This window comes from Cnephaeus nilssonii, assembly GCF_951640355.1.
Source record: "Cnephaeus nilssonii genome assembly, chromosome: 14".
NCBI classification, from domain to species: Eukaryota; Metazoa; Chordata; class Mammalia; order Chiroptera; family Vespertilionidae; genus Cnephaeus; species Cnephaeus nilssonii.
Genome location: NC_137085.1, coordinates 56,390,968 through 56,463,056, shown reverse-complemented (window position 1 = coordinate 56,463,056; position 72,089 = coordinate 56,390,968). Strand labels below are relative to the sequence as shown.

At 45.0% G+C, this 72,089-nt stretch overlaps 1 protein-coding gene and 1 long non-coding RNA gene across 8 annotated transcripts in view; one reads left to right on the top strand and one right to left on the bottom strand.

Annotated features, from left to right (window-relative positions):
- Positions 1–22,727: 22,727 nt before the first annotated feature.
- On the bottom strand, positions 22,728–64,483 carry LOC307110809. 2 transcript variants are annotated; one of them, XR_013814500.1, is made up of 3 exons: positions 64,359–64,483; positions 26,234–26,379; positions 22,728–23,952 (listed from the first exon to the last, which is right to left on the bottom strand). It is a non-coding gene; the product is annotated as an uncharacterized lncRNA (long non-coding RNA). The 2 variants fall into 2 exon arrangements; XR_013814501.1 differs by lacking the exon at positions 64,359–64,483 and adding an exon at positions 27,791–27,841.
- Positions 64,484–67,201: 2,718 nt separating this feature from the next.
- Positions 67,202–72,089, top strand: part of NFIB (nuclear factor I B) — a 228,904-nt gene continuing 224,016 nt past the window's right edge. The window contains exon 1 of one of the 6 annotated variants that reach the window (XM_079790207.1): positions 67,202–68,346. In XM_079790207.1, the coding sequence (XP_079646333.1) occupies positions 68,317–68,346 (30 nt within the window). In that variant the 5' untranslated portion in view covers positions 67,202–68,316. The remainder of the gene's footprint in view (positions 68,347–72,089) is intronic. The other 5 variants (XM_079790208.1, XM_079790209.1, XM_079790210.1 and 2 more) reach the window with 5 other exon arrangements.

Genomic DNA, 72,089 nt, shown 5'->3' with positions numbered 1-72,089 from the left:
TGTGATAAACTGCAGATATTTCTAAGCGAATTTTCTTCCAAGCTGTCTTTGTTAAGCTGTTGGTAAGATTTTTCAAGGACCACATGAGCCTGTTACTTTTGTTTTCAATTTTCAGCGCCTAATAATCCTCTTCTGAAGAGTTCCACATTGTTTTTATTGAGCCTCAGGCTAAGCTGGTATCTCTTGGTTACTTCTTTCCAAAGTGGTGCCATACACTGCTGGGAAGCTTCCAGATACCCAGCCCAAGATACTCAGTATGCAAGACTGGTATCACCCGGGCTGCCCTGTCTGCAGCACTTTCTATTGTCTCCTTTTTCTTGCTTGCTTTTTCTTCTCTGCACTTCCATTCTCTCTCTCTGAAGCTTGTCTCCGGCATTGCAGCTGTGGGTCACTTAGTCCGATCATTTTGGTTGCTGTGCTAGATTCCACAGGAGGAATCGATCACAACTCTTTGTCCTATTGGGAGACACTTAGGTTGGTTCCACTTGGGGGTTCTTACAGCGTTGCTCTAAGCTTTCTTGCCCATGTGAAACTTGATATACTTAGGCAAGAGTTTCTTCAAGATTTACGCCTAGGAGTGCAACTGCTGTGCCATGGTATTGGCTGGTATTACTAAATAACGCCAAACAGTTTTATAAAATTGTTGGCACAAAGAACTCCTTAGTGAGGGGCTCCAGTGTGCCAGGCTCTGGGATGGCTCTGGGGCCAGTGAAATACAGTCATGTCCCTCCCCTCACTGTGCTTACTTTACATTCTAGGGGGAAGAGGTGGTCAGTTAAGTCACCTTCCAAAGAATAGGAAGTACAAATGGAAGGACTTTGCACTCTCTCCCCTCTCTGCCCCCCCTTCTCTCTATCCCCCTCCCCCACCTTTCTCTCTCAACACTCTCTGTCTCCCTGGTGCAGGCAACAGTGGAACAAAACCTGCCTGTTCCCTGCTGTGCTCTCTAAAGTGGGGTGGTTATTCATCCATTCCTCAGGAAGCCTCTTCTTGGCCTTGGAAAGGATTGCTTCTGGGATGTAGCTCCAAGATCATCACTCCTTTAGAAGATAATTCAGTCATCCAACAGGTAGTGACTGGGTGCCTATTAGGGGCAAGGTGCCTTTGTCCCTGGCCTCAGAGACCATAGATTTTAATGGTAGAGACAAGCTAGTCAGACTTTCACTACAAGGGCCTATTGGAACTCTCCTGAAGAAAATAAAGAAAATGCTCCAGTCCACTTAGCTTGTTCTCCAGCAAAAGCAGATGTGTAAGGCTGGTGCTTTGTGCAAAACGTGCTGTCCCCGCGATTTCATTGCCCTCTGTCAGTGGATTGAACTGCGAGGGCTCTCGATGCTTTGCGCTTGTTTATTCATTCAACAGATATTGATCGAGTGGCCACTGCGTGCAAAGTGCTCTGCCGCTCCTTTGACCTGCTGGGGCTGACTGTCCGGTGGACTCATTTCCACTGGGCTCTCTCGTGTCTCTCTAGGTACTCTCCTTGCCTGATGTCGCCGTAACCACACAGAATCCCAAATATGTTACTGACCTGCCTGCATCTTTGGATGAAAACATTTCCCCACCCTCATTTTCCAATAATGCTCACTTGCTGTTTGTCAAAACATACACCAGCTGCCTGGATGTATTCACATTGTGTATGTCTGTGACCTCCCTTGGTCTCCCAGACATCGGCCCAAAAGAATGAGGAATCCAAGGCACAGAGAGGGTAGGTAACTTGCCTAAAATCAAACAGCTACTAAGTGGTAAAGTCAAGGTTTTGTCTTTCATGTTTTCCTGTACAATTGGACCTCATCTCTCATCCCACAGACTTTTCTAACTCCCAACAAAACTTACCTCTGCTCCCATTCCTACGTGCTGCTCTAGACTACCCAGATCTTTCTTCTTAAGCATGGCTCTGGAGACTTGGGGACCACCTTCCAGTGAAGTATCCCTTACGAGGGCCTCCCAGAAGTAAGGTATGAGCCCTAATCATGCCCTAAGATCCCAAGACATCCAGAAACATGGCCCCCTTTCAAGCTTCCTTGGATGACTATCCTGTGCTGTTCACTATGGTAGCCACTAGTTATGTGTGCTGTTTCAAGTAAAATTAAAATGCAACCAAATTTAAAATTCAAGCGGCTACTGTATGAGACAGAGTAGTTGTAGAACATTTCCATTATTGTAGAATGTTCTACCGGACAGTGTTAGTTACAGCGATCTGCACAAAACCACCAGAACGGGTGTGGCAGCCAGCTGCTCATAAGTGGGCTTTCGTCATGAATACATGTTGGAATTGGGGGATATGGGCTGAGGTCCATGGGTTTTTAAAGAGAGAGAAAAACAGGGAGAATCTGCAGGCCATGAATGAAAGGGGGGTGAGGACAATGAGCAAAGTTGTGACCCTGAAGAACAGAACAGTTCCATAAATGCACACAAACTGGACTTTGTGGGCATGTCCGCAGTGGTCACAATGGCAGTGAGACTTGCTCTGTGAGGGGGGCGATGAACCACCACTGTGGTTTATACCCAAAGTGCGGAGAAGAGATATATTCTGCAGTTGCTTGGATCATAATGCGTAGGCAACTAGGTGGTCACAGGGAGGAAAATCCAGGGTGAGGGAACAGGGGCCCCTCGGGGCAGGTCTGGGTGGTGTAGGCTAGTGACAGCACCCAGCTTTGCCCGACCTGGATTTGCTTCCCGGCTCTGCCCCTGCCTGGCTGTGTGGCTGTGTGCGCATTACTCAGATGGGCCCTCCTCTGCAGCCTGCGTGATTTTGTGGGTTAGAGGGAATGGGTGAAAACCACCAAACCCTGCATAGAGTGTGTCCCCGGAGGTATCACCACTTACGTTGCTGCCATGATTCCATGTTCTTTCGGGGTGCCATGTTCTTTCAGGGTTCAGGGCAGGGTGGTCCAGGTGAGATGGCATTTCTTAGGCAGCACTCTCACCAGCTCCCACCTACGCCACAGCGGATTACTCTGCTTCTTTGTTTTCCACGTAAATAAATTCCGGAAGGGTCAGGTTATTTACAAATTCCGAATCAGCTCCAAGTGAATGAAGACATTCCCCTTTAGGCCTGATCTGCCCCCAAAACATTTGCCTATTTACAACACCAGCTTATTGGGTCAAAATCTGGTGCAAGTATTAGGCAACAAACCGGTCTCTGGTTTGTTTTTTGAACCTTGCCTTTAGGCCCTCAAGCTCTCAGTTCACCTTATGTAACCTCCTGTGCCACCGGACCGCGTGTGGTTAGTCCGGCTTTCCCTTGCTTCTTTGGGGCCTCCCATGGTTAAAGACCCAGAAGCGTTCTAGATCTAGGTGAAAGGGAGCTGCCTGTGGTGCTGTGCGCCATTGAAAATTTTCCATTAGGCGATTGCTCAGAGGAGGATCTATTCATTGGATTGAGTCCATTCTCCCAAATATATTTAGAAAATTGTGCATTACTTGGACAAGAAGTAATGGCAGAAGCCAGAAGTCTCTCTGTAGCCTGTCCTAAGAGGGTCAAGTCATGCTTTTTTCTTAATTAAAACCCCCCACAAACAACAAAACACTAATTACCTAAAACAGAAAAGAAGGGAATTTTGTCATGTGAAAATAAGGCAAGCTCTCAGGCAACCCTCTCACCCAGAGTCCAGATGATGAAGGACCACAGTGACCTGAGGACTTTCTGATCCCAGGTTAAGTGGGTCAGGTTATTTACAGAACATTATGCTTATTATCATGAAAATAACCAGTAAGCAGGGAATTTTCACCTGCAGTCAGAATTTACAGCACACCACAAATAGCCTTTTATGTCTCAGCTGGTGAAACCATAAAGAGGCTGTTATTCTACAAGACAGCTTTTCACAGAAACCTAATTCAATTTTAAGAAAATGAATGTGAAGGGAAAATACCTGTTCCTGCTCCTTCAATAGCTCTGTTCTCCCACCCCTGCGCTGAGTCAGTGCCTTTAATCCTTCCCGGAGAGGCCTCTGGAGTTTCCATGTTGTCTGAACAATTGTCATTCATTGTTTGATATGTAGCTTCTGCCAGAGGGAGGTCCATTCAGGGACTCTTTGGGGAGAAATCATCAATGTATGGAGAGTAGACACCAGGGTGAGCTGTACTGAGACATGGTTGGTTATACAGGCCTCTCCTAGAAGTAATTCCATTATCAACAAGTTAGTACAGCTTCTTGGGAAGTACTAACAGCTACAATGGTGTCCACCCATCATTTCAAACGTGGTTCCCCTTTGCTAGACACGCAATGCACGCATCCTTCTCTAATGGCATTGACATTTTTAAAATGTTTAATATCCAAGCCCAAATGGAATCAAGTCAGAAGTTCAAAGTGCTGCTCTATTTTTACTAGTAAACTACACTTTGATTTCCCTCTTCTGTACAGCTGGGAGTGGGTGGGGATGGTGGGTCCCTCCAATTAACAATCACTGTCCTATACCTGCACAATTTTTCTTCTTTTTTAAAAAATATATTTTTTATTTATTTCAGAGAGGAAGGGAGAGGGAGGGAGGGAGCGAGGGAGGGAGGGAGGGAGGGAGGGAGGGAGGGAGGGAGAGAGAGAGAGAGAGAGAGAGAGAGGGAGAGAAACATCAATGATGACAGAGAATCATTGATTGGCTGCCTCCTGCACGCCCCCGCCCCCCACTGGAGATGGAGCCCACAACCCAGGCATGTGCTCTGACCAGGAATGGAACCATGATCTCCTAGTTCATAGGTCGACAGTCAATCACTGAGCCACACTGGCTGGGAAAATTTTTCTTCTTAAATGACTATACCATGATCCATTTTCAGAAAGTGATCATTGTTTACCTAGATGAATTTCAAACACTGACATTTTATACAGTGTAAGAATAAAGTGATTTGGCAGGAGAAGGGGGAACTGTTGAAAAGAATCTATATATATATATATAAAAGCCTAAGCGACTGTCCGATCGTTCAACCAGTAGCTATGACGCACACTGACCACCAGGGGCAGACACTCAATGCACAGGCATGGGAACGTGGAACAGACTGATGAACCTCAGCGGGAAGAGGGGAGGGGGAAGGACGGGAAGAGATTAACCAAAGATCTTATAAGCATACTAGAGGCCCAGTGCACAGATTTGTGCACTGATGGGGTTCCTTCAGCCTGGCCTGTGGGGATAGGGTCGAAACCAGCCGTCTGACATCCCCTGAGGGGTCCTGGATTTCGAGAGGGTGCAGGCCAAGCCGAGGGACCCTAGTAAGTAATATAAATAGCTACATTTATTAAGCCCTAAATATGAACCAGACATTGTGATAAGCCCCTCACATGCATTACTTATTAAATGCTTATAATACCACTATGAGGCAGTTGTTATTCCCATTAGAAAGCTGAGGAAACTGAGGCAAACAGTAGTTAAATAGTCATCCAGATCATACTGCTCAGAAATAGCTAAACCAAGGTCCTAACTATACAGTGCCCTACTGTGGGGTGGTTTCGGATGCCTTTTTAATCGTTGCATTTCTAACTAGTTAATTTGTCAATTAGCTATTGCAATGGTGATTACATAATGTCATTCAAACTAGGACTTTTATTTTGATAATGAAAGTGGTAAAAAACTATGCCAAGACAGCAGGCATAATGGGGGCTGCCTAGAGAAGTTTAGATGTGTAGTCAACTTTTGTTATTAGAAACTTGAAGTACATTATTTTCTGAAGAAACAATGTCAGACATGGATAGGGTCCTGGGATAATCCTTTCTCTTAAGGTTTTCCTTCAGGACACTGTTGCCTTCACACACACACACACACACACACACACACACACACACACACACACACACGTTGAAGCAAAATGCTACGCACTCCAAAAATATGGAACTCTTTTCCCCCCACTTTTATTTTAGCAGAGAATCTTTTATTTTAATATAGCAGGTATATGTGCTGATAAAAATTCTTCAATGACATTTTTAAAAATAGCACAAAATAGTGTGCACAGCATATGATCATTTGGCTAAAACAAAATAATTTTATATATTTGCATTGTGTGTGTATATATGTATTCATTCCTATGCATGCTTCCGCATGCAAAGTACATCTCTGAATAATACACACAAGGAATGTTTACTAATTGTTACTAGTACATCAGGAAGGAAAAGAATATTGGAATCTGGAGTGAAAGGGAGACTTAGTCACATAGTATATCTTTTTGTTCAGACAGAACTCTTTTTCATGAGTATGTTTTATTTCTCAAATGAGAAGGAAAAGCTAGATAAATAAATGCCTCCAATGTGGTGCACTTGTACCGTTGCCAGTAGGAAAGCAATCTGATTAAAGTTATTGGGCCCTAGCCGGTTTGGCTCAGTGGATAGAGCATTGGCCTGTGGACTGAAGGGTCCCAGTTTCGATTCCAGTCAAAGGCACATGCCCGGGTTGCAGGCTAGATCCCCAGTAGGGGGCATGCAGGAGGCAGCTGATCAATGATTCTCTCTCATCATTGATGTTTCTCTTTCTCTCTCCCTTCCTCTCTGAAATCAATATGTATACATATATATTTTTTTAAAATATATTTTTAATTGATTTCAGAGAAACATAAATGATGAGAAAGAATCATGTGTGAAAGTATTCATCTTGGCCATGTGCTTTGAGATAGTGCAATGCAAAATGGGTTCTCCAACTAGTGTTATAAGAACTGCATACTTCAAACAGAAATGGTCAATAAGTCTTGAGCAGTATAATGGCATTAAGGATGTTTTATAGGAGTATGACAGAGACATATAGTTCCCAATCCAATACCTGCTCTTACCTAATTTACAGAACCCCAATTTCATTTGGGCAGTGATTTTTTTTTTCTTCCTAAAAGACCACATCTCCCAAGCTCCCTTGCAGCTAAGTGTGCCCAGGTAACAGAGGTTTGGCTACTGAATTGTAAGTGCAAATGTTCTGAGGAGGAAGCTCCTTAAAGAGAGTTAACCAAGCCAGGATGAATGTTAATTTTTCCTTTCCCTTTCCTCTTTTATACTTGGAGAAACATTATGAAGACTACAGGGACATATGGCGTCAGGGCGAAAAGAGCAGAGAGCTAGAAAGAGCCTGCGACCCTGAAGCCACCATATGAACCTCAGATAGAGAGAGGTAGGATTTGTTTTATATTAGAAATAACCCTTGGATGTTTAAGCCATTGAAGTCGTAGGTTATTGACAGCTAAATGCAACTCTTGATCAAACAAGTCACTCTGTCCAGTGTGAGGAAGAATATCATGGAGGAAAATGAATGTGACATTCATTCATCCTCATTCCTAATCTGTGCACTTCACTGGGCCTGCTTTTTGTTTTGTTTCATTTTTAATTAATTCCATTTTAAGAAGACATTTCATCTTTTAGAACAACCCAGGGGCTGAGCCTTCAGTTCCTTGTATTCTATCCTTTATGAACAACCCATCTTTCAACTCATGGGAACCTCAATTAATAATCGTTTTGCTTGTAAGATGACTCTAGGGGACATTTACTCAGACACTGTGACTGTCACCATAGTTGTTGGAACTGAAGTTATATACACAGATGAACTTTTCTCATTTATTTATTTTCTCATTTATTTATTTTCCTTGTGGGGTGTCTCATTGTAAATCCATTGTAAACCCCCAGGCCTTAAATGTAGGCTGTGTTATAGATAGCCTTTGAAACTTCCCTCTTCTTTTCTTCAGGAAGGAGGGGAGGTAAGAACTGAATAAAAGAAAAAAAATTAAAAGAAAGAAAAAAGGAAACAAAATAAAAACCATATTTTTAACAAAAGGATTTTTGAAAGCCTTGGAAAATGTTGTGTTCACTCACATAAGGCCCCACTGTTTTAAACATATTTTACTATAATTTTTCCTTCAAAATTCTGACATGCGAAGTTGAACAGGGCTCTTTCAGTGCACAACCCTGGGATGTGGAGAAATAAAAAGAACAGTATTCCATCTAATGCATACTCAGTGAAAATCATAATATCTCATAATTGCTTGAAATCTACAGGCTGATCCCATGTCATCTTCAGAAATATGCAAGTTTCCTTTTGTTTTCTGAGTAAGAGATTTTTCCTTGCTTTAGGGCTTAACCCTTGAGTTTCTACCCATAATTATTGAAATATGATTAAAAATGAATGAATGTAGAGCTACCCTTCATAAATGCACCCCAAATGTTAGGTAAGACTCTCCAAATCAGCCAACTTTTGTTCTAACAGAAACAAAAAAAATATGTATTTAACTTTGTCAGTGAAACAAGTATTCTTTTTTATCCATTTCCTTTTCTACCTGTTTCTAAACACACACACACACACACACACACACACACACACACACACACTCCTTTAAATTTCCACAAGAAACTTTGAAAGAACAAAGAGTTGCTATTTCGGAGCATGTAATAGCATGTTTAAAAGTTCATCAACTTCCCCCTTTAAAAAAAAACTGGCAATGAGTCTAAAATAATAATTCAAAAAGATTTAGAGACAAAAATCCTTAAGACTTCTTCCTCTGTAACATTATGTAAATCATAAATATACCACTGGTCTGGAAGTGATTACAACAAGCTGTGAGACAAAAGATATTCCTCAGCAGACACTGCAGACAATGGATTCTATTCTCCCATCAGCATATAAGAGGATTTAGGAAGGTAAGTTTTCATAATAGCTAAGAGAGTTACGCCATTATGGAGTGAGTGTGTGTGCTCTAAGAATAAATTCTAAGTCCTGGGCCATAACTGATTGCATGAACTCATTACAGAAATGTGTCCTCTTTTTGAAGGCGAATAAGCTTTTTGGTGTTTCAAGCATTCCTCCCGTCTTCTCCAGTTTTCCCTTTGCTCCCCAGTTGTCATTGCCCCTAACCTTGCAAACAGGATCCCTGGAACGAAGTGGAGGAAGCACTATGTAAACAGTTAACTCTAGAAGCATGAGTCATTCGGGAATGAGCTCCCCCAGTCCTATCTAAGGAACGCCCACTCATATCTAAACTTCTCAATCTCTTTTAGAAAGCATTTCTTTGTTTTGTCTTTGCCCCTACCTTCTTCTGAAGGGCAAAGGTTTAAATTTTTCATCTTCTCCAAGCCTTTCAACACTTGAGTTGGATATTCAGTTATCGGAACATCAAGAATTGCATTCTGCTTGGGAATATAGCCTGAGAAGCGAAGGCCAGCCAACTCGAAGGGACACTGCCACGCCATTTTATAATTAAGCGGAGCACCCGCGGGACTGCATGTTATAACAGATGTTTCCTGCCCCCAGGTACTAAGCCAGCACATAGTAAAGCTGCCCAGAGCCTCTCTCTGAGCCAAGATGGGTCAGTGTCTGGAACAACTCTTGTCTAGTGTCTCTTACTGTAATTAGAGAATGAGACTAGCTTTTGGTCATTAATTCAATTTGAAAAATAGCCATGGCTAAATTAAAAAAAAAAAAAGAAAAAAAAATAAGAACATCAGAGTGCTTTTAAAATTGAAAAGCCCAAGGAGAACCTGGAGATAATTTATTGGTGATTTATTATTTCTAACAGTGTTTTAGAGCTTCTATAAATTCTGTACAATGCCCTCTCTTCAAGATGATTTGCAAAATTTTCACTCCATTTATAAAGTGGATAAAATCAGAGGCTCCTTATGCTTAGGTTGGAAAAGAGTTTATAGATTGGTTAGTACCAGGAAATCAAACTCAGATGCTGTAGCAGCCATTTGGTAAATGAACAAAGCAACTAAGAGCAAGAAAAATCATTCTGTATTTTCTAACTTTCATTTTCTTGTTTTCAATAAGAAGCATGGGTATAGGAATATATTTCTCCCCTTGGAGAACACAGTGTTCGAGCAGGGCTGACATTCAGATGGTGTGCACCTGAGGCTAGCATAGCCCTTAGCATTGGGCATATAGATGCTACTCTCAGCCCGCTGAGTGATGGCCACTCCTGCCCTTCCCCCAGGTACCCTTGGACCTCACCATGATCCAACAGCTGAGGAGAGCAGGACCTCTCCAAGATGTTGTTCTAGCACAAACATGTCCATTCCGTAAGTCAGTCCCCTGTCTTTGTAGGTAAATATTTTTAATATTACCCTTGATTACAAGTACTTTGACAAACAGCAACTGGTGTTATGCCTCTGTGTAGGGCAGACAAAGGGCAATAGAAAATCATGAGGTCACTGGAACCTGGGAAGCCCATGCCCTGTTAAAGGAGGCAGCTACTACAAATTGAGTAGAAATAGGGGACCCAAGTGGCCAGATCTGATTTCTCCAGGGAAAATAAAAACCTGCGTTCTTATATAAAATCTCCCAATTAAATTGTCACCTCATTCAAACATGGTAAAGAGTAAACAACATGCCTCTGTAGTCCCAATCTGGCCTTGGTGCTCCAAAATAGCAACCTTTTCTACTTCTGAGACCTAAGAGAGGGTTGGTGTTTAAGTGACGGACCCAAAGACCACTCAAGTGCCTAGTGGAAGGGTCGGGCCTGCAACCTTGAGCAGCCCGTGACTCCCCATCCAGTGAAGTCTGCTTTCTTTCCACCAGGTCCTGGATAACACTGAAAATGCTTCAAGAGGAATGCGTAGTTTACGTGCCCTAAGAAGCAGGGTCTTAGCTATGTTTAATATTACAGTTCTTTACGTTAGTGTCTCTCCTGCAACAGAAAAGTAGGAAATCATTTCCAAAGTTGACACACGAGAGTGGAAAAGATGACAGGAGTTCCAGAGATAACTGAGGCCTTGTACAGCTATAAGAAAAGGTTGGGCCCTAACTGGTTTGGCTCAATGGATAGAGCATCGGCCTGTAGACTGAAGGATCCTGGGTTCGATTCCAGTCAAGGGCACATGCCAAGGTTTTGGGCTCGATCCCCAATGTGGGGCATGCAGGAGGCAGCCAATCAATGATTCTCTCATCATTGATGTTTCTCTCTCTCTCTCTCTCTCTCTCTCTCTCTCTCTCTCTCTCTCTCTCTCTCTCTCTCTCTCTCTCTCTTCCTTCCTCTCTAAAATCAATAATATATATATATATATTTTTTTTTTAAAGAAAAGGTTGGTTCTCTGGTTGGAATTACTTTTTAAAGAAATTGATAGCCCTGAAGGGTTTGGCTCAGTGGATAGAGCATCGGCCTGCAGACTGAAAGGTCCCAGGTTCGATTCTGGTTGAGGGCATGTACCTTGGTTGCAGGCACATCCCCAGTGGGGGGTGTGCAGGAGGCAGCTGATCGATGTTTCTCTCTCATTGATATTTCTAACTCTCTATCCCTCTCCCTTCCTCTCTGTGGAAAATCAATAAAATATATTAAACAAAAAAGAAATTGATAGAACTCTGAGAAGAATTTTATAACACCCCAAGGTGAGGGTGACCCATTGAAGGGTAAGAAAGCATCCAAGTCAAATGCATCTTCACTATTAGGAGTGATCTGACTTTAATGGATTTCTAGTTTCATTTGATCCTGACACCAATCTGTCATTTTCATAGCTATTCTTTACCTTTGTTATTAAGCAAGAGTCATGTCAGGTGTCTATAAAGTAGGTTTATTCAGGGGTTAACCCAGTGGCCGGCAAACTCATTAGTCAACAGAGCCAAATATCAACAGTACAACGATAGAAATTTCTTTTGAGAGCCAAATTTTTTAAACTTAAACTTCTTCTAAAGTCACTTCTTCAAAATAGACTCGCCCAGGCTGTGGTATTTTGTGGAAGAGCCACACTCAAGGGGCCAAAGAGCCACATGTGGCTCGTGAGCCGCAGTTTGCGGACCACAGGGTTAACCCATGCTTATTGACTACCCGCTATGGGCTAGATTAGAATTCCCAAACATGTTATTATTCTACCTTCTATATTATTTATCTCCCTTTTACCACTTACACTATTACTTAATTTTTTTAAGAACCAGTGTGCTCTTTTTTTCCCAAACAGAAAAAAAAAAAATTAACTATCCTTGTGTTGGGACTGGGGTTACAATGATGAATTAAATAGTCCTTGACCTTAAGGATCCAAGGACCATTAATATATAAACAACTAATTTTTTAAAAAGTGATGGAAGAGCTATGATGAAGGCAAAGGGGAGCCATTAATTTTCCTTGAGGCACATGGGGGAGGTGAAAAGTCCCCAGCTCAAATGTCACACTAGGTTGAGCTTCAAGGAATGAACAGGAGTTTTCAAGGCCAAAAAGGAGGCATCGTCCATTCTAGACAGAGGAAAAAACTTGAAGAAAGGCACAAAGTCCTAAGTGTGTTGGGTGTTTGGGATGGCATGAGTGATTCAATGTAGTTAAAGCCCAGGTACATGCCTTTGACAGGAGTGGCAGGAACGTCTGATATAGAAACAATAAAACTTGGTGACCTGATAGATAAAAGTAAATGGGAGGAGTAAAGACTGACTCCAAAATTGCTCACTTGAGTGCCTGGGTGGGTGAAAACACCATGTACTGAGACATAAGGGAAGCCCTAGCCAGTTTGACTCAGTGGATAGAGCGTTGGCCTGTGGACTGAAGGGTCCTGTGTTTGATTCTGGCCAAGGGCACATACCTGGGTTGCAGGCTCAATCCCCAGTAGAGGGCGTGCAGGAGGCAGCCGATCAATGATTCTCTCTCATCATTGATGTTTCTATCTCTCTCTTCCTCTATGAAATCAATATATATAAAGACATAAGGGAAAGCAGAGCTTTGGGAGGTGGCTGTGGGGAAGGAAGTGGTGGGGGCTGGTTGATGAGTTCTAGCTTAGAGAGGATAAAGATGATGTACCTTCAGAAGGCCATTGTAGGTAGACCTTGCCAAGAAAGCATGAAAAAATGGAAAGAGGGGTCCAGAGAGAAGAATTATCAGCCATGAGCTTGATCCATGTAGAAATACTCAGAAAATGACTTTTAAATGGTATAGGTAGAAACTATTGATCCTGAGAACAACCCTAACTTGATGCTAATTAAATAACTTGAAAACTGATAGTAAAAGAAGGCACCAAGCCGCTCTTCTCTCAGCTTCCAGGTCATTTTCATTTATACAGTAAAACTGGGAACTCTTTAAAAGAGTGCTGGTCTTATTATCATGCAGATGCAGTTCTGAATCCCACTCATTCTACCTTACTAGATGTTTGTCTTTGGAGAAATCATTATTGGTATTATTATTTTTTTAATCCTTAGCCAAGGATATTTTTTCACTGATTTTTAGAGAGTGGAAGGGAGGGAGGGAAGAGAGGAGAAAAGAGAGGAGAGGAGAGGAGAGGAAGGGAGGGGAGGGGAGGGGAGGGGAGGGGAGGGGAGGGGAGGGGAGGGGAGGGGAGGAGAGGAGAGGAGAGAAGAGGAAAGGGGAGGAGAGGGGAGGGGAGGAGAGGAGAGGGTGGGTGAGTGCTCTCCAGCGGGGAAATGAGGAGACCCTGGACTAGGCCAGTGTGGTAGCCATGGAGAGGGAGATGTCGGGTGATAGCAAAAAAGACATAGTAGTAGTGACAACAAAGAGAGGAGAGGAGAGGAGAGGAGAGGAGAGGAGAGGAGAGGGGAGGGGAGGGGAGGGGAGGGGAGGGGAGGGGAGGGGAGGGGAGAGGAGAGGAGAGGAGAGGAGAGGAGAGGAGAGGAGAGGAGAGGAGAGGAGAGGAGAGGAGAGGAGAGGAGAGGAGAGGAGAGGAGAGGAAAGAAACATTGATGTGAGACAGACACATCAATTGGTTGCCTCCTGCAGGCATCCCAACTGGGCTTGAGATGGAACCTGCAACCCAGGTACATGCCCTTGACAGGAAATTGAGCCGGAAACCTTTTGGTGTGCAGGCAGACGCTCTAACCACTGAGAAACACCAGCCAGGACTGGACAAGTCATTATTTAATTCCTCTTAGCCAGATACTTATGTGCTTTGAGGCAGACACTATTCTGGGGCCTGGGAATAGAATAGATAAAGAAAAAGTACTGCCCTCATATACCTTAAGTTTCCTTTTCTGTAAAACTAGAAGATTGCAACAAGATACAACATATCAAGCACCCAGCACAGGACATAACACAGAGTATTAGAGACCTGTCGCTTACTATATGTGCTGAGTTGTGCTTTTCATTGGCTCATTTAATTCTTAACTGATGAGGCAGATATTAATGCTGTCCTTACACAGTCAGGGAAACTGAGCTGAGCTGTCTTGCCCAAATTCATAGGGAACAAACCAAGAGTTATCTGACTCCTGAATACCAGACTTCATCTCCTTTTCTTTGCCAAAACCAAATGAGTCATGTAGAGAAGAGCACCTTCTCTCTTAGTGCCCTAAAATGTGAGTGAGTGAGCTAGAGGTTATCATCCAAGGAAGTGCCAGTTAAGTTGACAGGTGTGGCATTTTAACATGAGGATAATCAAAACTCAGGCTCTTCAAGACAGCATCCATTTCTTTAAATAATATTCTGAATGACAGAACCAAGGATGATGTCCTACAAATGCTCTTCACCAGTTCATAGGTGGGCAAGGCCGCACAGTCAGACAGGGTGACCCTGGCTCTAGCTACAGAATTTCTTTCCTACCTCAAATCATTTTTGCAAGTAGGTGGAGGAAAAAAAATGTTAGTGAGCCAATAACTTAGAATTAAAAGCAATTTGGGGGTCATTTTCACTCTTCAGTAATGGAATACAACTGCTTAAAAAATCGTTCTGGAGTGGGAATCTTAACCACTGTACTACCTTCTTCTTTGTTGTCACTACTACTATGTCTTTTTTGCTATCACCCGACATCTCCCTCTCCATGGCTACCACACTGGCCTAGTCCAGGGTCTCCTCATTTCCCCGCTGGAGAGCACTCACCCACTCACCCTCATCTCCTGACCATCTACAATTCCTCCAAGCTGCTAACCTATTCAGCAGTTCCCCATCACCTAAAAATATACCCACCCTCATGTGCGAACACAGGTGGCTTACAACATTTTGACCTTCATTCCCAATGCACAGAACTTCTTAGGTTCCGAACGTGTCGTGCTGTTTCACACCTCTGAACCTCCACACTGGCTGGGCTTGTCCTTCTTCAGGTTCACCTGATGAACTCCTACTCACCTCTAAACACACAGCCCAAGGGTCATCTCCTCTGAGAAGCCTTTCATTACCTTTCCATGCTCGAGTCTTTATATCCCACAAGAGTCTGTTTATTAATAATCTGTCACACTCAATGACTTGTACTTGTGAACATGTTTATTTCCCCCGGTAAGCTCTAAGCTCCTGCAAAGAATGCACATGATCCTCTGCATCTCTCTACCCAGGAGAGCCGTGGCATATGTAGTAGGGCTCAAAAACTACTGTCGTATTAAATAAAATGGAATCCAATTGTCATTACCATGGTCATCAATCCACAGTTTGGGGGCTCTCACAGGAGGCGAAATTGTTGGTTGGTGTTCCATTTGATACTTAGGGTGGTGAAAGGAGCAACAGCCAAACTCCTCGCTGATTCTGCTGGGGAGAAAAGAGAGCCCCTCTGAAATAAGAAACACAGAAGAAAGGCCAGGGGGGCCTGGCATTGTTCCTTTGGTCACTCTTGGGTGCCAGAGACTGGGGTTTTAAAGCAGGCCTACTCCCTTACCTATGGGGTTCTGACCAATTTTTCTGGGAAAAAGAAAAGAAAAGAGTGAAATGAAAATCTGTGGTCAGAAGGTTACAGTAAGGAGAGGCACACAGTTCTGCTGGGGAGTAGGAAGTGGTCTTGTCTTCCGCAGCAGGGCTGTCTAATAAATCTGGAGAGTTTTATTGACTTCATAGGCGCAAAAATAACCACCCGGAGAAGACATCGGGTTTCACTTATTTTTTTTGGAAAGTAATTTTTCACAGACTCGAGGTTAAAAGAAAGTGGTTGCACGGGCCTCAGCTGTGGTGGTGTGTCTTCTGGTATGCGTCATGAACTGGGTCTCAATTCTGGGACCATGCCCAGTTTCAGCGGCCTGAAACCTCTGTTGAAAGCAACGAGGACAGAGTGTTGCCAACATTTTATGTATGCAACTGTAGATCGATTGTCTTAGTGCAAGCGGAGACTTTGATCAAGAGCGTCTGGAGGGAGGGGTTTCATTAAGTGCTGTTTTCAACCCTTAATTCTACAGCTTTTATGTCTGCTTGTTCCTAAGTCTACTACAGCCCCCAAATGGCCTGACACAGGGAAGCCCCTCCCCAAACCCACGTCTGGCTCTCAGGCAGCAGAAGTGACTGGCATGGAAGGAGTTCTCGGGTAGAAAATATACACAGTGTGGAAGGTTTTGCTTCTCCTCCCGGGTCTTTGGTCTCAAGTTAAACCATTCAAGAAGGAAAATGCTTGAAGCTCTCCCCCTCCCGCCTCGTGTCTGTGATTCATTAGGAAAACTTGCAAACTGCCCCTACAGGAAAACAAGCTTTTCTAAGAAAAGGATTGATAAGAGTGTATGTTTGTTGGATGAATTCTTCCTCTTAAAAATGTCCGGCCAAGAACAGAAAATTCAGCTAGTCGTAGAAAGTTTAAGTGTTCTGTTTCTAAATTCATTTTAACTGTCCTTATAATCACAGGAAAGATGGCAAGTAGGTACTATTCCTAACATTTTGTAACTTTCATGTTAATTCTCGGGATGAACCTACAGGGACCTTCTCCCACAGGGCAGGGAACGCTTTTCTTTGCGTAGTCATATTTCTGCCATCAATCAACTGGAGCACAGATAGAGCGGCTCTGGTCTTGGCCAGGTTGCTGGCGGGTGGCACTTCCTGGTGTGTGGGAGGCCACATTATCCTCAGAGATCCCAGCTGTTTTGGACTGGGGTTTGAGAATGAGAATGACCATTTGATTGGGAATCAAGAAATACATATAAAACGACTCCATCTGAATTAATCCACCATGTTTTACAGGAGACAAAAATAATTGGGTGGTTTTAACATGTATTTAATAGGAGGAGAATCCTGTTTTAAAGGAAAATCTTAGATAATAAAATAGCAAACAGTGATTGAGTCCTTGGGATTTGCCAGGCACTGGGCTAAGCACTTTCCGTGGGTGGTATTATTTAATTATGCCTTCATTACTCTTAAATAGGCAGTGTTATCATGTCTACTTTGCAGGTGAGGAAAATCAGAGATCACCTTGCCCCAGATAACACAATATGTGACCTAACACATAAAATAGTCCAAAGTGGGCCTCTTAGGGTGGGATTAGGGTTGGAATACCAAGAACCTTGAACCCCTGGCTACTTGACTCCTCTACCAATCTCTTCTGTTTCTCTGAAGCAACTCTAAGGCTTTGTGGAGTAGAGTTTCCAAATCTTTTGACTGGATAACTCCTGAAATTTTCCCCAGTTTAATGCCCAGTGCTCCTAATTCAGGAAATTTGAGCCATAGTAACCCCCAAAATGAGCTCCTGAAGACTAGTTTTTGGCAAACCTTGCTCTTCTTTAATGGGCTGATTCAAAGTCACTCTTCACATCTTTTTAAAGAATAGATTTTTTTTTCAAATTACTTTGCTCCAATAAACATAGGGATGAAATCAAACTATTGTACAGATGTAAACATTCTCACGCTGTACTACTAAATGTGTTGTTTACATTGAAACAGCAGTGTGAAAGTCCGTACCCATTTATATTTCTTTAGTAGTTGTTGTTAAGTATACTATAACTAACACATTTGCTTACACATTCACGGACAAATTGTCTGTAATAAATTCAGCTAGACACAAGCAGTAGGTGTTAGAATTTTCCGCCTCTCACATTAGCTAGTTGTCTGTCTGGGTATTGGCTCGCTCAGAGCAGGGGGTTCATCAAGGAAAGGGGGAGACTTTTGATCTCTTTGTTAGCTGTTCACAAAGGGAAAAAACCCCACAGGCTGAACCTCTTAACTCCTAACTCACATCAGACATCCCCAAATTGCATGGTTTTAGTGTTGCTAAGGGAGGGGGGAGGGGAGACAGGCTCCTTCTTGCAGTGTGGTTGTGGGTGTAAATCGGTATAAAATTATTGGAGAGCAATTTGGCAATAGCTATTAAAAATGAAATGCTCATACCCTCTGACCCAATAATAATTCACCTTCTGGGAATTCATCATAGAGAAATACTCCTACAACTGCTCAAAGATGTAAGTGTAAAACGATGCAAGAATATTTGTTACAGGGAAAGTTGGAAAGAACCCAAACATGCATTAACAGCAATTGGTTAAGGAAAGTATGTCGGGCATACAGTACAATACCATGGAACCATTAAAAAAAAAAGGCTAAAAAGATTACTTTTTACAGACGGGCATGGAAAGATGTCTAAGACATACTGCGAAGTGGTATAAATTTAGCTCTCTTCAAAGTGGAGAGTATAATCTTATTTTTGTAAAATAATAAATGAAATTTTAATATACGCTTTGAAAAAAGTTAACTAGTTTTCTCAGCTGTGTGAGATTATGGAAGATTTTCACTTTCTATGCTACATACTATTATAATGTTTCAAGATATGTTTTACACACACACACACACACACACACACACACACACACATACACACATATGATACTTTCATAATAAGAAAAAAATAAATGTTTCTGTGGCTTGGTCCCTCAAGAGCCCTGTCCTGAAAGGTATAGAAGTCTAGTCCAAATCAATTAACTTTATTGGAAAACAAAGCTTAGCTGACACTGGAACAGTGATACCACTTGACCAGGCATGAAGATACTTCTGGCCTTTAGAGTTTATGAGCCCTTGTAATAATTAGCCCTCGGTAGGGTGATCTTTCCGGGACGAGCTAAGGAGAATACACTTCAAGTGCGGCTGGTTTTTGAAGCACTGCTCTAGGTGAGAGGACATCTGAGGACCAGAGGCTCAAACTAAGAGATCGCATCCTTCCTGGTGACTGGCCAGGGGTGGGTGATGTCCATAAAAGACGAAGAAGAGTTTGTGTTTAATTTTTACACTGTTATCAAGCTAAGATTTAGTGTCATTTCTCTTGGGTTGAAGAGCAGATCCCAATTTGGAGGGGCGGGGCGGGGCGGGGATGGTCCATAGCTTATACAATTGAGGGGATTCTTTTGACAAAAAGAATGCAAAAGTACAAATACAAAATGAGGGGCCCTGGAGAAGGAGGACGCTGACGCTAAGCTTCCTTAGCTTCTCAGCGATTGCTCTGTTCGAAAACCAAGATGACACGGGAGAGGAACGGGCACACTTCCTTTCCTTTAAGAATGATCCTGGCAAAGAGGAGTTTCCATGTCACATGTGGTGAAAGCTAGAGGAAGCGCCGCGAGCCCGGGGAGGCTGTGTGAGCTGTGCTTTGGGGGATACTTGAGTTTCTGTGGATGGATAAGCTCTGGGGAAGCTCTGTTTGTTGATAGTGGCAGGCGCCCAGTTCTTGATGCTCATAAAGCTATGGCAGGCAGAGATGTATTAGGTCATCAATCTAGATTCGGGTCCAAGGCAGAATGGTTCGCTATTGTAGTCATTCCAAACCTTTGTCCAGGCAGCCTGGAAAGGTTTGAGGGCCTCACTCTTAAAAAGCTGTTCCTCTCCTCTGGTTCCTGGGCAAATGTTGAGATGTTTGATGAAAAAAAATAATAATTTAGAGTTGGAGCCACAAAACTACTTAATTATATCCATTCACCTAGATTTCTATCAGTTTTCCACATGAAGAAAATAATTTAGGGTAAGAAAAAAACACCCCGAAACTCGTATCTCTGGCACAAATTTTCCATCAAGGAACAAATCACTGATTTTTTCTGGTTCCTTATATTTAATTTTGATGGTAAGTTTCTTTTTAGCTTGAGGGAAAAAGCAGACTTACTTGGATTCTCTTTAGCCAGCGTTATCAAGAATGAGTAACATTTGAAAGCTGCCTTTGTTCATGGAAAGAAAGTGGTCTCCTAAAGCTTATTTTAGTCTGTTTTCCTCTGTTTTTGGTAAACTTGATATGTCCCCAATTTTTATTTTAGGCTTCTATAGGGGATATAAAAACAGTTTTTATTTTCTCATGTTTTCCTTTAAGGCCATATTGATAATGATCCTAATCTCCCAAAAGATTTTGGTGGCTACTTTTTTGTAGCAAAGAGAGGAGGCTTGTTCTAGACTAGGAGAGTAGACCTGAATAGTTATTGGTTGATTAATGTATGCTATCCCTCCTTAGTGAAATCTCTTATTTCCTAGGCCGTGTGTGTGTGTGTGTGTGTGTGTGTGTGTGTGTGTGTCTGTGTCTGTGTGTGTGTTTTGCTTTCTTGTTCTTTATGTGTTTGATGATTTATGGGGGGAATGACCTTGAAAATACTCAAAACAATTCCTTTTGGTAATTAATGCTACTAGCAAATATAAAAGTGCTAGCAAATAATATAGTAGTCTTTGGATATTTGCATTTGAAAGATCATTGCTATTTTAAGTCACGACATGCAGGCATTAGTTTACTGATGCTGCTGACATCAGTGCTAGTAAAGGGACCTTCAGCAACAAGCAACCCTCAGGAACCATTTGTTTTAAGAATCCCCAAGGCAGGCCCCTAGTTATTCAACTATCAAGAAATTGACTCTAAATGCGATCTGAGTTAAACTTAGCTGAGTTTAATTAGATTTTAAAAGTTGACTGGGAATTCATCCAAAATGTGCTCATCAAAAAACAAAGGTATTGGAAAGTAGCGGAAAGAAATAGGATTATGGGGGACAAAATTAATTTTAAACCTCTTGAAGTGGAAAAATGTTTAAAGATAGAAATGCTGAAGGTAAAAAAGATTTTCCTTTTATTTTAAAATGAGTTCAATACAGTATGTCTCTCCCTGGGATTTTCTGTGACATGCTCCTTTCAAAAGTATGCCAGTCTCCACTCATAAATTACTGAAGGTAATGGGAAATAAAAATTCTTGAAAGGTACAAAATTACCAAAGGTACAACATCATTGAAAAGCACTTTGAGGATATCTTCCCAACTCAAAATATCCAATTTGACAAAATATTTTTATGATTTTTTATGAGATTTAAATGTAATCTCATAAAAAAAGTTAAAATATTTTGATTGCACATTAAACACATTCACTCTAGAAAAAAAATAGTGACATTAAATGAATTTAATACTGTCCAGAAGAATATGAACTAAATAATAAAAAGTTAGTACTAATGGTGATCTCAATGATGTAAGCTATACTAAACACCTTACTGGCAAATTCATTGTAAGTTCTTAAATGGATGGGTATCCCTCCTGAATGGTTGCTTTAGACATGGTCGGGTTCAGTAAGTGTGTATGGAACAAACGAACATGATTGCATTTGGGTAGGTCCCAGATTGTTCACTGTTTGATTTTTATTTCCCTGTTTGTCAGTTATGCCTGATCAAAATGGTAACTGTTCAAATAATAGCACTTGTATATATCAACAACCCTGCCTGTGCAAATAAGCGCTTTCAAATGTTCTCTGAAAATTAACATGTCTGTATTGGTTGGGAACTTGGTTTAAAATGAAAAGACATTTGTTCCTGTAATAAAAATTCCAAGTGGTAGATAGATCCAGCTTCTCAAACAACGTTGTCTAGAATGCCTCTCTCTCTCTCTCTCTCTCTTTCTTTTTCTCTCTGAGATTCCAACTTGACCAGTTTCTGCACTGTTTGCATTTGTGGGCAAGTATAGTCGCCAACATGGAACCACTCAGCAACCCTCCAGTCTGAGAGTGTTTCTTTTACAGTAGAAACTAACCTTCATTGCCCTGGCTTGGGTCACGTGGCCATCCCTGAATCATGTAGTCATGCTGCAGTGGTATGCAGGTATATTAGTTTCCCATGGCTACCATAACGAATTACCACAGACTAGGTGGCTTAAAAAAGATACACCTATTCTTTCACAATTTCTGAAGGCCAGTTATCCGAAATCAAGGTGTCACCAGGCCTATGCTCCCTTCACAGACCCTGGGGGAGATTTAGTTCCAGCTTCTGATAACTCCAGACATTCCTTGGCTTGTGGTCACATCAATCCAATCTCTGCCTATGTATGTGATCACGTTGCCTCCTCCTCTTATCTGTGCCCCTCCTCTGTGTCTGTGTCAAATCTCTCTTTCTCTCTCTCTCTCTGCCTCATATCATAAGGTCACAGGGATAATCCAGGATGATCTCATCTCAAGATCTTTAACTTAATTCCAACTGCTAAGGCACTTTTTCCAAATAAGGTATAGTCACAAATTCCAGGGATCAGGACACAAACATGGCTTCTGGGGACCGCCGTTTAAGCCACTCGAGCTGGTACATGTTTAACAGTCTCCTGACAGAAAAGGGGAAGCTCTGATGTATAGTATTTGCCTAATTCCGTAGTTTAATACTGCCACCATGGCTAATGTCAGGCTGCCCCTGGGAAGTCACTGAACCTGGAGTTGGAGGAGATACACAGTAGCACATCCTGACACAGTACTTCCATCCTTATACTGTACGTCCAGTAGGTGTAAGGAAACTCCAGAGCACAGATAACAGTAAAGCCTATTCAAATGAATAGGAAAGCAATGAATGTTGAGGGCCTATTAACTTTGTTTTAAATATAATTTATTTAATTATAAGTTCATGTAATCTAACTTTTAATAATGATTATGTTTAACAACTGGCTCACAAAATTCCTAAAAATTTACGAGTTGCTTCGGATGAGCTGGTATGAGCCAGCTCCAACACGCTACTTAATAGAATTTGCTGATTGACCAGGCCTGAGTCACAGAGCCTGAGGCAAAGAAAGGGTCAACAATATTCAAACCACATGAACTGAAAAGAAGGTGGGTGGTTTCTTAAGAGAAAATTGGGGTGCTATTACTTAAGGAAGCGGAAAGGAATATGGGAAGACAGAAACAACAAAGCCACTTATGTATCGTTGTTTAAACGTATTTTAATGACTTGAGCCTAAGGCAAAATTTTTCAGCAAAGTTCCAAACAGTTACAGGTACAAGTATTGTGGCTGTGCACCGACCTGCAAGTCGCTCTCTCCATCTACGGGGAAAATCTCTATTTTCCACATTCCCATTTTACTTAGCTCATCAACTCTGTTTGTAAGCCTGAGCACATGGATCCCAAGGTGGTGAGTTGCAGAAAAAGAGACGTAAAGCAATGCTCTTTTTAAAAGTATCATTTAAAAATTTTTTAACAGCTGTATTGAAATATTATTTGCACACTATTCAATTCATCCATTGTACAAAATCCAATGGCTTTGGTACATTCACGGAGTAGTTCAACCTTCACCACAATTAACTTTAGAACATGTTCATCACTGTACAATCGCCTTCCAATGCCCGCCTTCTGCCTCCCAGCCCTCTGCAGCCACTAGTCTATTTTCTGTCTCTATAGATTTGCCTAGTCTAGGAATTTCATATGAATGGAATCCTATGTTATGTATTACTTTGTGACTAGCTTCTTTCACTTAGCATAGTGTTTTAAGGTTCATCAATGTTGTCACATGCATGAGTATTTCATTCCTTTTTATTGCCAAGTAGTATTTCATTGTATGGATATACCACATTTTCTTCATCCATTCATTAGTTGGTGAACATTTGAATTGTTTCCCCTTTTGAGGTATTATGAATCTAAATGCTGCTGTAAACACTCATGGACATACTTTTCATTTCTCTTAAACCAGTGGTCTTTAAGTTTAAATGTTTAGCAAGGTTTCTTATTTTCCTCTTGCTTAAGGCAACTGTCACTTAGGAATTAAATCAGAAATGCCAAGTTTAGATTTGAATCGTCTTAAATATTGACTCACTAACCCAATCCCTTAAGAATCCTGGGATTGGCTAAGCCCAGAGGAGAAGTCCTGCTCACCAGCCCCGGGGTGGGGGAGGGTGGTGGTGTTTGTCAGCAGACCGGAGGAGCTGACTTAAGGCCCACAGATCACTGTGCAGGTGATTGCACACCCGGGGCTGTACCTGAGTCCTGGCCTCGCCTCAAACAGGCTCACAATAATCAGTCCCTCGCATGCTCCCTCGGGGACTCTTCCCAGGCCAAGTATAAAGAATAACAAAAGTAAAGCCTTATTCTCTGACCTGGAAATCAGAATCTTGTGGTTTGGAAAACTTGCATGGGAGAGGGGAAAATGTTAGCTTCCCTGATAGAGGCCAGTAGAGAGTTTCATTTTCTCCCTTGCATGATGGGAGAGTTCTTCCATGTGTCCTGCAGACCTGTGACAAAAGGAAGAAAAAAAAGCTCTATATTAATTTATATAGCAACTTTCTTCCCAGAAATTCAGACTGTCTCAAACAGTCTTTCACTCATTCCCCTGAGGGAGTTTGCATAAATGTGCATAAGAAATGACTTCTTTTAAAATTTACACTCCCCAGCTAGCCAGTACTGGGCAGAAATAGAACTTAAAAAAGCAGGCCTCCTGACCAAACATTCCGCTATAATATTTTCAGTGAGGTTCTATAAATCAATGCATGGCCTTAAAAACAGGATCTCTTCATAACATCCCCATGACTCCGTTCCACCGAGCACTGGCCTTCCTTTCACCAGGGGCCCAACTTCCTCTTCCAAAGTTTTAGAATCAACCGGCATGGCATGTTCCATGAAAAAGTATATCATTTACTTACAAGTAACGGTCAAGTCTGCCTGGAAGCAGGCCGGCCAGGCTTCACTCTTGCAGCTCAGCCCTCCTAGCCCAGTGGAACGGAGAACCCCTCAAGAATCCTGGGCCTGGCTCGGCTTAAGGAGAAAGAGTCCTGTTCGCAGTCCCCTCTCACTGCGGTTGCTTGCTCTGTCTCTGTGTTGCTGTTACCTGGGGCTGCACTGGCCCACAGGGTCTTGATGGCCAGACTGGGGAATATAGTCAGATCCAGTTTCCCAAAGCTCAGCTCGGTGCCTGGATGGATGAGTCTGGGAGAGCTTCCAGCATCAGTCATTTGCGGGGGCCCAACCCGGCCCTTTGCCCCAAACCAAACACTTAGCTCCTCTCGCTGGGCCTCTCCTCAACATATTCTTATTTTGAGGTTCTCATGGCCCATCTCAGAGAGAGAAAAGAATCTTGGTCAGGGCCACACTGGGTCCGGCAGAGTCTCAGGGAGTCACATCTGGGGAATATCTTTTCTCTCACCTCCACAGTACCTCTGGGCTCCATACATTCCTCCCCATGGGTTCTCAGGGAATGGGAGGTCTTCATCCAGTTAGTGACAAGAGGTTTATATGAGTGTCCCATGCTACATCCAGCCTCAGACATATTTTGTTTCGGCTGCCAAACTCTTAACCGGAACATTATTTAAAAATTATATTAATTGTCAACAAGGACCAGCGACATAGTTTGTGGGGCCTAGTGCAACAAGAAAATGAAGGGCCCTTGTTTAAAATTTTAAGAATTTCAAGATGGCAACAGCAGAGCAATAAACCAAATGTGGAGGCAACTTAGTACAGTCGTCTCTCAGTATCCGTGGAGGATTAGTTCCAGAATCCCCGCCCTCCCCCCCATATCAAATCCAAGGATGCTCAAGCCCCTTTTATAAAAATGGCATAGCATATGGTACATCCTCCCATATACTTTAAATCACCTCTGGATTACTTATAATTCCCAAAATAATGTAAATGTTATGTCAATAGTTGTTATGCTATTGTTTAGGGAATCATGAATGACAAGCACAAAAAGTCTGTATGTGTTCAGTACAGACGCAACCATCCTAAGCCTTAACTACATAGCACATGGCAGCCACAATGTAAGATTGATTTCAAACAATGTCAATTCGCAGTTGGTTGAATCCAGGGATTCAGAACCCGCGGATAACAGTGGGCTGACTGTAGGTAGGGGTCTTATGTGACTTCACCGGTCAATGCCCATGAAGCTAGCCCTGCTGCCCACATTTGAGAAGCAGAGATTCTTAGCCGCTCATAAAAACGAAAAACGAAAAATGGTGACTCTAGGTCTGCATCCCCAACTGGAACATAACACCGGCTGGTGTGCGTTGCCACTCCTATACGTTTGCTAGGGCTCCCGAAGCCAAGAACCACCGGCTGAGGAGCTTAAATGACAAGAATTCACTTTCTCACAGCGCTGGCAGCTAGAAGGCTGAGAGCAAGGTGTCAGCAGGATTGCTTTGTTCTGGGGCCTCCCTCCTTGGCTTGCCTCCTCACGGAGGCCCCTCCTCACTGTGTGTTAGTGTAGTTAGTGTTCCCTCTGTACCTGGGTCCGGCCACTTCTTCTAAGGACTTCACCAGTCGCAGTAGATTAGCGCTCACCCTAATGACCTCCTTTAACTTAGTAACATCTCTAAATCTCTATCTCTAAATACAGTCACATGCTGGGTACTAGGGGTTAGGGCTTCAGCCTAGGAATGGTAGACGGACACAACACAATTCAAGCCAGAACATAGCTGGTCCCCTCCAGAGGAGGCACAGCGCTCCCAGTCACTGCACTAACCCCATCCTCCACAGTTGCCATGGGTCCTCTTGTTTGTGCTGCTGTTTTTCCTCCCAGCTCACCTCACCCATGCAGAGGGACCTGCTCCTCCCACGCAGCACATCAAATGCTGGCACTGTCTGTTGCAGGGCAATGGCTGCATACTCCCTCCACATCCACAGAACTAAGGTTGCTCCTCCAGTGATCCTTTGCAGGACGGGATCAGTTTCTTAAAAACAAAAAGCAAAACGCACCCACTACACAGAGATAAGGAAGGATATATTGCCACAAGATACAATTGACTCCTCATCTTCAGCGCCTAACCATGCAGGGTTAAGGAGCGTGAACTCTCAATGACACCACCATTTTTCCTGGGGCTGTTTCTACTGCAAATCACCTGACCATACCAGGAACGGCCTGAAATGTCAATGGAACCCAACCACACAGCCCCTTGGACAGAGCATACTCCCAAATTGGCCTGTGTACCTATTTGTGGAAACCTGAGCTAGATTATAGCTGAAAACTCTGCTAATTCCAGGGAAGGTTTTGGTCTTGTGCCTGGAACTATTGAAGCAGATATTCACACCTACCACATGTAACACGTTAGGAGCATAATTTCCAGCGCAACACTTGAGTGCTTTATTTTGAAAGGAAACAGCAGCATCGGAAGGCCTGCTCACTCTGCTGCTTTTTGTAGGAGGCCCCACAAAAGGTAGAGGGGACTCCCGGCTATGGTGCTAAAAGGAGGCACAGTTTGCATTTTTAAAAGGAAGGGGGACACACAAAAAAAACAACAACCTTTGCTCAGGACCAGGAGCTCATGATGCTGAAATATATGACATTTGCCCCTTCATAGAAATTTTAAAAAAGGTCAAATTTGCAAGGCTCTGGGAAAGTAGTGTAACACATTATCCAATAAATCTCAATAGGAGAGCTTGGAAAAGAGCTACAAACATCTTACTCTCACCCCTTTGGTTTTAATACCTGGAAAGGAAGGTTCTACAATGTTCAATGACTCGCCCCACACCCGTGTACCACCTAAAATGCAGGATTTTGCTTTCAGGCTAAACAGGCATTGTCCCGTCTGCCTGAAGTGCATGCAAGAACAAAACCCTCCTCTCTCTACATCAGAGCCACTATTCAGATTCCAGAATTGAGAAAAAAGCAAAGGCTATTTCGACTTCCACTCCCTTAGCAAACAGAAGAAAGGGCATCTGACCCGCTCGGACTTTTACAGCTGGTCCCTGTGTCTGCCGGCCCAAGGTTCCCGGCCCTCAGCGAGCTGGCGCCGACTGCCAGGCGGACACCAGGGGGCGCAGCATCCTTTGTCCTGACGCTGGCATGGAAGGCAGGCTCTGCAGCCTGGCTGGGCCTCCAAGAAAATCTGACCTTCCCTCCTTGTCACTGGTTTTCTCTGGAACACAGCCCCCTTCATTCATTGAAAATCCGTTTCCTTCTTCCTCCCTGAGGCTCGGATTCTACCCCGGTACCATCCAAGATTTGTGCGTTTCACAGGGTGTCGCTCATGTGTCTAGACGGATTTTCAGACACACCAGCCCTCTACACCTGCTCCTCCTCTCCACAGCCTGGGAGATCATGGCCCCCCGCCCATTATTTGCTCTCCCTTGGAGTCACCTCACCTCAGGGTTTTTCTAAAGATTCTTTCAGAATGAAGGAGCCTCGAGGACAGGGCAAACTTCTTGGAAGAATGATCACATCCGCCTCCTAACACGCCTTCCCTTTCCACTGGAACACCGGATAAACAAGGAAATGCATGCTGCCCGGCACGTATCCTCACCCTCCTCTGCCGGCTCTGCAGCAGTCTCAGGCCAGCCGTGGGTGCTGGACACTTACCCAAAGAGACAGGCTCAAGCATCTTTTCAGCCACACCTGGGACTGTGCACCCCAAGCAGGACAGGGCCTCCTTCTGCCTTCACCTGCTGAACGTGGCATGTTCTCCAGCCCAAAGAAATCCGCTCCATATTCCCAAAGTCCCTGGTCCCAAAGATGCAGTGCTCCTGGTTTTCACAAATAAGTGAACATCCCCTTCCACTTGAAGGCACACTTCTAGCCCTGGTCCTATTGACACAACACACACAAATGCAAACCCTCAACCTTCCCCCCTCCCCCAAAACACACCCTTTTGCAAAGAACACTGAAAATCCACTGTTTGGGATTCAAGGGCCACGGGGCCCTAACACAGCTGCTCTATTTACATAAAGATTTCAGGGATACACAGTCCTTTCCCTGTCTCTCCTTGGAGCTCCCCAACAATGCTGAGGGATAGGCAGGGAACACTAATGCTTAAGAGGCTTACCCCAGTCCCAGAGCTAGTCCAGGGTGGGGGCAGCATGGGGGGGCGTGGCAGTACTGGGGTGACATTACTTGGGTGACAGCGGCCTGCGGAGAGCTGCGTGTCCATGTGGCACAGAAGCCTGAAAGGAATGCGGTCACCACCAATGGTCACCAGGTTATCTTCGTGGAGGGGGCCTGTGGGCTCAGGTCCTGAAAAACCGTAGCAATAGCGGGAGCCCAGAAGGGGCAGGTGGGGAGGAAAGGGAGGGGTGAGGTAAACTCCGACCTGACCCTTCATTTTATCTGTGGCCTCGCTCACTCCTCGTTCTCCCCACTCGGCTTAGCTAACGTGGAATGATGGAAGCCCTGAGCCTGGAGTCAGTAGCCACAGCTGGTTGTGTTGATCGTGAGCCTCCCTCTCCTCATTCATAAGGCATCCATCACATCTGTGTATCAGTTATGGGGAGAACTACTAAACGAACCAAAAACATCCACGTGGTCTGGGAGAGACGGCGGAGTTGGAGATCGTTATTTTCATCTTATGCCCTTGGGTATTATTTGAAGTATTCTGATTTATACAGATATTACTTTCATAATTTTATTTTTTATTCTTACTTGGACTAATGATGCTCCTTCGAGTTGCTGTGATGATGACTTGTGTAAGATGTCTGGCACATGGCCTGATGCACAGTCAATGCTTCCTGAGCAGTATGTTATTATTAGCTTTCATACCACCCTCAACACTGCGCAGAGGGGCTTCACGTCAAGGAATTGGGGGTCTGGCTCAGTTGGTGGAGGGAGCATCGTCCCATGCATTGAGAGGCTGGCACTGGTTATATTCTGGGTTAGGGCACGCGTCCTGGGTTGTGGGCTCTCTGTGAGGTTTGATCCCCAGTAGGGGGCATGCAGAAGGCAGCAGATTGATGTCTCTCTCTCTTGTGGATGTTTCTCTCTCCCCATCCCTTCCTCTCTCTCTAAAATAAAATTAAAAAAGAAAAAGAAATGTGGGGTCTGATGCAGACTCTGCTCTCAGCTCACTGTGTGACCCTGAATAAGCCAAGTCCCTTTTTTGCCCCTACAGTTTCCACATCTGTAAAATGGGAAGATGCATGCCAATTGGTTTGGAAAATGGTGAGAAAGACAGAGCAATGCTCACCACCAACGCCGGAGGCACCTTCTAAAATCCAGCCTCCGGCTTTGCAGAGGAGACCCCCAAGCTTGACTTTGTGAGGCAGAAACCCTTCCTGGGGGAAGTTGCCAGCTGGGGTGGGCAGAAAGGGCTGTGGTCAGCTGAGCAAGTTCTGAAGATAATACAGAAATTAAGTGAGGAAACAACAATGTACGAGCAACAACGGGCAAGGCCATCAGCTTAGGTGGGAGAAGAAAAAGAAAATGTAGGCTGTTCCTTGGGCACAGTTGGCACCATTTTCCTGACAAAAGATGCCAGAGACAGCCCCAGTCCAGCTCCCTCAGTGGAGAGCGCTGTGTCGGGCATAGGCCTCACCTTGGTGAGAGGAGTCCCCTCCCCTCCCCCCCCCCTCCCCCAGCATGATCAGACCATAGGAGGTGCAGATGCTTGGACCCTAAAACGTTGGCAGCTGAATTGGGGAGACCTGTTCTGGGGCACCTCAGCTCCTGAGAATCAAATAGAGATTTGTTCCTACAACACACAGCTGACTCATTTTCCACCCCCACTCAACCGGAATCTGGACGTTCCTGGTGGTCGCCCTTGCCCGCACTTGGCCTTTGGGGTGGGCGGCGGTGGGTAGGAAGGTGGGGACTTTCTTTCCCCCTGGGGTCCTCTTCCTATTTAAAGCAGCACCGCCTGCCACGGCAGCCTCCTGCCAATATTTGCAGGCAGGAAGGTTTTCCGACACTGTAAGGGGGGTGTTCAGAGCAGATGGGAGACCCTTCCCAAGGCCATCAGGCAGGACAGAAATCAGTTGCATCCAGCACCCTGGGAGGAATTCCCAGCCCCCACTTTCCCAGCCAGCACTCAGAAGGAATCTGAGCTTATATTTAAAAAAAAAAGAAAGAAAGAAAAATTTTTTGTATCTTAAATTATCTGGCCATGCCTGTTATAATGATATCCCCCCCTCCCCCAATAAAAGCTCCTGTTGTCACTGCCTAAAGGGGAGGTAGTGTTTTCAATTCCTGAGGGGAGTTGAATAAAGGTGTCAAAGTGTGTGGAAGACCCCTCCCTGGTGAATGACCGCCCCCTTAGTGTGACTTTGAGAGCTAAGGGAGAGGAGGTGGCCGTGGCTTGTCGAGTGGCTTCAGCAGGTAACAACTCCACCTGCTTGCCAGAGGCAAAACCAAATAAATGGAAATAGCTCCCACCATCCTCCTCGGACACAGCTAGCGCGCAGGGGCTTCTGTGCTGTTAGAGCCATGCCTTCCGCTGTACTTGACACGTCACCTTCGAAGCCAGTTCTACACGCCTGGCCACTTGTTCAAAGGCCCCTGTGCTCGCTTTTCCGCGTGGCTCTTTCCCGTGCCCGTTTGTATCTCTAATAAGCAGCATTGTTTCTTATCCGTGGGTCCGTGCCTCTGGGACTAAACTGAACACAGGGGCGCGGAGGCTGAGCCCCCCCACCCCCACCCCCACCCCCACCCCGGGTCCCCAGGGCTGCAGGGCGCTCGGAAAGCCGGCGGGTGCGTGAGCGCCTGGGGAAGGGCCAGTTTGCAGGAGTTCTTCCAGCCGCCGCGAGGCCCCGGCAGCCCCGAGCTGCGATGAGTGGGGAGTGGGCAGGGAGGAGGGACGGGGAAGAGAAATGTCACTGAGGCCTGGGACCGGGAGGGGGGGTGGGGACTTGAGGACTGCCGAGATCATAAAAGGGGACTGCGGCGTGGGAAGCGCCCCAGCCGTCTTTTAGTTGGAAGTCTCCGCTCTCGTTCCCGTGCAGTAAACCCTCATGAATAAATTCTCCTCCTTCCAGGTAGCCCGACCGTTTTCGCTGTACAAAGGAGCCTCCTAAACAAGACGAGGCTGACCTCCCTCCTTCCCTGCGGTGGCCTAACATCTGTCCCCATTTCGTTCTGTCAGCGGGGCGCTTGGTGACCTTGCGGGACGTGCGCGCACGCCCCGAGAAATACAGCGTCGCTGTATCCCCAGCCCCAGAGAAAGTTTTCCCGTCCCCCTCCGACCCCAGCGGGGCCCCTCAGTCGGGCTAATCCCAAGTTCCACTGCTCCCCAAAACCGAGTGGGGTTCTCTATCAAAAAAGCAGAAACCCGCATCGGAGACACAAGGTGGACTTCCTTCCGCCGCGCGTCTGGGGGGAAATCACCCATTTTAGCCCAGCCCGTGACTCCATTCCCCCCCCCGCCCCCCCCAAATTTCAAGTCGGGGCGGCTCTGTTGGAGAGGGTGCCTCGCGAGCGCGCCAAACCCTGGCCATGCGCTTCCCAAACCAGACAGACTTCCAGGACCCAAACGAACTGTCCTTCCCACAGGTTCCCGTGAGCAACCAGCTCCCCGCCCCCGGGGCCTCCGAACATTCCCCCCCCCCCCCCCAGTCTACAAAAAACGGTACAAATTGCCTTTGCGAGCTGCACTCCCTCCCCCAGTGAGGTTGTTTAAAAATAGATTCGGTTTTCTCGTAAGATCAGAGTGATTTCCCTGCGGCAACTCCTTGCATCCGCCTCCGGGTTGCCGCACGTCCAAGCTTCCGAATTTCAAGAAGCGGGACAGTGGATTTCGGAGCTGGGGGAAGCGCCCGCGGTGGGGCTGCAGGGTTGGGGGGGTGGTCACCCAGGACGCCGCCAGGAGGCTTTTTGTTTTGTTAAATCAGACTTGCACCGAGACGCCCGCCTAACCGCACGGCTTCGCGGGCTTTCGGATTGAGAGACCCGCGCGGTCTCTGAGCCCATCCCTGCGGCCGGGCCCCCATTTCCCGTTCGCGAAGAGCAGGCAGAGGCGCGGACGCCGCTCCCTGGGCAGTGCCAGGCGCAGATGGCTGGCTGAGGCTCTGTCCTTGTCCCCCTGGTGCCCGGATTGCGCGCGGAGAAAGGCAGGCCGAGAGCCTGGGCCGGGTGATCTCACAACAGGTAGTTTCACGCGGGAGCTGGCCCGGTTTAACCATCAAAGGCCGGGCTGCCGCGCTGCGAAGCGGGAGCCCACGGGCAGACACTTAGCGAGCCGCGGAAGGAATGTTGGGTTCCGGGAGTCACTTTAAATAACCTTGTTTTCTCTCCGCTCTCCAACTTCTCCCGAAATAGCGGCGGCCGAGCTCGTAGGGATGGCGAGCACTGAGCCTAAATAAGCCACTTCGGGCGGTAAACTCACATCCGATTTGGATTCTTTTTATCCCCACCCCGCAGCAGTTAACTACGGAACCCAGCTCGGTTTAGAACGATAGGCATTTATCTGGGAATTGGGAAATCCCCCCTTCGGATTGCCCTCGGCTCCAGAGAAAACGAGGACGAGGCTGCGTTGGGATGGCATGATTGAATTCTGCCTTTCCCTGGTGCGCACTGAGGAAAAGCAGAATGCCAAGCCCGGCGGGGAACGGGGTCTGCGGCCTCGCGCTCCGGCGGGCGAACCAGGCTGCCTTCCCAGGGGGCAGGGGGAAGTTGGGTTGGGCCACTTTGTCCTTCCTCCCGGCAAGGATGCGCAGGCGGGGACGTGGCAGAAGGCTGGCCTTGGCTTTGTGGCCCCCTCCCGTCCCGGGGCGCACTCCCAAGGTCCCCGCCAGAGGCTGTGGGTGCACGTGGTGCGTGCCTGGAGACCCCGCGCGCGCGCAACACGAAACTGCGTGCCCTGCTCCAAAGATCCCAGGCGCACCCGGCCCGCTCTGGGTGGGGGAAGGTGGGGACGAGGCCCCTGAGCAGGCAGCTCTAATCCTGTCTTGGCAGATGAGCCTTTCCCACCGCTGCGCTGAGCGAGTGCTGGCTCTTGCTTCCGACATCTGCACAAACCCCGAACTCCGGCTCTGCTTTGCCTTTCCGCTAAAGAAGGTCCTCAGGCTCCCCACAGCCTCCGGCCAAGGAAGCGGCTGGGGCCTTTGGTGAACCTGACCCCTGGTGCTTGGATCTTGAACCACCTCTGGCCCTGGCTTCCCAATAGCACCCAGCCCGCTGCTCCCCCCCCCCCCCCCCCCGCACCACCCCCACCATAGAACTGCTTGCTTGCCTTCAGCCTCCCTCACTAACCTCGCTACAAACTTTTCGCCCAAAGTTTTCTCTGCCACCCCGAGTTTGCCTCGACTGGCACTGGCAGGAGGAGAAAAAGAGCCCCCTTTTCCCTGCACCTATCGCCTCCTGTCCCTCCTCCTCCCTCTCCGCTGTGAGTGCAAACCTTTGGGGTGGGAGCAGGCGGTGGTGGAGCCCCCGAACGCACCGATTCTGCAGGGAGAGCTAGCTTATCACCCCCACTTACTGCGCCGTCTCCGCCTTTCCGCCCCTCCGCCCCCACCTCACTTCAGTGGGGACCTGCAGGCGTGGAGTTTGGTTTGATTCAAATTAATTTTTTTTTTTTAAGATTTCACTTTGCTGGAGCCTGGAGCGTCTGCCTGCCTTCCAGTGCTCCCGCGTGTGGTTTGGGAGACGCGCCCACAGTGCCGGGCGGGTTGTCTCCCGAGTGGGGGCCTGGGGCTCCCCCTGCGCGCTCTCCCGCTGGGTTTCGTCTCCCAGGGCGACCCTATGCCCTGGTGTGAGGGGGCCCTGGTGTGAGGAGCTCGGCGGCCTTAAGGCAAGCCTTCTGTGCCTCCGGGCCCCTTCTCAACGGGATTTGGGGGGTTGTTTTTATGTTTGCGAGACAGGAATAGTCGGTAGGGAGGAGACCTTGTTCTAAGACCCAGGGAATTGGAGGGGGAAAGGTTCCCTAACTCCGGGTGGCGCAGCTCCATGTGCCGGGCCAGGAGGCTACCACGGGAGTGCCCCAAGTCCGTTCGTTTGTGGCCTATCGTGTTTTTATTTTGTCTAGGATTAGCGGGGTTTCAGATGTTTATGGACAGCCATACTATACCCGGGGGCTTCAACTCGCAAACCAACCAGTCCACGGAACGTCCCTGGGAAAGGGACTCGCCCAGGGCGCCGCTGGGCAGCGTGCGGAGGAGATAAACGGAATCCACCTCCCTCCGCCACCGCGGACGGCGGGTGACGCAACAAGGCAGGTACTCCCCGGCCTGGCGCCCCGGGCGCTTCTCACTCTCCTTGGATTGAAGTCGGACTGGAATCGGACTTGACCCCGCCAGGGCCATGGCCAACCTGTTACCTTGATCTTTCAACGCGCCGGATGTGGCCCCTTCGGACGCCGCAAGGGCTCAGGTGTTGCGCCACGGTCCTGAAATCGGAATCAACTTTTTCCTCCGCTCAAAATTAGGAGGATATCAGTTACTTCGTGCGACTGCAGACGCAACCTGCCCAAGCAAAGGTGGCCTCAAATGCCTCCCCCCTGGGAGCCGCGGATGCCCAGTCCCCACCGCGTGGCATTCTCTCTTTCCACCGCTCTGCATCAATGCGTGCAGCCCTATGCAACCCCTGCCCCGCAGGCACGCACGCAACCCGCAGGCTCCCGCCGCGCTCCTTGGAGCCAATCCTGTGCACAGGCCTCCTGGCGACTGGGCCTGCCCAGAACCACGGTCATAACTCCTCAACACCCACTTCTCCACCCTCGGCTGGTCCCTGCACGCTTTAACCCACGTTGCCCCCAAGGCCGTGTTGGAGATAGCTCAACAGAGGGTGACCCGAAAAGGAGGGAGGTTTTCGGGTCCCCTTCGAAGGGCACCCTGGCAGAAACAAAAGAACGCAGCCACGCCCATCCGCGGGACCCTTAGGGTGGCTTTGAACACGGAGTGCGGCAGGCTGTGGATCCAGTTGTGGATGATGAGGGTCTAAGCAGTTTGCTTCTTAACTCCTTACCTTACCACCGCCAGGCCTAAGCCTTTGGCAGAATTGCCTGCCTTCTTTTTTAACTCCCAAACTCCTCGAGGGTGGGGCAGGGGAAAAGCCCCCTAACACCCCCCTTCCCCCCAGCCAGCTGGTACCCTCCAACTGTGGCAGCCACACTTCAAGGGGCAGAAGCGTCCACTCTGATCTGTGTTTGCTTAGACTATAAAGGATCCCTTTCATAAAGGAGCCCCCGCTTGCCTTGGCCATCGCCACCCACCCATACTCTCTATAGCCCAGAGCCCTGGGTCTGTAGTCATATATTTTAACCTAGATTTCACTGGGAGATGATAGAGCAAGAGAGAAGGGAAAGTCAGGGTTAAGAAAAAGAGCTGGACTTTCTTACGGGAAGAGGTCTAGAGAGGACTGAAAATCAAAGGTGGATGCATTTGGGAGTGCTTTTCAATTTCATTTCTTCCCCAAGCTGTCCTGCCTTAGACCCAAACCTATTTAAATTACTGTGAGGACAGGAAGCTGGGCGTCTCTGGAAATGAAAAAGTCAAAGGCTTGCAGGACACCCCTCCTGCCCCTGCCTCTCCTCAAGTCAATGGAAAGCGGCTCTCTGTTCAGTTTAGTGACTCAGTGCCCCCAGCACCGGCACCTGGGCTGCCTGAGTGTGTCAATGGTAGGTTCCTTCAGGAAGGCCGAATCCCGGGGCGGTGACCCCAGACAGGCTCCCAGAGCTGAGCATTGTGTCTTCTGGGATGGAGCCTGGAGAGGACACGGGAGGAAACCCAACCTGGGATTCAGGCTGGGGGGTGGGGGGAGGCCTTGGCAGTGTGTGTGTGTGGGGGGGTGTCCCACCACCCCTCTTCAGAGCCCCTCTTCTGCTGGTAATTTAAAGCTCCAAGTTTATATTTCTGGTCTTGATGCCTAGGTAAAAAATAGAATTTTTTTAAAAAATTTAAAATGTAGAATATTTACCCATGTGTTTGAGGTTACTTATATATAGTCTCCATTTGATTTTATTTGTAGGTTTTCCTCTTTTTTTTTTTTTTTGGTCTTCCTTCCCCTGCCCGGTTTGGCAACCCTGTGGGAGATTTAGTGGGGAAGGTGAAATTGACCGGTTTATTCTTGTTAATCAGGCACAAAACAGCATAAATACTGACTCTCTGTGTTTAATATGATCCTTAAAAAATAAAAATAAAACAGACATTTGGGTGGGAACTGGTTAGGACTGAGAAATCATTAATACTGGTATACTAGCTAATCCTGTCCCTTTAAGAAAAATCCATAAAGCCCTTCCATCAGCCCAGTGTCTGGGAAAGAAGCAAACTAACTGCTTGCAACAAAAGAGACAAAGAGGCCCAACAACAAAACAAACAAACAACTCCCCCTACCCCTCCCCTCCCAGACAACAATAGACTAGACACAGCAAGTGCAGTGACTGCCTGGCCGGCTGCTGCTGTCCACCTGCCAAGTCTCCCGCATTTGGCTGGAGACTTTCTCTCTCCCCCCACTCCACCCCCCAGCGGGCCCCCCCCCCCCCCCCCCCCGCCCGTCTCTCAGTCCTTTCTGTCCTTTTCTCTGGGTCTCTCTCTTGGGGTCTGGCTATGTGTGTGTGTTTTGTCCCTGTCTTCTCTGTTTTGCTTTCACTTGATGTTGCTCTCTGTCTCAGACCTTCATTATTATTCTCTCTCTCTCCTCTCTCTCTCTCTCTCTCTCTCTCTCTCTCTCTCTCTCTCTCTCTCTCTCTCTCTCTCTCTCTCTCTCCCCTCTCCTCAGTATATTAGCATACTCGGGCATTTATTTCGTTATTTGCTGGGCCATTTCTGTGGCATCTCTTAACTGCCTCCTCACTACTTCTGTTTCTCTGAGTTGTCACGGTGGCCTGTTGTATATTTTGTTTGCAGCACTCTTGGCCAGCAGCATCCCAAGTCCATTTGCACTTCAGTTCTTAACCATGCTCATGTTCAGGTCTTTGCTCTTTTCTGTGAGGCTGGCACACTCCCCCTCCCCCCTACCTTGTCCCCTTTCTCTGCTTCTTGGCTGCTGCTTGGGACTCTCACGCATGTCTGCCTTCCCTTTCTCTCACTCCCTCTCTCCTCCTCTCTCCCCAGCAGCCAGTCATCACCCCACCCCCTGGCCCAAAATCCAGCCTTTTCCTTCCTCCCTTCTCCTCTCCACAAAACTTTAATAAAATACTGTAAACTCGGGGATTGCTTGTCTTTATAAAGTGGAAATAAACCCACGGAAAGTAGAGAGTGGAGTGAGGAAAGAATCAATAAATGGAGACTGCAGACACACAGCAGAGACTGAAGCATGGAACAGTGGCCCTGCCAACAGCCCCATCCCTTTCACACTCCCCCCCCAATAGTCCCTTTGGTGAAAGCATCTCCTCCTGACACATCTGTGCCTGCTCCAGGGGGACCCTGGGAAAACCTGGCCAGGACTCCCCTGCCCTGGACAGCAGGTGGCAATGGGAAGGGAGGCTGAGCCTCGTCACAGGCACTCCACCCCAGCCCCTTTCCAAGTGCTCTCAGGAAAAAACCAACAACAACAACAACAACAACAACACACACACACACACACACACACACACACACACACACACACACAGAGGGGCGGGGGGGGGGGCATTGGCTGCTTGAAAAGAAGCACCTCCAAGGATAGTTTTAAAGGGAGCAATTTCAGCTACCAGAACAGTGTGGGTCATGCAGGCCTGACCTGTGTATCTAAAGCTGATCTGAGAATCCACAGTCCGGTGGTATGGGGGTTGGCACATGACACCCCCCAAAAAAACAACAACACAACAACAACAACCAAACCATGCCCAGTAAGCAAAAAAAACTAGGACAAATGATCTCTCTCAAACTCCCGCCTTCCTATTTCCTCCTTTCTTCAATAATATACAGGCAAAGGCAGATGAAAACAACATTAGCAACAACTTTGCAGAAAGGGAAACCATTTAGCCTGAGAAGAGTAGAAAAAACAGAAATAGGAAATTTACCCTCATTGTTTTGGTTGCTTGGTGATGAGGGCAGTATTAAGAAACACTCGTGTTATAAAACATACATAGGCACATGCATATATATATATATATATATATATATATATATATATATATATACAGGTGCATGCATGTGTATTTAGTTGGTGGAGACAACTTGTTAAGAGGAAAAGAGGGGAGTTTTGAAGTCAGAGAAACCTGATTTGATTACAATCCTGGCCACCAGGCCCAGCTCACAGTGGTGTTCTGAAGATTAAGTGGCATTGCATGTATGAAAAAGCCAAGAGCAATGTCTGGCAAGCAGCCTCTGCTCAAGAATGCTTGTTCCCCCTCTTCCCCACCCTCTCTCCCTTTCTTCCTTTCTACCTTCCTTCCTTCTCAGTCCATTGGCCTCCTCCCCGAGCTTTCCAAGGTGCAAACAAAGGGAAAATCAATCAAATCTCCCCAATTTTCAGATCCTAAGGGAAATTTTACTGCTCTCTGAGACCCCATATTGGAGCTTTACAGACCATACCCTACATCAAGCATGTCAAACTCGTGGCCCGTGGGCCGCATGCTTCGTTCATTTGGCCCGTGTTAGCCTTTGAGTTTGACATGCTTGCCCTACATAGCCTGCTAATTCTATGCCCAGATACACCTGGGAGAATTTGTTCTTGGATGGGATCATTTGGCTCCATTATTTCACTCCCCTAAATTCTTTTATTTCAACAGTCACTGGGAGAGAAGCCTTATCCAAAACCCAACTATTTACATGTTTTTATTTGAGAGCATGTGTCCAGAGAGCCTCTGTTTTGGGAGACATATTAAAAATCATGCCATGGCCAAAAAGCCGAGGAAAGGAGAAACAGAAAAGAATATGTTCTAATGAACTGTGGCCCTGACCCGTAACTTCCCAATTGGGAATGCTGTTTTCTTGGTATTTTGACCTTGTCAAAATGACTGATACTTTTTCCCTCCAGAGGAGTCCCTCTCTAGCTGAGCTATATTTCTGGAGCCGTGTTTTGGGACGGCACTTCAGTGCATCTGGAAGCATTCACTGGCAGAAGTGCCTGTCAGGACCCTCCGCCATGACCGTGGCCGTGACTCCTCCTCTCACTTTCTCTTGCCCAGAATCAGGTTGTAGCAGCAGCATGCAAGCCTGCAAGCCATGGCTGGGGCCCCAATGTCTTTCGGTGGGAGAATGAACACGTGAAAAAAGGTTCCCACCTTCGACTTCCTTTTTCCATAGGTCTCATTGTCTGTTCTGCAGATATTGCATTTCCACATTTCCTGGGCTTCCTGACCACTTTCCTGTTTTACCCCAGCCTTAACAACCGAGGGGAGCTGCTAACATTGGAGTACATTTGGCGGGGGGGGGGGGGCAGTCTCTGTGGCCCCTCCTCAACACTACGGGTCATCTCCTTGCTCTTCTCTCTTCTGCCCTGTTTTCATCACGAGGCCTCTGCTACTTGTGATGAGGATGTGGAAACCTGTTGTGTTTTTCTCCCTCTTCCAGCACCCCAATTTCCATGTGGCACCTTTCTGGGAACGACAGAGAGAGCCATCTGTCCTTCCTGGGAGCACCTTTTCCCACTGCAGATTCCAGTCTCCATGCACCAGGCGTCCTTGGGCAGTGAACAACCTGCACCACCAAACATGAGCATTCTCAGGCCCCCAGTTCTGACAGGCATGAGTGTGGCTGGGCTCTTAGTCATTTAGGGACATTTCCCTAAAATGAAAAGACCACGGTGTCATGTCAGAAGCCTAGCAGCCTCTGAAGCCTTCCAAAGCCTTGTCTTTTATTCTTCGTGGGCACTTGTCCAGGAAGAAGCCTGAGATTCTGTTTCCTTAGTTTGTCTTTGACCTACATTTTTCATCTATTGAGGCTTCATTGCCACAGTCGTGGCAGGAAGGCATTTGTTACTGCAGGGGGTACAATGGGTATTAATGCCTGGATAAGCCAACCCCTCGAACACGGTTAAGTCCTCTGTGCTTTGCTTGACGTTGCCCCAGTGGGCCAACTTTTATACCAAACCAGTCACTTACTTCGGGACCACCTGAGAGCTTTAAGTTGGCACTGCTGCCTACGCAGTTCAAGTCTGGAAAAATTGCCAGGTGTAAATAGTACCACCGGATTAACAGATTCCACGCTACATCATTTTGAGTTGGCATAGCAATCTGCACTCTTCACGAGGAAAATATTTGAAGAGCAGTCCGTTTCCTGTTTAAAAGGAAGGTTTGTGTCTAATTGCTAGGTTACAGCGGTTCGTACTGACACCATTCTATAGAACAAGAAACCTCCCAATTTAGACACTGTCCTCTGAGGTGGCTCTCCACCCTGGCTGCACGTTAGAATCACCTGGGGAGCTTTTAAAAATTACCAGGGCCTGAGACTCTCCTCAATCCAATTAAATTCAAATCTCCAGGGGTGTGGTGTGGGCATCGGTATTTTTTAAAAGCTCCCTTGGGTGATTCTAATGTTTAGCCAGGGCTGAGAACCACTAATTTATAGGTTGAGAGAACAGCACATTGTGGTGAATAATGCTCATTCCTTTAATAAGTACTAGTATGTAAAGAACTCCTACTGCAGGAGATGGTTTACTGGAAACCAAGGGATGAACTTGGTGGGCACTGAGCTCCTCCGTGTGATTAGGATGCCGTGGCCAATGCTAATGTGCAGGTTTCTGGACAGAGCCTCTGTGTGGCATGCTCAGCGTTGCTTCTGCAAAGAGCACAAGACTGCAAGTTAGAGCCCTAAGTTCCAGGCCAGGTCCCACCATGAACGAGGGCAGTGACCTCGGACAGGTCTCTTTACCTTTATGGACCTCAGTCTGCTCATCTATAAGAAGAAGTGGCTGAAAAGAAAACTATAATTTGCCTGGCTGCGGTGGCTCAGTGGTTGAGTATCGACCTATGAACCAGGAGGTCACGGTTTGATTCCTGGTCAGGGCACATGCCCGGGATGCGGGCTCGATCCCAGATCGTGCAGGAGGCAGCTAATTGATGATTTCCCTCTCCCTTCCTCTCTAAAATCAATAAAAATGTATTTTTTTTAAAGAAAACTGTAATCTGTGTTGGTGTACTCCCGCCTTATCGCGTATTGCTAAATTCTCAGAAGCCAATAAGCTTTGCCAGGCAATTACCAAATTCTTTTGGCGGCTGGCTCATTTCACTTATACATACAATGGACAACAGCCCTTCTGATGTTCCACCAAATCCCTTTCCAAAACCCCAAGTATCAGAGCATTAACTTTTAAATACTGGGCTCCCCTAATTCCCTCAGTCTCTCACAAATTAGCAGATGAAGAGAGTGGAGTGGTGGTGATGTCTATGAGCAGTGGGTAATGACTAACAGAAGTTTATCCAGTTGGATAAATGTCTAGTGGATTGCTGCTGGGGTCAGTGTTAGTTCTGGCCTTAATTAACATCTTCATTAATAGTGTGGGAGAGGGAATAAACAATAGCTAATGATATTTGCAGATGGTAGTAAATTCAGAGGTGTTGCTACTACCAGTGAGAGCAGCAAGAGCCATGGGGATATCAGAGATGTGAACAAGAAGTGATTATAATGTTGTTTGTTCTGGAAAAGGCAGAATGAAGCGTTCAGGGAAATGACGGGGGCGACTGAGAAAGCTAAACAACAACCTCCACAGCTATGGCTTGTAACTTGGGTATGCATTTGGCAACCAAGGCCGCTCCTGGCCTTACAACTTCTGTTGCATGTCCTGGGATGTTGTCCTGAGCAATAATAATAATCATCATGAACAACAACACTCACAATATGCAGCACTTACTGAGTGCTGACAGTATGCCACACAGGGTTGTAAGTGATTTACACAGAAGCAATTTTTATCCCTATAATCACGATGCAATTCTCTTAGGCTCTCTAAAGATTCTGACAGCAGCCTTGGTATGGTTCTTGGATTTCTAGGTGTGAAACAGGCCTGTGAGTTCAAGGGAAAATACGGATAAAGGGGAATTGGCTCTTGTGGTGTGGTGCTCTTCCCCGGGCTCATGAGCAGAATCTTCTTCCTACCTTTAACTTTTCCCTGTTCCCCACCTGCTTACCACCCTTTTCTCTCATTATGCAATTGCTGGATTAACATGGTGGGTGAGGGTAGACAGAAAAAAATTGTGAGTAAGCTGATAAAGGAAGAAAAGAAGAAAGTAAGGAGTGGGGGGAGACCGGAGAGAGAAAGAAAACTAAAATTTATGGCATGTGTACGATAAGTCATGCCGTGGCACGGTTTTCCTGTTTAACCTTCTACATATCTAATTCTCCCAAGGACTCTCATAGGTATCTTTTCTTTTATTAATGAAAGAAAAGAAGACTCAGAGAGTTTGGGACGCTGGCTATGAACACACAGCTGATAGGCTGAGTGAAGTTGGTTTCCTCCTACACTAAAGTGTAGGACTTTAGGACTTTCCTCGAGTCCTAAAATCATCTCCATGAATATATGTTGTTGTTTTTTTCCTTTCAATTTAGTCCTGCCCAGTTAATGACAACATTCAGCCACTCATAGAGAACCAGGAGGTAGAAATACTAAGCAGAGAACAAACACTGAGGAGCAGAGGGATAAAGGGGAAGTAGCCAGTACACATATCCACCGCCCAACTCAAGGTGATTGAATTATTTATAATTGTATTTTGAAATTAGGAAAAACGGAATTTGCACATAAGAAAGGCTTCTCAACAATGGAACCCATAATAACATGGATTTGACCTTGAGGGAATTTGGCAGAGAGTATTAGCGTCTGAGACAAAAGTAAACGGAAAGGAAAAACATTTGAAGACTGCTAGTATAAAAGCCAAGACGCTTCTTGGCAAATGTGAGGCCCAGGGCCAGATGGATGCCAAAGGTCTTCACAGTTGTGTGAAAGGAGCTTCGGGAAGTGGGAAACCTGTGGCCTGGCCTGGGCAGGCAGTGCCCTGGCCCCCAACCTCACTCTGAAATGAGGCTGCAAACTCCAACTCAGGGTTAGAATTAGTAACGAACATTTTTAAATGATGGACATACATTTCAGAGTAGATACATGAAAGGTATAGTTCAAGAAATAGTCACAAAGCAAACACGAAGGTAGGCAAGACCCAGGTCAAGAAATACAGCACTGCCAGGACCTCGGCAGTCCCCTCCCCATCACCTCCTTCTCCCAAGAGGTAACCATCATTCTGATTTTTCATAAGATCATTTCCTTATTCTATTCTATTATTTTAAATATATTCTTATTGATTGCAGAGAGGAAGGAAGAGGGAAAGAGAGATAGAAACATCAGTGATAAGAGAGAATCATTGACTGGCTGCCTCCTTCATACCTCTGACTGGGGATTGAGCCAGCAACCTGGGCATGTGCCCTGACCTGGAATTGAACCTTGACCTCCTGGTTCATAGGTCAATACTCAACCACTGAGCCATGCTGGCTGGGCCATTTTTTAAATTTTAGTTTTAGCACTTATGTAGGCCTATTTTTTTTTAACTTTATACTTAAAAACATACTGCATTTATTCTTTTATGACTTGCTACTTTCTTTCAACCATATGTTATGTGTAAATAAATGACTATGTTTTTATCCTTTCTACCTTTGTGGGGACTTTTGGTTGTGTCTAGCTTGGAGCATCTAGGAACAGTTGTGATGTGAACTTCCTGTACATGCCACCTGTTGCACATGGGCAAGAATTCCTCCAGGGTAGGGCCAGAAATGTACTACCCACAGGCCAAACAGAACCCATTGCTTGTGTCTGTATGACGTGTGAGCGAAAAATGGCTTTTACGTTTTAAATGAGGCAATAAAAAACAAAAAAAGGAAGTCTCTTTCATGACATGTAAAAATAATATAACATTCACATTTCAATGTCCACACGTAAAGTTTTATTGAGGCCGAGCTAGGCTCATTGCTCACATATCGCCTATGACTGCATTAGTGTAATATGGGCAGCGTCAAGTAGGTGTGTCAGGGACTATCTGGCCACAAAGCCTAAAATATGGATTGGCTACAAAATATCCAGTTTAAAATTAAATTTTAGAGCCTCTTATTTTTTTAAAAAAAACAACAACCAAGAGTTTCAGCATGGGGACAGCGGAGCATTATTAAACCAACTGCAGAACCTTTCCAAGCACTTCGTGCTGTGCTAATGCACAGGTCCGTGACCATGACGTTGGCCCTGCCTCAGATTTTCTGGACCTTTACAGAAAAGGTTTGCTGACCCTGCCCTAGACCATATTCCTAGAATGGAAATTACAATGATCCTGGATAAAATAAGATGCTATATGCAAAACAGCCAGCACAATAGCTCGCAGCTTGCAAGAATTACTATAACTTAGAGGCTCCCTTCCCTTCCATTCTCCACCTGGGCTTCCCAACCCCCAAACGGTCACTCTTTCCAAAAGGGTCAGGTTCTCTGTTGGTTGTCAGTTACCATAATAACTGATGACTGTTTGACTCAATACCACCATAACCCTACTCCCTTCGGTGTTCATGCAATTTATAAAAGATCTGAGTTAAAATGACTTTTAAGCCCAAATAAATGAAGGAATTAAAATCCACAGGTGTTATTTCCAGCTCCACGTTGGAAGAGTGTCTACCTGATCAGATGCAAGGTTTCTTAGAGAAAACTTTTTAAAAAGCAAACAGAACACCAGAAGAGTTCATCAAAAAGAACAATACAACAGAAGAGTTCATCAAGACAGCATTAAAAAGAACAAATTTAGAGAACTAACACTACTTGATTTCAAGTGTTATTAAAATGCTATAATCACTAAAACAGTATGCTATTGGCATCAAGATAGGCAAAATGATTAATGGAATTGAATAGAGAATGCAGAAATAGACCCACACATATAGGGACAACATTATAAAGGCAATCCAATAGAGAAAAGACAGTCTTTTCTACAAATGGTACTGCAACAATTGGATATCCATATGAAAAAAATAAATTCCAACCTATACTTTACACCATATACAAAATTTACATCAAAATAGATCATAGGCCTCATGTAAGCCATCTATATATATAAAAACCTAATATGCAAATAGACCGAACGGCAGAACAACTGAACAACAGGTCATGCGCTGACCACCAGGGGGTGCGTGTGGAAAGTGGTGGGCATCGGCAGCAGGTAGAGTGCGGAACATGGTAGGCATCGGCCGCGGTGGGATGGTGAAACAGGTGAGCGGGGGTGCCAGACCAAGGCAGGGTGCTGGTCACTGTCATTGGGGCAAGCCTCTGGTGGTTACTGAAAATTCTTTGCTCCCATGTGCCGTAGTCCCAACGGGCACTTGCACCTGTTGCCAGCACAGGTGCTGCTCGCACCCACTACCGGCACCAGAGCCGCTGCTCACACCCACTGCGGGTGCCTGGTGCCAGCCCCAATCACTCAGGGCCATCAGCGGGTGCAAGCTGTGGCTGCCGGCCCCGATCACCCCTGAGGGCTTCTCCACCTCTCCTGCTCCCAAGGGGTAATAGGGGCAGAAGCTGCTGCTCGCACCCACTGACAGCGCCGGCCCCCGCTTGCACCCCCTGCTGGCACTGCCCCCATCACTCCTCGCCGTCAGGGTGTGTAAGCAGGCTGGGCTGCGGTGGGAGGGGCCAGGTGGGGGTGCGGAGGATAGGCCGAGACCCGCCCATGCCCACCGCAGCCTCACAGCCCACAGTTCCTTTCAAGGTGCAAGAATTCGTGCACTGGGCCCCTAGTATAACTATAAAAACGCCAAATGAAATAGGAGAAAAATCTTTGTGATGTTGGATTAGGCAAAATTTCTTTTATTTTAAATATATTTTTATTGATTTCAGAGAGGGAGGGAAAGGGAGAGAGAGATAGAAACATCAATGATAAGGGAGAATCATGAATCAGCTGTTTTCTGCACACCACCTACTGGAGATCGAGCCTGCAACCCCAGCATGTGCCCTGACTGAGCATTGAAACGTGACCTCCTGGTTCATAGGTCGGCACTGAACCACTGAGCAACACCAGCTGGGCGAGGCAAAATTAAATATCCAACCAAAAGCATGATCCATAACTTTGACTTCATCAACATTTAAAAATTCTACTCTATAAAAGACATGGTAAAGAGAATGAAAAGAAACACCACTGTCTGGGAGAAAATATTTTAAATCAAATATTTGATAAAGGACTTACATCTACAATATACAAAAAAGCTCTATTGGCAAAAGATTTAAAGATACTTTAACTTTAGTAAAGAAGATATAAGAATGGCAAATATGCACATAAAGAGATGCTGAACACCATGAGTCCTTAGGCAAAAAAAAAAAAAAAGCTAAAATGATAATGGAATGCACCAGCTACCTTAAGAATAGGTAAAAAGAAAAGACTTGATCATACTGAGTTATGAGGATGTGGAGGAACTGGAACTCTCATACATTGATGGTACCAATTGTAAAATGGTACCGTCACTTTGGATAACAATTGACAGTTCCTTAAAAAGAGGTACCTAACCTTTCAAGAGATACCTAACATATGTCCAGAAATTCCATTCCTATGTATGTATGTATGTATTTATTTATTTAAAAAAAATATTTATTGTATTACATAAGTTCCCTCTATTTCCCCCCATTGACTTCTTCTAGCCCACCTCCACCCCCTACCCCAGGCCTTCACCACCCTATTGTCTGTGTCCATGGGTGATGCATATATGCATACAAATTCTTTGGTTGATCTCTTCCTGCCCACCCACCCTCCCCCGCCTTCCCTCTGAGATTCTACATTCCTAGGTATTTAATGGAGAGAACTGAAAGCTTATGTCTGTACAAAGGCTTACACACAAAATATTCATAAATCTTTAATTCATAATAGCCCCAAACTAGAAACAATTAATTGCCTATCAACGAGTGATGGATAAGTTACTATACAATGGAATACTATGCAGTAATAACAACAAATGAACTATTGATATTCACAAAAATATGAATGCAAGAACCCAAACAAAAAAAGAATACATGCTGTGCGATTCCATTTACATGACATTCTAGACTATGCAAACCAAATCACAATGACAGAAAGCAAAGCAGTAGTTGTAGGAGAGGGGGAATGAGGAAGGGGAAGCAGAGGGGACTGGAAGCGGGGGGGGGGGGGGGGGGGGGGGCGCGAGGGAAGAGCGGGGGGGGGGGGGGGGGGGAGGGGGCAGTTAACCCAGTGGCACAGAAAACCTTTTGGAGGTGATTAAAATACCTCCTATCTTGATTGTGGTGACAGTTTCACAAGTGTACACAAATGTTAAAACTTATCAAATTGCACACTTTAAATATGTTCAGTTTATTGTATGGCATTTATTCCTTAATAAGTGTGTGTATTAAAAAAAAATAAAAACCTCACAAAAAATACTGTAACATTAAGTAAGTGACACTGCAAGCCACAAAGTGGGAAGAGAAATCTGCAAGAGATAGAACTGAGGAAGGTCTCATGTTCACAATGTATAAAGAACTCCTACAAATCAGTAAGAAAAACAAAAGCAGGAGAGCCCAACTAAATAAATGGGCAAAATATCTGAACAGACATTTCACAAAAGAGGATATCCAAATGGCCAGGATACAGATGAAAAGTAATTAGTCATCTGGAAAGTGCAAGTGAAAACCACCACTGAGATATTACTATACTGCAGTTATTAGAAAGAAAAAGACCAGTTTCTAGTATGCAAAGTACTATTGAAGATGTGAATCGACCAGAAGTCTCATACACTGCTGGTAGGAATATAAATCAGTACACTCGGTTTGGAAATCTATTTGACATTATCTACTAAAATTTATTATAGGCTACTTCATAACCCAGAAATTCTACTCCTAGCTTATGCCCAAGAGAATGCATACATATGTACAACAGAAAAATGCTCATGTCTCCATTATTTGTACTGGCTTCAAACTGGAAACAACCCAGTGGTTGTCAGGTATACAATAGATTTTTCATACATGCACAATAGAATTCCATACTGCAAAGTGGAAAACACACACACACACACACCAAAACAACACACCATGAAACTATCTGCAACAGCAGGAACTCAATGGAATGTTGAACAAAACCGTTCAGACATAAAAGAATAAATTTCATGCTTTCCTTTCTATAAAGTTCAAAAACAGACACTATACGTTTATATGGTTAAAAATCAGCATAGTGTTTATCTTTGGGGAGGATTATGGGTATAATAATTGGCAGAGAGTAGCATGTGGTTTCTGGATTGCCAGTAATTTTCCATCTTTTAATATGATGGTGGTGACATAGATAGTTCATGTAGCTACATACTAATGATGTGTACTTTTCTACATGCATGATATAGAGAAGTTTGTTCTTTTTACTGCTATGTAATATTCCATTGCATGAATGGACAATTTATTTTTTTAAAGCATGGGAAGAGAGATGGGGGAAGTCACTTAGGTGTCATTCTCTAGGGATCCAAAGATATAGGCCAAGGCTGCTGAGGTGCCTCTTTTCTGCTCAGTGACTAAGTCCTAACTGGCCTTTAGTGTCACTCTGTAGTGGTGACAAAGTTGCCCATACTTATGGCTCCTTGGTAGGGAGTTTTGGGCCTTAGAATGAGCCCTGTAGGAAGGATCAGAGATTTCATGTTTGGGCAAAGCCACTCTAGGTTTGGGGCAGAGAGGGGAGAAGAATATGTTTGCATAAAATTGGTGGTTAGCGGCCAAGGGTCTGGAACCACACTGTATAGGTTCAAATCCTGCCTCTGACACATGGGAGCTATTGACTTTGTACTCCCTCTGAACCCTAGTTTCCCATCTGTAGAATGGAAACAATATGGTCCCTGTACTATAGGATGGTTAAGAAGATGAATGAGTTAAGATACACAATAAGTGTTATAACATGAAAAGGAACATAAGTCGGCTTGAAAGGGAAAACATCACTCACGGCATGCAGGCTTGCAGGTCGCTGCAGAGGAGAGAGCAGCGTGGTTTTAGATCCATTGCCAAAGCTCTAAAGCTGCCCTTGGAGGCTGCTCCTGTCCCTTGTCCCTGATAGATATCCCTGACTCACTGTATGTTGCAAAAATTTTTGCATACTCTTCTTTTCCTTCTTTCGATAAACATCTTGCTGCAAGGTTTCTAGAATTCTCAGATCATCCTTCTGACCTCACAGAGAAGCCTAGCAGGCATATGAGCTCAGGACAACAACATCCAAACACTGCATGTCTCTGTTAGGTCTCCTTATATTCTCTGCTCCTTCCTCCCCATTCCAGGTCTCTGTCCTCTATGTTAGAATATTGCTTGTTTTGCTCACACTGTATATCTCCTGGACATAGCAGGTGCTCATTAGTTGCCTGAAGAGTTCTATCTTATTCAGTATATGAATGACACTCTTTGTGTCAATGGGTTCTGAGGTGTTCTCAATTCCTATCATTTGGGTAGCATCATTCCATGCCTGTCATAAGCCAGCCCTTTGGAACTGTTACTGAGGACAGGAGCAGTGTCTCTTGTCTTACCTGGAGCCAGGACCTGCCACAGGGCAGGTGATCCTTAAGTGTTTGAGAAGAGACACTTGCTTAAGATGCTATTGTATTTCCTACCTTTCTAGAGAGGTAGGAAATAAACTTGAGATCTAAACTACCTTCCTAACATTTCAAACTGTACTGCAGTCTCCTTTAAATTCATCTTGCTGCCCTAGCTGGCTTGACTCAGTGGATAGAGCGTCAGCCTGTGGACTGAAGGGTCCCAGGGTTTGATTCCAGCCAGGGGTACATGCCTGGGTTGCGGGCTCGATCCCCAGTAGGGGGCATGCAGGAGGCAGCCAATCAATGATTCTCTTTCATCATTGATGTTTCTATCTCTCCTTCTCCCTTACTCTCTGAAATCAATAAAGAAATATATTTTAAAAAAATAAATTAATCTTGCTTAGCATCAGGGAACTAGGAACAATCCCGTGAGTTTTTTTAACTAGAATGGGAAATAAATGCTACATGCTAGGCCCAGTAGCAATCAGAGGGGCCTCGGGCTCTGGTCATTGTCACAGACCACATTAACTCTTGTTAGTCATCTCTCGCCACATTTGCAGGACAAAGACAGAGACAGATAATCTGACAGTCAGATTCAGGAGAAATATTTATTGAGAAAGGTCTTCGTTTCAGACACATTCCTACATATTTTGATGTATGATATTTTTAATCCCCAAACAACACTGACGCAGGCATTTTTTTCTTACGCTCTTTTTGAAGGTAAGGAAACCTTGGCTCAGAATTATTCCATGCCATGCCGAATAGCATAGCATTTGGGTGGCTACGTCAGGAATTGAACCCCAAATCCTGGTGCCTCTGAGCCCAAGTCTACAGTCTTTATTCCAGGCTCTGGCCCAGCAGCTCAGTTGGTTAGAGTATCATCCCAATACACCCAGGTTGAAGGTTTGAGCCCGTGTCAGGGCACATACAAGAATCAACCACTGAATGCCAAAGTGAAACAGCAGATCTATGTTTCTCTCTCTCTCTCTCTCTCTCTCTTTCTCTCTCTCTCTCTCTGTCTGTCTCCCTTCCTCTTTCTTTCTAAAATCAATAAATAAAAAATTTTAAAGTCTCTATTCTATTACCTTAGAACATACTGGAGAATGAAAACAATCCTGTTACATTCTGTCATGCCTTGCTTTTGACCCAAACTGGTTTACCCAGCTTGATAAGTTCTTTAATCACCACGGGGTATTGAATGAATCATGGCCATATCCAAAACTCAAATCCACATTCAAAGGAGAAAGATCTATCCCATTGATAATGTTTAAAAGAATGTGCCTGGGGTTCTAAAGGAAATTTCAAAAGAAGAGTGATAAAAATGCTTTAAGGAATATTTGAAAAACCTCCCCAGGCAACTCCTGTGAAGGGGGACACTCATCTAGGTGGTTACAGCATTACTAAGTCTTTGCTGCAGGTACAGGTCTGCTATGGTCATGGGCTTTGGAATTAGAATAAAAGGTCTGGATGAGGAGCTCTGTGACCTTCTGCTGGTAACCTAATCTCTCTGAGCCTCAGGCTCCTCAACTTTGAAAGGGCTGAGATAATATATGTGATATACTGAGCACATAGCAGAGCCGCAGTTAGACCTCAGTACCTGGTAATTATTATCTCTTGTTATGACACTCATCCTAGTCTAAGGTTGGAGAAACTACTGCCCCAGGGAGGCCTTGCTTAACTGAGGTGCAAGCAAGGGTCACAGTAAAGAAGATCCAGCTTGTGGGTAGTCATTTGAAATGCTCTTCTGTAATACTTCCAACAATAAAGATCAATTTTGTAAAAATGCTCCGGAAGGAGCCTGTGTATTTGCCCCACCAGGGAAATCCAGCACAGAGGGTCTGGCCTCCTAAGTGTGGAACAGCGTGCCCACACTGCTCAACTAACATGGTGCTTTGGCCAGAATAAGGGCCACTCAGACCTTCTGTGAATGAGCCCAGAGACTGATGGACATGGACCACTTCCATGCATGCCAAGAGAGTAACTGTAGACTCAACCCCTACATAATGTATGAGCTTCTCAATTATTTACTGTGTCGACTCTGTGATGTTGCCTGCATGTTCTCAGGTCCTCCTCCATTTGGGACTAGAACCTAGAGGGTGGGTGTTTTGTCTGAGGAGCAAAACTACAAGCACGTGCGAACTGTACAGGACTCTTAATGGCATGGACTACGTGGCCGTCACTGTCATCAAGTCCCACTTTCTGAACAAATTCTAAGAATTGCCCACATGGATATGGAGGTTAGGCTTTCTTAGACAGTAGATATTTTTATTCTTTTTTATAAAGCCCATTTGTTTAACAATACTAACAATGATTTATTTTTTTAAACTTTTCAAAGTCTTAAATTCATTAAAAAGAAGTTCTTGGTTGCACCATGCATCCTGATTTAACATTCAGGAAATACAGTGTCTGTACAGATATGGGAGTTTTATATTTTCTAGGATAGTGGTTGTCTGCTAGGGTATTTGGCATGTCATCACATCTCTAGAAGCTATGTCTGATGGGAATATTGTAAAGCATTTAACTTTTTATTTAGGTAGCTCCTTTATCTACTAGAGCGGATTTGATGTTATCTCCATAAAGTCATCATCTTCCCACACTTGCATTCTGGTATTTTGTTTTCAGTGAGAGAAAGAGGAAGAGTCCCTGTGAACAGGGCCAGGATTTATGGGGATTCAGGTGTCTGGCTTACAGACATCCACTGTTAGTCTTGACCTGGAGAATAAAAGATGGTGGATGGCAAACCTGGGACATTTCAGTTCGTAAGGGAGCTTGTGGTCACGGTAGTTCTGCTGAGGCTGTCATACTGGCCCCCAGGACCCAGCTTCCGACAGGCTCTGAAATCATCGTTAATATAAAGAGCACTTGTTTCCAATCAGGGGGCCTCTTGTAGGATGCTGGCACTGCTACTAACTAGCTCTCTAGCCTTAATCAAGTTACTTTACCTCTTTGAACTGGTTTTTATTTTTCATCTATTAGAAGAGCATTTGGAATACATCAAGGGTTGTAAACTCATGGGTATAAGAAGCAAGTCGGTAGCCTAAATGGGACTAAGTCTAGGGCAACAGAGACCGATGGGAACTGTGGAGACCAAGGGGGCCGCAGCCACTCTGCTCCAACTGATTGCTGTACACAACACCTGTTCAAAAGTGGCTCGCCCTCCACTTTTTAACAGAAGCAGGATTTCTCGATTTTTAGTATAATATCCTAAATTTTAAATGTTGACAGTTAATCCAACATGAAAAATATGAAAGGGTAAAACAGAGATGTGGCCACCTCAAAATATAACTATGTAGCCAGGCCAGCATGGCTCAGTGGTTGAATGTTGACCTATGAACTAGTTGGTCATGGTTCGATTCCCAGTCAGAACACATGCCTGGGTTGTGGGCTCAATCCGCAGTGGGGGGCATGCCAGAGGCAACCAAATCAATGATTCTTTCTCATCATTGATGTTTCTATCTCTCTCCCTCTCCCTTCGTCTCTGAAATAAATAAAAATGTATTTAAAAAATGTAACTATGCAAATAGCATATGTGCATAGATGCAAACTGGATTTGCATATATGCAAATTTTAGGTAATAGGACTGTAGGTGGACGTTTGTATTTTGTTAATTGTTCATTTAAAGTGTCTCTACTTTTGCCCTGGCCGGTTTGGCTCAGTGGATAGAGCATCACCTGTGGACTGAGGGGTTCCGGGTTCGATTCTGGTCAAGGGCATATGCCCGGGTTGTGGGCTCGATCCCCAGTGGGGACATGCAAGAGGCAACCAAATCAATGATTCTCTCTCATCATTGATGTTTCTATCTCTCTCTTCTTCTCCCTTCCTCTCTAAAATCAGTAAAAATATTAAAAAAAAATAAAGTGTCTCTACTTTCGTATAAATTTTTTTTAATATAATAGTAAAAGAAATAATGGAGGGCAGCTCAGGATGGTGCCAGATATGAAGAGAAAATGAGAGAGATAGTGCTATTAGGTATGTTCTCAAAGAAACTTATATTTCTACCCTGACTTCTGTATTTGTTTGTCAACCATTCTTAAACAATAGGTTACTAAAAGAAGGCTGTACTAGTTGCAGGCTGGGTAAACCCTATGTGCCTAAAATTTCCCACCTAGCACTGCTCCTCCCTGTTTCCCCTGTTGTTTGTAAAAATACTTCCCATGTCATGAAGAATATAAAAAGTTTCCCAACTTTGTTAGTTTGGCTTCTGAATATATTATAGGGTTTTATTTTATTTTGAGAGGGTGGAGTAGGATGGGGAGGGCATCTTACTTATTGTCCCTACTTACATTTTTCTTTGGTTTCTATCAGTACTGTTTTTGTTCTACAAACCCACATCAGCTACCCATAAAGTGGGCAGAAAACCAGAGGTTGTTACTTAGCGTGTTTACTTGAAGGTTTTCAAGAAACCCCATGGGAAGCTTATGCTTGTCTAAAAATATTTAGAGGAGAATATGATCATAAAGGAATTGAAAGCCTTTGTGTCAAAAACACAGAAATCCTCAAAAATGTATCTATCCATTCTCTCATTGTAGCGCCTACAGGGCCCATGCTAAGCATGCGATGATATTTGTACAAGGATCGCTTTCTTCCTCTGCTCCCCGAGTTGTATGAAGGCTTTCTCAGTTATGGAATCAAGGCAACCTCTTTATTGATCTTCTTTAGGCAACTTGAAATGATGTCATCATGTTCTAGACAGGCCCAGTGGAATCTTTTTTTTAAAAAAATATGTTTTTATTGATTTCAGAGAGGAAGGGAGAGGGAGATAGAAACATCCATGAGAGAGAAACATTGATCAGCTGCCTCCTGCATGCTCCCTATTGGATATGCATGTGCCCTGATTAGAAATCCAACTGCCACTTCTGGGTGTATGGGACTGTGCTCGGCCAGCCAACTGAGCCACACTGGCTGGGCCAGAGAATCTTTGACACTAAGGAGACCACAGGATGTGGATGCAGTGGGCTTGCCATTCACTTTCTTGTTGAAAGTGGCCCACTGAGCAAAAGGCAAGATGATCCTTTGCCAGGATTTTATTGAAGGATCAGTAGACTGTCTAGCGCTTTTTTGCATCCTGTTGCCTCACTGATTTGAGGATTGCCAGATGCTTCTGTTTTTTTGAAAATGGTTTAAAAAATACCTTAGTGATTCTGTTGTTTCAGAAACCTTACATATGGCATAAAATAGCCTAAAATATTTTTGAGAATACATTTGCTTTCTCTTTGCTCAACTTAATCATTATAGCTGAAATTTATTTAACTATTGTTTTATTTTTATGGGCATTTTGATAGCTGACATTCTAAAGTTATATAAAAGTATGAGTAAGCAAGGTATGAAGATTGAATTGCCCCTAGATTTTTTTTAAAGTGAGTCTTAAAAACATAACTAGGCTAAGAAAGGTCAAGTTTTCATATTGAGAAGTCATATCAAGATAAAAATGATTTTTTCAAAGCTGAGAGATATATTTGATTTATCACCATTCATCAGAGACTAAGATTTTTCACACATTGAGTCATCGCTAGAGACTTTTTTGGTAAACCACTTTAACCTGCTCTTGAAAACCTCTGGTTCAGGAACAGAATGAGTCTGAGTCTGTCTCTATTTAGCCTGTGAAATTTAACAAGACCGAAGCCTGGGGTTGGCGAGGCTGTGAGCCATACCACCATCTCAGGTTTTTGATGACACCACAAACCACTTGAGATTTATTATATTAGCAGATGTCATCAGATATATGTGTGCACAGGTGCAGCATGCAGCTAGTGAAAGAAGGAACACTGTGTGTGTATATTTATTTTTATACCCATACTCTCAATGGCTAGAAAATGCCTGTCCTGGGTAGTGTGGAGTTTCGATTCTATTGCAAGGGCCTATCTGGTAATCTCTTGAAGTCTTTTCTACAGATACAATTCTGTATGATAAGCAACTGTTTTGTGGGAAAGACATTGTGTTTGTTTTTACAATCAATATCTAAAGAAGAGGCATAACAGGATTATAGCTCAAGATTGCTATAACCAATGAGAAACAAAAATAGTTACCAGAGGCTGTTTTTACACTTGGGTATTCCTCTTGCACAATAGACTAAGTATGCATTCTCCTCTCCTCAATAAAAGCTGTACGGGGACACCTCTCATCTCTTCAACTTCAACAAAATGCCAAAAGTTGGCCTTTGATAAATGTTCCAACTTAAGCCTCTCTAAATTATTAAGAAATAATTAAAACTATTTCCCAGAGGCAATATGAAATAGGAATGTTTATACAGGTTTACACATTACGTATTTTTTAAATTCTAAAAAATAGTTTTCCAATTGTTTTAAAAGATGGTGTATGCTTTATTTAGTATCAAGTCTTTATTATATACATTGACTTTGCACAAAAGCTGGCACAGTGGACTAAATATAATAATCTAATAAATTAGTGTGTACTCTGATAATAAAAAGTAATATAAATAAAACATACTTCCTGTATTTTTGAGAAATGGAGAAATAAAATAAAATAAACACCTTTGGGGTAATGACTGAAAATTACTGGTTTAGATGGGGTAGAGGAATTACTTCAATTATGACATAAAGCATTGTTACAATGCATGCCTTTTAGAAATAATTATATAGTGATTATTCTCAAAGATAAACACATGCAGATGTTGCTAGTACATTTTAAAAAATTCTTAATTTGAGGAAAACATACAGAAACTGCATTTCCAGTTAATTGGCTTTAAGAAGAACCAGAAAAATCTAAACTGTCAATGTACTTGAGGATCTTCTAGTAAGTTCTAAGGAATGAATTGTGCCTGCAACTAAAAGCAAAATAATAATAATAAATAAAAAATTAACTTTCCTACTGGAATTACTTTAGTTAGATGTGTCAGAGGGCCAAAATGCCTAAGCATGTTAGTCCTTATTTTAAACAAATGAATGCTTAGTTATAATTTCTAAAAAGATTATTATACAAAAATATTGGACCTTAATACATTCTAGGAAAGGTTTTTAACTAAGATAATTTTAATTTTGAGAAAGCATCTACTTTAAAACACTTCCTAATTTCTACATTTTTATTTTCAGGAAAAAATATGAAAACCAGAAAATCAAGTGATATTGTAGATTAGAAGACCATGGCCATTAGCCAATTAAAAGATTTAGGAGCAACAACCCTTTGGGGTGACCACTAATTAGTGAGACCAGTTTCTATAAGACATGATTGAAAATTAGCCTCCTTATTTCATAAACCTTGGATATCATTTAATTATGATATATGTACATATTTGACAGACAGAAGAGAGGTTGTATAGGAATAAATATTCTTGTAAGCTTCACATGTCAAAAGAAACAAATGACATGCAAATAAAAAAAAGATAATCTATGAGAGGCTGAGAATAACATGCAATGGTACATTCTATTACCAAATAATATGCTTAGGAAGAAATCCTCTGACAGGTGACATCAAATCTAGATTCATCCAAGTCATCACTAGAAGCACAGAAAATCCTTTCCCTTCCCCTTTCCTATTGCTTTTCCCATTCTGTGTTTGGAATTTTTCCTAAACAAAACTGGATCTCTCTGTAATGTCATTTCTCCTTTGCATGAACTAGATGTTGGGAAGAATTGGTAACTCTGCTGTGGACTTCAGATAATTACAAGAGAGAAGACTTTCTGAGGCATACTTAAAGAAGTTTTAGAATTTGATAATACTGTCCCATTTAAGCACTCTCTTCCCCAACCTAAATAATATTTTTAAATTTTAATATTTTATTTTTGTTTCCTTAGTGCTAAAATGTGATTATTTAACCATGAACGTACTATTAGGAAATCCTGTAATGGAAACAGATCTGTTTGTTATCCACTTGAATTGATTGCCTGGGTAGACTGAATTATATTACACTAGCTGAGTGGTTAAAAATAACTAACTTGGAACAAGATAAATGTTAAAATTTAATTTTCCTTTGGATGTTATAGCTGAGTGTGGAGATACATGCAAACATATATGTATACATATATGTGTGTATGTGTGTATCCCCATCCTTCATCTCCATTCCCAAAGCTATACTTATATAGATATATACTTTTAGGGTTTTTTTTTTTGTGTGTGTGTGTGTTTTTGTTGTTTTTTTTTAGGGGAAATCGGGATCTGCTAGACCTTCACTTTAATAACCTAGTTTGAAGTTTGCCATTTTCTAAGGTCAAATTGGATCAATCCAATTTTTAGTTTTGTGTTTATTATCACAGAAAATAGATATATTATTCACATACAGCAAAACATCTCTACGATGTGTATATATACGTGGAGAGGAAGAAAAATCATTTTTTGTTGTTATAAGGCCAAAAATGTCTTTTTTGTTTAAAATATGCAGGAACTAAGACCTTGAACAATGTTGTTTAAATTCTTTTGGACTTTAAGGTAAACACGATTGGGATTAAAATACTGACATGCTCACATTCAGTAGAGTGATAAGAACAATTCAATGGGAGTTATTCCAGTCCCACTGGTAATCACATAATGGACCAGGGTTTTTAGAGGATATTTGAAGCTATTGTTGTCTGTTGTGCAATTACATAACAGGATCTCTGTAATAAACTATTTTCCAAACCCATGTGGGTTAGTACTAAGTAAACTTAAGGCTCCTGTTCTATTTTTACTTTCAATATTTCAATTTAAAATCAGAATTGCATCACAACGTAGTGATAACAGGCATCATTTTACCGCACTACAGATGCTTAAAAATAAATCATTTGGAAACTGAACAGAAAAGTCCATGTACATCACTTTTAAAAATACTCATCAAACCTGCTTTATTTATGAGCATTAGCTCACTATCGAATCTCACCTAGAGTGTTTACTCCTGGGGACGCAAAGGTGGTGTGTCTCTTTGGTGCTGGTTATTTCTCCCCCCCCCCCCCTACTCTTAAATGACTGACGTCCCCACTAAGGTACCTAAATGGGAATAAAAAGTGCTCTCTCTCGGGTAGTTTTGCTGTCCGTGAGGGACATTTTAGAAGTCCTTCTACGCGGAAACGAGCGCGGCCTTGCGGAGCGGACCGAGCAACGTGGCGGGAAGTAGGGCAGGCACCCCGGCCCGGTGACCACGCGATTCTTTCGCGAAGCGTCGTGCGCGGCTGCGGGGCGCCGCTCCCCGCTCCCCACGCCCCGGGAGTCCCCCGACCCGGGGCACAATGGGGGACCCGCACCCGCCCTCGCGCGCCCCGGCCCCACCCGGCGGCACAAAGACCAGCCCCGCCACTCGCGGGGGCGCCGCGCCGCGCCGGCCGCCACACCCACTCGGGCCGCTCCCGCCTCCGCCGCCGCGGGCGCCCTGGTGATGAATATGCAGCGCCGCGCCCGCCCCCGGCTCCTCCTTTCGGTTTCCTTCCCGCCGCCAGGCGGAAGCGAAGAGCTGCGCTTCCCGCGCCCGGGCCGGGCCGGGGCGGGGCGGGGCCGGGCGGGCGGCGAGCGGGAGAAAGAGAACACGCTGGGGCGGGGGAGGCGGCGGCGGGCCGAGCGCGGACAGGGGCGCGGGTGGCGGCGGTTCCGGGGCTGCCCCGCGCGCACCAGGCCAATCCGGAGGCGGGGAAGGGCGGGCGCGCAGCCCCGCGGGCGCGCCGGGGGCCCCTGCCCGGCGCCCGGAGCGCGGGTGGAGAGGCGGCCCCCACCGCTTAGAGCAGTCTCCCCAACACAACAATAAAACCCCGCGACGCGCGCGCGCGCGCGCGCACACACACACACACACACACACACACACACACACGGACACACATGCACACACACACACGCACACACACTCTGGACGGCTTTCAAGTCCACCAGGAGAAACGGTCTGCAGCCAACGAGAGGAAAAGAAAACTGGATATCCAGACTTGAGGGACTGCCTGCGTTTTAAGATTTGACTTTTACCGCCTTTTCTTCTGGGGTCAAGAATTGTGGCATTACAGAAACAGTAATTAAAAAAAAAAAAAAAGACTACTCCCGGATTGCCTTTTTGTTTTGTTTTTGTTTTTAACTAAACACAAAAAGCGACACCAAAACAACCCTTGAGAAAATCCACAAAACTGTACCTGAGACACATGAAGTCAGCGGCCCAGGGCTCTGTCACAGACTCAAGATCTCTTGTTTAATGCAATACAGTGCGATGGTATGTGACTTTGAAATGATGGGTTTTGTTTACGTGTCTTGTCCGTCCCTTGCAGCCTCTTCCACCTCAGACACAGATATTTTTTTTTCCTGCGTATGTTTTGTAAATTGTTTTTTACCTAAATGTTTATTCTGCTTTCCAGGCTGAGCCATTGTACTGGATTTCCAAACCGAATGCAAATATGTAAATTCTTTAGCGTTGGCAATTTTAGTATATGTATCATACTTTTAAGGAGGGAATCAGTGGATAATGTTATGAGTCCAAACTGGAATGTAGCATTTTTCCTGCTTCAACTTCCTACTTTCCCCTCCCCCAATTTTGGAAAAAGTTACTGTACAGATGATACTTCATTTGTACCTTGTCGCCCATTCTCTCTTTTTGCAGCCTTCTTTTCTTCATTTTAAGATGAATATGCACAGTTTTGTTGTATATTCTCATTTAAAAGTGCATTTTTAAGTGAGGGAAGTACTATTTAGCTCTGATTGGTGCGGTGGAGTTTTTTAAAATCAATATTCATTGCAAAGCCGGATTGAATTGTTATCCCTCTTCCTCCTCCCCCCTCCCCCACTTAGAAAAACAAAAGATTATGATGGATTTCTTCCCGCTCCTAGTAAAACTTTTTTTCCCTCCTGCCCTGCTGTTTTTGCTGTAGGATTTTTTCCCTGCTAAGTCTGTGTGTGTGTGTGTGTGTGTGTGTGTGTGTGTGTGTGTCTCCCTTGTCCTCTCTTCGCCAGTACGTCTGGACACATTTTAATGCACAATATCCCATCCATTAAGTTGTGGTTGAATGCAGAGTGTGTGAGGACTTGGCAGCTTTTAGGTTGAAGGGGGGTGGGGAAGCCAGTTTCGACTTTGACACAAGATGCCGAAGTGGCGTGATTGGAATTATTATTAGGGCTGTGAACATGGCCATCTTCTCCTGGGTTAGAGGAACTGCCATTGAACTTGAGACAGGACAGACTAGATCTCCAAGTTCCCTCCTCCTCCCCACTAAGTACAGTAGCTGGCAGGGAAAGGGCGCCAAAATACACAAGATTAACTCTAACTTTCTTTGGACGGATCTTGTAGCACCCTGCTTTGTAATTTTAACTTTCCAACAGGCAGGAAAAAGTTAACTTTTGAACCCAGACGTGAACAGACATTTAAATCAGCCCTAAAGTAGAATAAATCCAGAAAGTCATACATGCATGCTTATGTGGTTAGAAAAGAATGCACGTGTAAATAAGCAGGGCGCATGTGTGTATCTGACTGGAGAGTTCAAGATTTAATCAAAATCAGAGTAAGTGTGACTTTGGAGTACATTTGCTGCATGGGGGAGACCGCTGTGAGAGGCAGAAGCTGACCTTTAAGCAGCCTAAAGAGAAACTGCAAAGAGTTGTGAAACACAAAACGTTGTGGTTTCCAGTTTTACATTTGAGGTTTGATGTTTTCATTTAATGGTATGAGAGATGGAGAAAGCTCAGGCGCTGAAAAGTCCCTATTAAATCATATGTGGGCAAAGGTCAAGCACTCCAACTCACTGATACAATATACTGCAGATTCCTGCTTAACTGATGGGGAGCCCAGGAAAAGTGCTTGGGCAATAAAAGTATTTAGAAGGGTAATTATCCTTCGTGGTTGGGGCTGCATTCTTGTGCACTGGAAAAAGGTTTTTACTGGCTCCGATGAATTTTAAAAAAGCTAAGTATTGTTGAAAGCTGTTTTAATAGGAAATTGATTAGCTGAGAGTTTCATACAATAAATGGTGACAGTTTCATTGTTTGATGTCCAAAATAAATTTCTTTTTATTCTTTAGCAGACATAGGCATCCATTTCATTTTAATATGGTCAGACGGAGCAGCAGCATAATTATGAGTGAATGTGATGTCACAAACATCTGTAACTTTGCTTTTGGAGTTTGTGACATCACACCGTTTGACAATTTTATTGCTTTGATATTTATTAACTTGTGTTAAAATCTTTCAGACACATTTCAGGGATACAGTTCACTGTAAAAAATGTGTATGGGCTCATTATTTTTTTTTTGGTCTTTCCTCTTTGTAATTATGCAAGTGTTTACTAAATTTTAATTTGAAAGTTAAAATGCACAATTATGTTGTTATTCATTGTTTTGATTTTCAAGTAGAATGGCAGTTTTGAAGGGGAGAATTAGAGAAAGGGATGCAGAAAGTCTGAGTTGATTTGCAGTGGACTTTCTATACCTAATATAGAATATGGCTACTTGGCCATCTTGGTTAAAACATTCTGAACATCTCTTTAAAACTGATCTCTTTCCACGTCACAAAGGCATGTGTATCTGGGTAGCAAAAGTCAATTTACACGCAGAAATAAAATGACAGTAAGTTTTACTTTGCCGTTCCGCTCTTTTGAAAAAGGACAATAACTACGACTCAGTATCAGCAGAGCAGAGGTTGTGTGTGAGAGTGCATGTAACTTTTGAACTATTGTGAGTGAAACAAGGCAATTATTACCATGGTTTTCAAAGTTTAAAATAAATCATGCAAAAGTTACAGGGCCACTAACTGCTGACTTTGTCACCCTGGGAGCAGATGTCTGCAGCAGTTGGGAATCTCTGTTGAGGAACTGGCCTCCTCTCTTTGGAGAAGTGGAAACTGTCTAACCTTCATGGAGGAATAGGGCCCAGTCGGTGCTCAGATTCCGTCATAGCTTGTACGTGTGCCTGAAATGTAGGCACACTTAGTGGGACACTTTTTTTTTTTTTTAAACAACTGAGTACAGGCATTTCAGCAATGACATTATTAACAGCGTCATTTTTTCTCATTTAGTTTTGTTCTCAGGGGACACCAAACAGCCCCCAGAGGAGGGAAAAGAAGTCTATGGTTATTTATTCATTTCAGTGAAAGGCAAAGCCCTGGTGGTGGGGTGGGGTTGGGGTGGGGAGGTAGCTGGTTGTGAATTTTCTAGTAGGGAAAAATTGCTATCCTAATTTGACAGTAGTAGTTTAAAGGCTGAAAGAGCTGGGCATGATTTTGCAATTCCCATCAAGTACAGGCACTGTCAGTACTTGTTGGTTGTTTATATATGTGTTTTTTGAGAGGATTTTGGTGTTCCTGCTTGTGGATAGAAAATTGTGTTTTCCAAGCTACACATGCTTTTTTTTGTGGTTCATTTGGAAGAAGGAAAGGTTCCTGGGCATGGTGTAGTGGATACTTGCAGTTTTGCAGGCCTATTTCCTGGGGTCAGGAGGTCATCTGTCTCTTTTGTATTTAGTTTTAAAATATTGATATTGGCAATGAAGCCAGGGTGTGTGGAATTGTTGAGCCTCCCCTCAAATCACAGGCAAGAGCTAAAAAAAAAAAAAAGAAAAAAAGAAAGAAAAAAAAAAAAGTCATCCGGTGTACTGAAAATGACAGCTTTGTTAAGCTCCAAGAAACTTTTCCCTAAACTGCCTAGGATTTGCAACCTGTCACTGAGTTTCTTTAGAAAGGAGAAGGTTAACAGAAAATCAATATTAGGAGATACTTGAGATGTCAAGTTCCTCTCTGGAGGTCAGCGAAAGGCTCCAATGGGGTAAACATTGCTTCGTTTTTTGCAATTAGACAACTGAGTTTTGAAAAATCCAGTCACCTGAAGCATAGGCATTCCTTCTCGAAATCAATAAACTACCTGTCAGAAAAGAAACTTTTTTCCCCCTATGAGGTTGCAGGTAATAGATGATCTACGGAGGAAATCTTTAGGAATTCTGAAATATAAGATTTTCATGTTGCTGCACGAACCTTTCACTTTCTAGCTCTGCAAGCCAGCGTATGAGGTGAATGAAAGTGGCCTGTCTCTAAGCCCTTTCAGTGTGGGAGAGAGAGAAGAAAGAACTTAGGAGAGGTAAGTACCCAAGTCTCAGAAGTATCTGACCCATTTTTATAGTATCAGAAGCTTTTCAGAGATACTTTAAAACCACTCCTAACACCAGGGCACAGACCTACAGGGGAAAAAGGAAAGTCGATAAAATGTAAATACTTTCTCACTTCCTCTTCTCTACTCTTCTCCTGGGGATTGAAAAGATTGGGATTTCTCAAACCAAAGATAGTGGAGGACAAGTGTTGTGCTGAGAGAAGCCAGATGTCCCCCACAGGCAAACACACCGGTCCCTCTTTACAAAGGGCTCTCTTAGAGTTCATCCTGGGAAGGCCTGCAGTGACCTTGGCATTGGCTGGACCAGAAGCAGTGTTTTGGGGGCTGTCAGCCATCCTGCCTAGGGCTCAGCCATCCTGCCTATGAGAGGACAGTCAGAGCCACATAAACTGAGCACCCAACCCCATGAGCCCTTCCAGGGTGTCTCTCTTGCCTATCCTTCCTCTTCCCTCCGGGCTTTTCCCCCACATCAAAATGACTCCTTTCTCCTTTTCCTTCTTTCTTGGACACAAATCAAAACCCAACTCAAGCATCCCCTGTGCCCATCAAAATTGTATCTAATCTGAAGTGCCCTCCAGACGTGGAGCACCTGGAAGAGATTTGAACCCCCTACGTGATAGGCCTGGGAGGCCCCAGACTGTGTCCACTTCTCTGGGGTCTTACCTGTGTCTGTGGCTGCTCCTTTACCCCTCCTGTGTTGCTGCAGCTTTTGTGGGCTCTTCTGTGTAACGGTTGTCCATTTTCCCTTTTTAAGCCTGCGAGAAACTTTTGGATGCAACCTAGTTTTGGTGACAAAAGGAAATGGTTTCTGTTGGTAAGGGAAACTAATCGGGGAGGAGGGCCAGCGATGTCTGCAGACACTTGCCCAGGGCTCAGCACTGGGCCTCTTTTGCCAGGGGACAGGGCTGGATCTCTGGCTGAAAGGAGAGCTCTCTGGGTGCCAGGATTTCACTGGGGGTGGTGTGGTGAGGAGGGAGGGAAGAAGGGAGGGAAAGAGAGAGAGACGGGCACTTGATTTTTTTTTAAAGAGACCCCGAAAAATAATGGCTTTTGTAAGAGTCCAGGCATTCAAAGAGGTGTGTTCAAGGACATGAGTGCATTTATGCCATGGGGAATGTCTTTTATGGTAAATTAACTCCGGTTAAATTGAATATCTGTTCAAAGGGAAACTCTAGTAGTTAAAGCTGGTATTATCAGTAGAGCTTCCCTGCCCGCTCCACCCCCACGCCCCCCCCCCTCCCCGTACGTCGGTGAGAAAGGGATGCAGTGTACTGTAGTCATGTACAATACAAAGTGATGCTGGGGGATTTTTTTTAAACATTTAAAATGAGATTGCCTAAAAAATTTCCGAGAGATAAATGAGTATTTATTTGGATTAACCCCCGCGGTCACCTCATTCCTTTGATCTGTAAAGACTGTCAACTTTATCCTGACTTTTCAAAAAGAAGAAAAAGGCCCACACAAAGGAAATTAACGCCGTTAGGACGCTGCCTGGAGGATTCGCCCCGGGGAGCAGGAGGCTGTGCCCGAAAGGGTTAACTCGGGGTTAGTTCTCGAAATTTCCCCGACTTTACCTGCCTTCCCAGATCCACCGCCCCCTCTCCCTGGCCTCCACTCCCCACCCCCAGCGCCTTTCTTCTTTGGGCTCTGGGTTTACGGGGGCTGCAGCTGGTAGACTTGGCAAGCTCGCCTCATTAAGAGCGCTCTTTGAAAACGGACTGTGTTTGAGCATTTCCCTAATGAGGACAGGACGGGGTTAAAAAGTGACCATTTCATGGTTGACTTGAACCTGCCTACTTTTCTTGATGTGTCGTTGTGAAATGCTTGATGTGGATAACTCCCACTTGGTGAAGGAAAAGTCACTGGTTCCTTCAGGTCCGCGGAGGGGAGAGAAGGGGGCGGGGGGGGGGGGGACCGTGGGCAGAAGAGACCGGGTGAGACCGGGCGAGGAGAAAGTTGAGAAAAAACAATCCAGAGGGAGGGAGAGAGGGTAAGAGAAACAGGGGATCGGGGGAGAGCCTCCAAACACCCCAACAGCACAGTTGGAAGTGGGGGTCTCCCTCCTGGGGCCGGGGCAGTGGAGCCCCATTCCGGGCCCCAGCCTTCGGCGGCAGCCCCCAGCTAGGTGGACGCGGGGTTCTTAGCGCTCACTTTTCCTCTCCATTGTCTGGACAGCCTTTGCTTCTCCCTCTTCCCCACCCACCCCGCTGCGGAAAACAGGAATTTGGGGGGGCGGTGTGCGTGAGTCTGCGAGCGCGCCGGAGAGTGTGCGCCGCGGGTAGAAAGGGTGCAAAGCAAACCTCCACCCTTAAAAGACCCAAAATCAAGTTCATTCACTCGGGGGCTGCAGCCGGCGGCCCGGGTGGGGGCGGGGCCCTCGGCGCCGGAGCGGAGCGGGCGCGGCCGCCTCTGCAGGGCAGTAGCGGCACACGCATCCCGCGCGCGCGCGCGCCCGCCCGCCCGCCCCGCAGCCCCGAGCGCGCCGCGGCCCCGCCCAGCCTGCACCCCGGCGGGGCGGGAGCCGCTTTCCGCTGGCGCCCCGGGCCCTAGAGGCTGGGGGGTGGGGTGGGGTGGGGATTGGGAGTGAGCCAGTGGAGCTGCACGAGGAAGAGAGCGGAGCGGGCCGCGGGATGGGGAGGAGGAGGAGGAGGAGGAGGAGGAGGAGGCGGGGGGAGCAGGCATTGGCGGCAGCTCGGTCCGGTCCTCCCTCTCCGAGCTGGGCCACGTGCACGGGGGCACCCCAGGGAGGGCGGCCAGCGGCGGCGAAGCGCCGCTTCTGCGGAGCAGCCCGGGGGCTCGGGCCCCTGAGGGGGAGACCCCGGCGGACCCCGCCTCTTTACGCGCCGGCGCGCCCCAACTACTTGAGCCCAAGTTCGCTCAGGTCCCCGCCTCCACAGCCTCCCCCTCCTCCCCTCAGCCGGCGGGGTAGCCGGACCGCGCCCGCCCGGGGTGTGAGAGTCGGCGCCCCAGCCTGAGCCCCCGGGCGGCCGGGGTGTGAGGGAATTTTCCATTCGTTCCTTTCTCGGGCCCAGACCGGCTCAGTGTTTCTCCCACTCGGATGTCCCCGCGGCTTCAAGAGTCCGCAACGAGCACCGAAATCTCTCTTCCAGGGAGGTTTTCGTGTGTGTGTGTGTGTGTGTGTGTGTGTGTGTGTGTGTGTGTGTGTGGTGTTGTGGGGAGGGTGCGGGACTTACCAAAAGGGCGAAAAGATCTATTTTGGGGAAAAACAACAAAACAAAAAACACAAAAACACAAACCCCCCCCAAACAACTATGGTTTTGTTGCACTGATATGAAACCTTTAACAAATGAGAGAGAGAGAGAGAGAGAGAGAGAGAGAGAGAGAGAGAGGAGAAAATAGAGAGAGAGAAAAGAGAAGGGAGGGAGGGAGAGAGGGAGGGAGAGAAGCTGGAGGAGGAGGAGGAAGGTGGGGGGCGGGGGTGTGGAGAGGCTGGTGCAAAAGGAATGCGCGTTTGCAGGAGGAGGAGTAAAGCGATGATTGTGTAATTAAATAATAAAACAATCCTTAAGTCTGATTTGGAGAGAGCTCGAGCGGGGTCCAGAGGGTGGAACCGGTGAATTTTTCAACTTCCAAGTTTTGCAAGGAAAGAAAGCGAGAGAGGGAGGGGGGGGAGATAGAGCCCAGAGCAGAAAAGAGAGGAGTTTGGAGCCGAGCGGGAGAGCGGGATTTATCGTTGGGGATTTTTCAGGAGCTCGTTCCGATCCCCTTGGGCTCTGGGCAGCAGCGGCGGCGGCGGCAGCAGCCTCCTCCCTCGGCCGGGTCAGACGCGGGGCGAGGTGGGCGGCCGGGCGGGCGCGAAGAAGCCGGCGCGAGCGGCGGCGGCGGCGGCTGCAGCCAGGGACCGCGCGTCAGGAGCCTCTTCCACCCGGGAGACCTGTGCTCGCGTCCCCTCCCTCACCCCGGCCTCTCCCTTCTCCTCCCCCCCCACCCCGCCCCCACCCGGCCCTCTCCCGCGCGCGCCCCGCCACCCGCGCGCACTCGCTCACGCTCCCCCTCTCGCGCACACACATGGTCGGCTCGCGGCAAAGTTTCGCCTGCGATCGCCACTCGGGAATCCTGCGGCAGGGCTCCGGGCTGTAACCTTGAACTTTCCCAGTGCGGTGACACATTCTCTTTGCTCTTGCTCCCGCCCTCTTTCCTGCGCCCCCCACCCCGCCTTTTTTAAAAAAGCATTTCACCACCAACCACTACCCCAATCCAACCCGCACCGGTCCTCCGCGCACCTCCCAGCTCCCAACAACAACAACAACTGCAAAACAGAAAACAAGTCCCCAAACCCAGGCGAAAAGCAACCAGCACCGGCGGCGGCAGCGGCGGCGGCGGCGGCGGCCTGGGAGAGCACGGCCGGCGCGCTCGGACGGCGAGGTCTGAACGTGTAGATTGGATTTCACCCCGGGAAATCTAGCACGCCGAGTGAACTTGAATCTTTGGCTGTTTAAGGAGGACTGGGTTTGTTGCGAAGTTGCGGTGATCCAGCGACCCCCGTCCTGATTGATCGCCTCGCGGGGCTCAGATGACTGTAAAATGAATAGATGAAATTCTTGCTTCTCGAAGATTTTCTTGGGCATCTCCTGGAAAGTGCGTTCTTTAAGGCGAAGTCATGATGTATTCTCCCATCTGTCTCACTCAGGTACATGTCTTGATCGCTCTTTTGGGGTTCCTCTCCAGCCCGAAATGCCTTTGTTTTGTGTTGTTGCTCCCCTCTGCAGACAGTTAAAGGCTTTTTTAAAAATATAGTTAACCTCCGCCACCCCCCCCGCCCCCGTCCCTCGAAAAAAGTGGCCGGGAGTTGTGACGGGATTTGACCAGGCGGCGTGGGAGCCGGCGCGCGGCCTCCAGCCCACGGGCCACCGCGCGCGCTCAGCCCGGCGCTCCGGGCACGGAGAGCGGGCGCCCGCGTGCTGCCAGGGCGAGGCCGCCGAGGGTGGGCAGGGCCCGGGCCCACGGGAGCTAGTCCCTGCGCGGCCCCCCGAGTGCGTGCTGCGGGCGCGGCGCCTCTGCTCGCGGTGCCCGCCGCCCCTCTGGTTCTCGCTCGCGCGCACGGAGGCAGACTGGGCTTGAGAGGAGCGTTTAGGAGGGGAGTCAGCCCTTACCAACTGCCAGTGAACTTGGACGAGGGGACTCCAGCAGGAGTCCCCGTGGGTGCCTTTGGACTTCGCTGCAGGCTGTGGCCCGGCGACCAAGCCAGGCGGAGGTTGTGGCCGGGGGAATCCATTCCTTTGCTTAATTTGGGGATCTAAAACTCGGGTCCTTCTTGATCTGCACTTTGCGGTTTACAGTGACCGCACCACAAAGGTAGTCTTTACCTTAACACCGGTTCGCTGGTCGTGGTGAAAATTAAGAACTTTGAGAACACGTTCATTTTGTGGAGACCTGTTCGTTTGACGATCTTCAGGCGTAGCTCCTAAGGCAGAATGTAATGCTGGAAAAGTAAAGTCATTAAAAAAAAAAATCCACGTTGAAAATTGTCCCACGACTTTAGGAACAATGTTATGAAATAAAATCCTGGCTTTGTAGTTTTTGGAAGAACAGAATTTGTATAATTTTAAAGCAGACGGTCAATTGGAAAAGGGACCAGACTGAGCAGACTTACCTGGGGGTGGTTTTCATCGCTGCCCAGCTAACTAACCAACTGAGGAACTAACTAAATATCTTAGCCCAGAGTTGTTATTTGAAGCAGTATTTTAAACCTCTGGAGGTGTGGGACAGTTTACTTTAGCGTTTAGGAGGATGTAGCATGATTGGTCATTGATAACCATTTTCTTTGACATTGGCATAAAGACTAAACAGTTAAAGAAGTGTCACCTCCTCTTAGGTGTGTTGCAATTTAAAAATATTCCAATATCACGATGATGCATTTTTATAAGGGACAAATGATTAAGATTTCAATTGTATGACAATTAGAAGCCATTGTGATTCAAAAGAACTGAGGCATTCATAAATTGTGAATGAAGATGAAAACAATGATAAGGCTTATTCAGTGATTGGATACAGTCCTGTAGCTTTTTGGCTGACACATTTTTTATTGTTTATATTTTGTTTGGCATCTGACTATGATTAACTTAGATATGGCTATTTTCAGCAAGTAAACGTGCACTTTAATTTAACAAAACTGGAAAAATGAGTTGCTGAGCTATTTGTCCTTTAAAAGCTAAGAATAATGACCAATAAATACGATGATTGAACTGTTTCAGGTAAAACGAATTTCCTTTAGTTGTAAAAGTGACGTTTCATATTACCCATCATCAGGATTTTTTTTTTCTCTTTCTGGTAAACTAGGTCCATTTGATATTATTTTTACATTATTGAAGCATTGTTCAAATAAAACAAATTGAGATAAGCTTTACACTTGCAAAGTACTGACTCACTTACTCTCACCTGTACAGGATTGCTTTGCTATTTTAATTTATGTTTCCAGCATTGGTTTTTTAGAAACATTGCTAGTGATTTACATACACTGCATTTTTTGTTTCCTCTACACATGTATTGAAAACTCACTAACTTTAATTCGTGCAAGTTAAAAATAAAATTGCAGCTTCTAGACATATGGACTGTTCGAAGCATGTACTGCATCATCATTCAGCTATCACATTAGTAGTCAAGAATACATACTTACCAACACTAATTCATGGTGACTAATATTACCTACTGTTTAGTAATGTAAATCTATGTTGATGTATTAAAACTATTTTGGGGTTTAAAGTCTATGCAAGAGAAGCAATTTTAGCTTTAGAATTCTCACTTAGCTAATACTTTCTATGTGACTTTATAGGTAATGTAAGGTGTTGCAAAAGTAAGGGCACCTTATGTTGATTTTACATCAGAGCAACAATTTGGTTTTGTATTGGAAGAGTCTTACAACTGTAGCAAAACACTTCTTTTGGATTTAAAAATACAAAATAGAGAAATATTCTTAATTGGTTGAAAACTTTATAAAGTTTCAATTGTTGAAATGTCGAGATTTTTAGAAAGAATTTTAATTCAAAAAGAGCTACAGTTAAAGTTGATATGTAGCAGAATGTTATGCAAAAGTACCAGTGAATCAATATAAATCAGTATTTATAAATCAGTATTTATACATCACTGTGAATCAGATATAAAAGGACAATTAAGGACCATCATATATGTTAGTATTTGCTTTTTCTAAAATTACTGTAAAATCCTTAATAATATAACTTTCACTGGCATGTTTGAATTGATTTTTTTCATAGTCTTTCAAGTAATTTAGTTACATTTTAAAATGGTTTATCGTTAAATAGCAATATCCAAGAACATCTAGTATTTATTCATAACCAACTATATTGGTCTAATTTTCCATTCTTTCCATGGAAACCATTGTTGCTGTGAAGAAAAATCAATATTTTTAGTGGAGTTAGGACTGTTTGCTTTTATATTTCAAACTTGTAATTTGTTATTTATTTTATCAATGTAGTTAAACTAAAAGAAGTTTTAAAAGAGCATTATTGAATCTCAGTGTAGTTTAATAAAAATTCTGAAAGAGCAAGGTGATAATATAGAGCCATTAGGTCTTAGATCACTTTGATGCCTTGCTTTAAAAAATAATTTTCATAATTGTTTAAAGTGTTATTGTGGTAATCTATTAATTAGGACATTTGAATACCTTAATCTCTTTTTTTTTTGCATGAAGACAGTTACTGTGCTTCATATTTATGCCACCCAAAATTATGAAAAGTATATTGTAACTTAGTATTATAAAACAATCACACTTAGAAGATGACATTTTAGGTACATTAATACAGAAATATATGTGACATAGCAAACCTCTACTTAGCATCATTTTTTGAGGATATGTTTTATCAGTAAGTGCTTCACTTGAATGGAATCCTCATAATATATTAGGGCAACTTTGTGGACTGTGAAAGTTTGCTACTTCTATTTAACCATAATAAAAAAAAAATGTTTTAAAACATTACTTAGCAGCCTTGGTGACAAACTCAAGGCAACTTCATAAAACATTGTTTTGTGTGCATTTACTGAGACATTTCAAATTCAACCCTCAACTTGCAGTTTGATTGTTTAAAATAATTTATTAAAATTTTGAGATTTGTTACATGATAGATGATTTGAAATGCAAACAAATATAATCGAAAATGTGTTTGATGTCTTTATAAGAAAAACGAAATGTCACTGAACATAGTACTTAAGGATGCAGGTACTTAAGAGTTCCCGCATTGCTTAATATCTGTTAAAATAATTCTGCATTTTCAAAAGCATGGCAAGGGTAAAATGAGTGACACAAAGCTGCCCTCCATGTACTCTTTACATTCTCAAGTTTTTAGTTTATGAGTGTATAGATGTACGTTTTTTAGTCATATCAATAAATCATAGTTTAAAAGTCAGGTTATATATAGG